The 71,881-nt window shown below is 44.1% G+C and overlaps 1 protein-coding gene across 1 annotated transcript; it reads right to left on the bottom strand.

Annotated features, from left to right (window-relative positions):
* Nucleotides 1–23,295: 23,295 nt before the first annotated feature.
* APOB (apolipoprotein B) lies at nucleotides 23,296–65,844 on the bottom strand. The gene is made up of 29 exons (XM_034952688.3): nucleotides 65,638–65,844; nucleotides 65,287–65,325; nucleotides 64,135–64,250; nucleotides 62,712–62,857; nucleotides 59,727–59,880; nucleotides 58,870–59,025; nucleotides 57,355–57,479; nucleotides 56,591–56,676; nucleotides 55,074–55,293; nucleotides 54,122–54,349; nucleotides 51,692–51,809; nucleotides 51,433–51,579; nucleotides 50,129–50,340; nucleotides 49,630–49,867; nucleotides 48,585–48,761; nucleotides 46,731–46,922; nucleotides 45,323–45,490; nucleotides 44,629–44,840; nucleotides 41,524–41,706; nucleotides 40,793–40,914; nucleotides 38,305–38,515; nucleotides 37,236–37,411; nucleotides 36,939–37,126; nucleotides 36,314–36,459; nucleotides 35,021–35,394; nucleotides 26,941–34,512; nucleotides 26,422–26,536; nucleotides 26,130–26,313; nucleotides 23,296–25,195 (listed from the first exon to the last, which is right to left on the bottom strand). The coding sequence occupies exons 1-29, from the start codon at nucleotides 65,714–65,716 to the stop codon at nucleotides 23,591–23,593; spliced, it is 13,689 nt and encodes a 4,562-aa protein (XP_034808579.2). The 5' UTR covers nucleotides 65,717–65,844; the 3' UTR covers nucleotides 23,296–23,590.
* Nucleotides 65,845–71,881: the final 6,037 nt, after the last annotated feature.

The following is a 71,881-nucleotide window of genomic DNA, read 5'->3' as shown; positions in this document are numbered from 1 at the left end:
CCAGGATGTTAGGATATTGAGGAGAAGGCCAAGTACAGTGAGTTCTGCTCCCAAGAAGACCATGGTGGTTGCAGGCCTATGTGTGACTTCTCAGCTTTTGGATCTGGGTAAGTTACTGGTGGCAGACCCTCTACAGACTATTCAGAGGAGGCACCAGGCTGACTTCCTATTTCCTGTTGGAAATAAAGCTGTTTAGCTCTTGGTGTTTTAGACATGAAGTCCTTGCCCATGCCTATGTCCTGAATGGTATTGCCTAGGTTTTCTTCTAGGGATTTTATGGTTTTAGGTCTAACATTTAAGTCTTTAATCCATCTTGAATTAATTTTTGTATAAGGTGTAAGGAAGGGGTCCAGTTTCAGCTTTCTACATATGGCTAGCCAGTTTTCCCAGCATGATTTACTAAACAGGAACTCCTTTCCCCATTTCTTGTTTTTTGTCAGGTTTGTCAAAGATCAGATAGTCATAGATGTGTGGCATTATTTCTGAGGGCTCTGTTCTGGTCCATTGGTCTATATCTCTGTTTTGGTACAAGTACCATGCTGTTTTGGTTACTGTAGCCTTGTAGTATAGTTTGAAGTCAGGTAGCATGATGCCTCCAGCTTTGTTCTTTTGGCTTAGGATTGACTTGGCCATGCGGGCTCTTTTTTGGTTCCATATGAACTTTAAAGTAGTTTTTTCCAATTCTGTGAAGAAAGTCATTGGTAGCTTGATGGGGATGGCATTGAATCTATAAATTACCTTGAGCAGTATGGCCATTTTCATGATACTAATTCTTCCTATCCATGAGCATGGAATGTTCTTCCATTTGTTTGTATCCTCTTTTATTTCATTGAGCAGTGGTTTGTAGTTCTCCTTGAAGAGGTCCTTCACATCCCTTGTAAGTTGGATTCCTAGGTATTTTATTCTCTTTGAAGCAATTGTGAATGGGAGTTCACTCATGATTTAGCTCTCTGTTTGTCTGTTATTGGTGTATAAGAATACTTGTGATTTTTGCACATTGATTTTGTATCCTGAGACTTTACTGAAGTTGCTTATCAGCTTAAGGAGATTTTGGGCTGAGATGATGGGGTTTTCTAGATACACAATCATGTCATCTGCAAACAGGGAAAAGTTGACTTCCTCTTTTCCTAATTGGATGGCCTTTATTTCCTTCTCCTGCCTGATTGCCCTGGCCAGAACTTCCACCACTATGTTGAATAGGAGTGGTGAGAGAGGGCATCCCTGTCTTGTGCCAGTTTTCAAAGGGAATGCTTCCAGTTTTTGCCCATTCAGTATGATATTTGTCCAACAATGACAGACTGGATTAAGAAAATGTGGCACATATACACCATGGAATACTATGCAGCCATAAAAAATGATGAGTTCATGTCCTTTGTAGGGACATGGATGAAGCTGGAAACCATAATTCTCAGCAAACTATCACAAGGACAAAAATCCAAACACTGCATGTTCTCACTCATAGGTGGGAATTGAACAATGAGAACACTTGGACACAGGAAGGGGAACATCACACCCCGGGGCCTGTTGTGGGTTGGGGCAGGGGGAGGGATAGCATTAGGAGATATACCTAATATAAATGACGAGTTAATGGGTGCAGCACACCAACATGGCACATGTATACATATGTAACAAACCTGCACATTGTGCACATGTACCCTAAAACTTAAAGTATATATATAAAAAAAAAAGCTGTTCAGCTCATAGAGACGGAGTCCTGCCCAGGGAGATGGCGAGATTGTGTCCCTCTGAAGCAGTACTTCTCAATCAAGGGATTTTGTTCCCCAGGAAACATTTGGCAATGCCTAGAGACATTTTTAGTTTTCACTATTGGCAAAGAGATGCTGCCAGCCTCAGAGGCTGGGGATGCTGCTAAACATTCTAGAATGGACAGGACAATAGGAAACTATCCAGCCCCAAAAAGTAAAACCAGGGGAGGGAGACTTAGGCAGTATAGCCAAGGCCTTGGAACAACGTAATTAGACAGCCAGCTTTGAAAATGGGAAGGAATTTACATAGAAAGAAGGCAGGCAAATAATGAAGTTATGACAGAACCCTGTTTTTATAAGTGCCTGAAGGGCAGCTGGAAGGGACCTGGGTCTGGCCTCTGTGGGACATTAAGAGGGCATGAGTGTAATCAGCTTCCAGTGAGGTCTCTATCAAATGAGGGCCTGGACTCTGACTGATGCCTGGAAAGTTAGCCTCAAGGAGAGCTTTCCTCTCATCAAAAAGTCAAGTGGCTGGAAGAGATGGCTTCTGGCACTACACACCCAGGAGCTGGCTATTTTCGAGAGTAGGAGGTATGTGGGAGAAGACTTGGGGATTTGGGTCTGCATGCATGAATAAATACCAGGTCTGTACCCTGTACCCCCAGATCTCAGAGCCTGGCAGAGCACATACCCCATGGCAGATATTCTCAACTTGGCCAAGACAATGCAGCCCCTGCTGTGCCCTTCTTCTGAGCCACACAGACCCAGTGAAGGACAGGGTGTTGCAAAGGGCAGTTTCCCATTTCCTGGGCTTGGCCTTATACCTGGACAAGGAAAGGAGTCACCTTGTCATATGGTGTCAGTAGATGTAGAGTGCCCTGCTCCCACATCTGCCCTTCTCTTTGCTGCCTGAAAACCCTCTCCTACTCTAGGGAGAGTCAATGTCAGAATGAAGACCCCTGGGAAAGACCCCAGTAGCTTATCCCTCCTCTGTTTCTGGCTACATCTCTTGGGTAAGATTTGAGAACACTGGCCCCTGAGGAATGTTATGTGGGCTCAGATTGTGAACTCTTTGAGTACAAGGTAGGGACTCGGTGTTATTTCACTTTGTATCTCCAAGCCCAGTGAGTCCAGGAATGGTGCTCTATGTAAGATTGGATAGATGGATGGATGATGCATGGGTGGATCAGCGGAAGTGTGGATGGATGGATGGATAGATGGATGGATGGATGGATGGATGGATCTGTAATGAAAGAATGAACAACTCTGCAAGCCACTTGTTAGCCACCTGCAGGGTATGTGATATTTATCTCCTTTTCCTAGTAACTCCCATCCCAGGGGTTTCCCTGGGTGACAGGAAGGATTGAAGTAGAGGAGAAAGAGTGTCAGGAAGAGAGCCAAGGACAAGGCTGGGCCATGGCCAATATTCCAGGATTGTTGGGACAGTGAACAGATTTGAAGAAGTAAAAATCTTCTCGGAGAATGATGCTGCTGCTGGCAAATGCCTCTGTGGGTTCCTGGACCTGGGCCTGGTTGGAGGAGGCTGAGATGAGTGGGGCATGGGAGGTACATCCTAGTTGCGGAGTCAGGTCATGAGCATGTAAAAAGTTAAATAGCCACACTAAGCTTTTGGCTCCATTGAGGATTATTTGATGATAGGAAATAAAAATCAGAGGAATAAAGAGTAAGAACAAAGGGCTGCTAAAGTGCTGCCCGGCCTCCTGGAATGTGGCAAACTATCAGGTGGTGCTTGTCCATCTTTGTCCCTCTGTCTCCCTCTGGGATGGCATTGCTACCCTTCTCTTCTTCTTTCAGCTTAGGATCCTTCTCTGGGGCTTCCTCTGCAAGGAACTTCATTTCTGTGCTCTTAGAACTTCAGAATTTCAGCTCTTCCAGGATTTGGGTTTGCTCTGGCACCTAGTGTGACCCTAACTCTACGTGACCTTTCTGTGCCAGTGCCTTAAACTTTTTGTACTGTAGCTTCTGTATCTTTTAGTTCAAATTCTGGAGTGAGTAGGAAAAAGGAAAGAGATCAATTAGACTGACTTACCTTGATCATATGCTATCCCTCTCCTCCCACTACCAATCCCAGTCATGCAGGCCCACAGCTGGGGCTGTGTTGGAACTCACATGAAAGGGACATGGGCAGTGGGGATATTTCATCAAAGACAGATGCAAGAGACACTGCAAATGCATGTTGAATGAGGGAGGGGAATTCCCAGGAGTTTGGGCTGACTGTGACATGGGGGGAGGACTCTGAGGTATGAAACCCATGAGATAGGGAGTATGGAGAATAGGAAGTTCACTAGGTTCAGGGATTAGTGTTTGGGGGATGATGGGAAAGTAGGTTTGGGACTCACTGAGTTTGTCAAAGTCTTGAAATAGGTGCTTCATTTAATTGAGTGAAGTTTATAGGGATGCAGAAGCTGCACGCACGTTCCCTTCTGGGGGATGCTGGGATATAAGGGCAGGGTTCCCAGGACAGACACCTGGGACAGGTGCCCTGGGATACAGAGATGTAGATTTGAAAAGGTTAAACCACAATCACTCGCTGTGAGTGGGGAAAGAATCAGGCCACATGGTTTCCTCTAGTCTGGCCCCAGGAAACATGTTCCGAGTTCCTTAAGAGACCGTTGAAATGGAAAGAGTCTGTTTGTTTTGGGAGCCCCCAAAAGACCTCCACTCATTGAGGTCATCTGAAGTGTGGCTGGAAGCCCAGCTAACAGTTCAGAAAAGACTAGTTTCAAAGCCAATTCAGAGGTAAGAGGGTAACGACAAGGAAGAAGTCCAAGAAGCAGAGAGAGATATTCGAGGAAACACGAGCGGGGCAAGTTCTACAACTATGAAGAAGAGAATCTGAGCTGCAGGGCCCCGGAGGAGCGGGGAGAGTCCTAGGGGCTTGGAATCCAGTGACTTTCCAGGATGGGAGCCCAGGGTCACAGGTCACTGGGATTGTTCTCTAGGGTCTGGAGTGGTGTCGAAGACCAAGGTAACTCAGAGGGAAGATTGAACCTATGACCTTCCAAACACTGTCCAGGAGGAACTCTGTCCTATACCAGAGGAGGCCAGTTTAACTCAGAAAATATTTTAGGGAATGAACTGGTATCAGGAAGAAAACCAATGGCATATTGAGCAGTTGTTTGTCTCCTGGAAAAATCCATCCAGTTCAGGTGACAATAATGAGGAGGGCAGAATGGGTGCAGGCTTTCCCCCAGTCTGGAAGTTCTTGGGCATCCAGCCCAGAAGCACCTGCACAGACACCAGCCCCGACTCTTTCCTGGCTCAAGTGACTCCCCAGGGCCCTGGACATGTAGGGGAAGCTGTAAGGAAACTCTAGCTAGCAATGCCTGTTGGTGGTAATTGATCTGGCTAGAGGGTCAATGTGAATCATTAACTGAGAACTTATGACAAATTTCTGCATGTTATTATCTTATATTTGCATTTGAAAGTCATCATCCTGGGTTGTGACAAAGGGGTATGCTCAATATAGAATTCCTGCTCTGGTTGAGAAAGTAGCTTTTGGCTGTGAAAACGACAGACTGTCAATTGTCTGTGTTTCAGCCTTCACATTGAATTTCCTGCCCTGCTGTGAGGCAGTAACTAGCCACGCACCCCCTCTCAGTCTGCTCCATGCTGATCAGAAACATTCCTGTCCCTCTGTCGGAGCCATGACAATTCTGTTGAGGCAGAGGCCTGGATTGGAGCCCCTGTGCTTCCCTGGCCAGGCAGAAGCTCCACCTGTGGAACTCAGCCCCAAAACTTTTTGGGAGAAGAACAAAAAGCAATTCTGATTGGCTGAGCATCTTAGGAGTGTTGTGGCCCAAATAAATGCTTATTGTCATGGTGACAAGTTCAAGCCAGGAGTGACTGGGCATGAGGTGGATGGCAGGGGATGGATGGGGAGTCCATAGACATAGCCTGGAACAATTAAGACCACAGGTTCTGGAGTTATAGTTGCGTAAATCCTTGCTTCACCATTTACTAGCTGTGTGTCTTTGGGCAATTTGCTGAACCTCATTAGCCTTGGTTTTCTCATTTGTCAAATGGGAATAATAACACCAACATCAGACGGTTGCGCTAAAGATTAAAGGGAAAAAATGCAGACAAAATACTGCTCCTAGAATGTACTCAAAAAGCATTAGCTTTCTTAGTGTCAACATTGCTGGTGCTACATTTGCACTCTGCTTGATTCTCAACGTCTGGTATAGGCAGCGCATGGAGGCAGGGAGAGCTAGCTGCATGCTTTAAATAACAGATCCATGAAGAATCTGTCACCTTTTGGAGACGCCAGCCAAAAAACATCTTATTTTCAGCCAAGCACTTTGTTTATCCAGCTACAGAGTGTGACCTGTTTATCAGAGACAAGGACACCCCAGCCCCATTTTTGTTACTTCTCAAGAACTACGGCTGGGTGTGGTGGCTCACACCTGTAATCCACCACTTTGGGAGGCCGAGGCAGGCGGATCAGGAGGTCAGGAAATCGAGACCATCCTGGCTAACACAGAGAAACCCCGTCTCTACTAAAAATACAAAAAATTAGCCGGACATGGTGGCGGGCACCTATAGTTCCAGCTACTTGGGAGGCTGAGGCAGGAGAATGGCATGAACCCGGGAGGCAGACTTTCAGTCAGCTGAGATTGGGCCACTGCGCTCCAGCCTGGGCGACAGAGGGAGACTCTGTCTAAAAAAAAAAAAAAAAAAAAAAAAGTACAGCCAGAGGAGAAAATTAAGTTGTGGCTTGGTTGCATCCCAAGATACAGATGTTTTCCTTTTTGATAGGCACCTTCGCCCTTCCAGGGGCCCAGTAAAACACCCAAGAACTGAGAATCACTTATGGTTGTTGGAGGAACCGATACCCTTTGAAAGAGGGTTGAGAACAGTGCGAATGTCATGTGATCTCTGCTATGCACAGAGTAGAAGGAACAAACCAATTAACTAATGGAATGTGGAGCATCTAGGGGAACTGCAGGGGCTTGGAAAAGCCAAGAAAAGCAGCAAAACGATCCCCACGTGGACAGGAGACTGCTGCTGAAGTGTGGCCAGAACTAAAACTCTAGTGGCTTTGACAAAATCTGGATCATTCTGCCAAGTTCTCTTTATTTTTGTTCTAGGATGGGCACATCCCTCTTTGAACAGCTAAGTTCCTATATCAGAGCCCAAATGCCAACCTTAATTCCTCTCTTTCTGGAATCCCAAGACTCTGCCCAGGAAGGCTTTGCTTTCATGCTGTCTTCTGTAGCAGGTGCACCTGGAAGTAGCTCCTCCACTGAATTGTCAGCCCAGGCTAAGGACACCAAGTCTCACCCAGACTTGAATCCTTGAGACAGGAGCAGATTTTTAGTGGGTGCCTAGCACATCCAATGAAGGATCTCTGGGAAAGTTGTGCAGTCCTCAATTAGCAATGTCTTCCATGGATTGGGGCACAATGAATAATGAATAATGAGTAGAATAATGATCAATGAGTAGATGAATAATGAGTAGAATATGAGTAGAAATGAATAATGAGTAGAAACAGACAGGTGAGGCTTTCTTAGTGCCAACATTGCTGCAGGTCACTTGAGCAGTTGCCGAAGGTATAGACTAGACAGCCGTCTTTGGATTGGCAGCTAAGAATTCTTTCCCTTTGTATGATTTGCTCTAACTCTCAGCTCAAAGCATGGGGGTCATGAGAAATCACCAGCAAAAGGAGGGTAGAAGAAAGAGGGAGGATCTGGTAAAGGCCAATGTTCTTTCTCAGCTCCTGTTTGATCTGGTCAAAAGCAGATGCATTTGGACTCAGCCTGGGGAAGAAACCTCTGCATAAAAGAGACAAGCTAGGCCAGGGAGATTCCTGGCTTCTCCACCACTCAAAAAAAAAAAAAAAAAAAAAAAAAACTGGATGCAAGAATTTCCACTGCAAATTGCTGGCCACATGTATTCTCCATCTAGAAATCATTTGTTAATCAATGAGTGCAGTTTTTTTCTTGGTATGTTGAATCACATCTGGAAATGATCTATCCCCATAAATTGATGCTCAGGAGATGATTAAAAAATTCTGATTGTGCCCAAATGAGTATGGAAATGTTTAATAAGGAGCTGGGATCCTGGGATGCCTGTGAGGCACATTCTTGAATCCTCATAGTCTGGACCTCACTTTGGGCAAAAGAGACCAAGTGGAGGATTAGGGAGGTGCTGGTTCAGTTTCTGTTTCCCACTCTAGTGTGGAGCAAGAGTCCCCTGCTCCCCTGCTCGCCCTTCTCTGTCCATCTGGAGCCCTCCTTTCTATTGCTTTTTTCCCAGGGAGGACGAAAGGCAGGGAGGAGAACATGGGGATGACAAAGCATTGGCATCTCACAGAAACACCACGAGGATCTTGGCACATGGGGACTATGATTCTGTTTCACCCTTGGAGAGGTTAGGCCATGCTGTAAATCTTTTTGTGCCTATAGTTCCATAGCTCTGACTTGCGCAAGGTCATGTAACAAGCTAGAGTCTTGTTGCTAGACTTCTAGTGCAGTGCTTTTTGTGTGCTGAGCTCTTTGGAACCCTCTGTCTCCTGAGCAGGTCCGTGGGGTGGCTCTTCCTGTCTTAGGACCAAACTGTTGAAATTTGGAGGACACTGGGGGTATGCATGTGTTCATGTATGTGTGCATGTGGACATGGGGGGGTGCATCTGTTCATGTATGTGTGCATGCATGCATACATTTATGCAGATATGTGTATCTGCACGTGCATGTGTTTGTGTGTGTGTGCACAAGCCTGTGTCTGTATGTGGGTGTTTCTGCATTTCTGTGTCCTCCGTGTGCATGTGTTGGGCCAGGAGTCAATGTAATGTGTACACCTATATGCCTGTGTCTATATGCTTCGGTTACCATTACCAAGGGCCCTACTCAGGATGTTTAGTACCCAGCCTACAACAGTCACTGACCAATCAGAATGAACACTGTCAGTAACTCAGCATTGGCTGGAGTCCTGGGAGGCCAGAGGGTCCTGTGGGAGAAGCCGGAATGACTGGGGTATGTGTGAAAGTTTGGGGAGCTTGGGGGGCAGCCCCTATATACGAATTGGTCCAAAAGTACTTCAATACTTTAACAGCTGGCATGGCCTTCCTTGTGCTAATTGGAAGAATATCAGTTCTTCTGTCCTCAGAAATAAACCTGGGAAAGTGATTAGGAAGATGTGTTCCGGTTAATGTTTGATTTTCAACAAAAGGAATGACACAATTGAATTTGACAAGTTAGAGTACTCTGTTGGCTCTAGACAAGTTATTTAATCCCCCTGAAAAATTGGGATGATCATACCTACCTTTGTATAAGGTTGGTGTAAGGGTGAAATAAGCTTACACCCATATGGTGTGCCTGGCACGTGGAAGTTGTTACTATTATTGGTGTCATCAGTTTTATTATAAAATGGCACAGTGAATGTTTCCAGGTATGGTTTTGGAGATCACACAGATCTGGAGTTTATGCCTACTCGGCTGTTCATAAGTTTTAAAAGTGAAGCTACTTAACCTTTTTGAGTCTCAGTTTCCCTGTCTGTAAAATAAAGACACAGGATGTTACTATGCATTTGTTGCAGCACTATTAACATGGCCTTGCAAGAAGTGATCTAGAGCTGAGCTCTGTTAAATTGCTCCTGATGATGACGGTGATTGTAATGATGATACTATAGGGGCTCCCCTCTGAAGTCTGCCAGAATCTGAAGGCCTTTAGAGATCACTCGGTCCTATTGTTTATTTGCACAGATGAGACTGAAGGTCTGTGGAGGTGTGATGGGGGCCTGACCTCAGGCCTCCCTGGGGCTGCGACCTTCGGGCCCACTGAGGCATGAGCAACCTCCAGCTGGGAATGGCCTCCCCACGTTGCTGAGCCCTGGGCTGCACAGCCGACTTTGGGACTTGGAGAGACATCAGTGCCGGATGATGTGCATTTCATTACTTTCAATAGATGTGTAGGTTGTTGTTGAAGACTGATAACTTGCTCCTGTTCATCACACGTGTGCTGTGGCAGACACCCTCCAGGGATTTGGGCTTTGAGTGACTTCAGGGTGGGAGAGGAGAAAAGAGGGCATCACTGGACCTCTTCCCTGGTGGATGGAACAGCGGCATGGCTTGTCCAGGTTGGCAGGCTATGCCAGCCTGGTCCCCTGAGAAACCTCCTCCCCACATTTTGAGGCCTGCATACATGCTGCCCTTAAGTATGTATGGCAGAGGCAGAAACTCAACAGAGACATAGGCTTCCTAGCATCAGGTACCAAACATGACAGAAACCTATTGTGACTTTAGGAGATGGTGAGAGAGGTAGAGGTGTTTGACAGGTACTCAGGGATGATCAGATAAAAGCACTTGGGCAGCATTTACATTGCATCAGACACTAGTCTGAGAAGTTTACACAATGAACTTCTAAATCTTCACCAGAACCCTCTGAGGTAGTGCAATGATTATTCCCGTTTTATATATGCAGAAGTGGAGGCACAGAACAGCTCCCTAACCTGTCCAAGGTTACCCCTAAGTGCACAAGACAGCTGGAATTAGAACTCAGGCAGTTGGGCCTGGAGTCTGTTCTTTTCGTGTTCTCAGTTGGAGGCTGGGACAGAAGGACACAGCCTCTTTCCCTTGGTGAGATTTGGGCTGAATGCTGGGAAACTGTGAGCAAGGACATTTTCTCCAGGCAAAGAGAACAGCCCTGGAGCTTCGAGGAGGGCCTGGGCCACTCACTCTGCATTCCTCAGCCAGCAGCCACACTCAGTTGCCTGGTGAGCCTCTGGAGAACGCCAGGGCATCATCAATCACAGCATGGCCCCTCCTGGGGACTGGCCCCGCCTCACCCTGCCTTTCCTCACTCACTTGCTGAGTTCTCACGGAGAAAGGGATGGGAAGGGAGCACAGCCTTCCCTTGAAGCACAGGCTCCTGGCATCCATGAAGATGTGTGGTTGGGACCAATTCTGCCCTGAAGTTGATCAACAGGGTTATGTTGAGCCCCTGCCAGGAGCTTGGGACCCCAGTCATGGGCTATGGAAGGGATGAGACCCGTGAAACCCAGGCCCAGCCAAGGGAGAGCACGGGACAAACTAACAGGAGGAAAGAGGGCAGTTGGCTCAGAGGAGAGGGAGGTCTGCAGGTTGGGAGATTGGGGGTCCCAGAGGAGGGGGCCTCTGGGAGCCTTTTTGGGGCAAGGAAGTGAGTGAAGGGGTGGCATGTCACTGAGAAAAGAAAGGGAAGGGGTCTGGCTTCTGCCAAAGCCCTGGAGGCACATCTGCTGAGCCCTTTTCCCCAGATGTCAGAAGGGCTGTCTGCTGCTCAGGGGGCAGGGATCCTGCCAGCTGGGGCTGGCCACAGAGCCCCTTCCTGTGTGCGGCACTGAACAGAGAGCGGTGTTGAGCTCATTTGCTTATCCTCATGTATTCACCTCCCTCAGCTCCTCTGTGTGCCCCCAAGGTTCATGATAGGGACTGGAGGTGATGTATTGAGGGAACAAGAAAAACTAAGGAAAAGTAACCAGGGGTCTCCCTACTCTGACCTTACTGTCCCAGCAGAGCTTGCCTGGGGCAGAGGGCTGGCCATGCCTGGAGGAGTTACGTATGGCCTTTACCAGTCCCCATAGATCTCTAGATCTGTGTCTGGGGGACACAGGACTATTCTGGTGGTGCTGCGGGAATGTGTCAGGAGGAAGCCTGAGCCCTGACCAGCACCCTTCACTCTTCAGCTTTTGGGGAAGGGCTCTCCTGGTCCAGCCTTGGTTTACACTGACCTCAGCGTCTGATCCTCAAAGCAGCACAGTGGAGTTTCCTGGGAGGCAGGCCATGGCAGGAAGAAGGCCTCCACCTTCTCCCCGAGGGAAGACACAGATAATCAGGGCCACCCTCTTTCCGCTTCCTCTTCAGAGTCTGTAAGTGACCGGAAAGGAGAGCTCATCAGGCTTTTCACACGCTGAAGGACTGGAAGTTTGCTTTTCTCTGTGTGAACAGCTGGAAAAGCCAGTGGAGAGTTTCCATCTCAGTGGGCAATGGGCTCCTTCCTCCTGTCCCTGAGCAGGCCTGGTCTCGCCCTAGCCTGAGCAGTGACAGAGGAGAGGCCCAAGGGGCTGGATTCTCAGGAGTTTCCAGACCTGGAACTGAACCTTTCCTGGGGCTGTCTGACAGTCTCACCTCCCGCTCTCTGTTTCATTCTGAACCACTCACATTATACTTTAGCACTTAATTCAACAGTCATTGAAAATATGCTGGTTTTAGTTTTTTCATCGTTTTGACCTAAGATCATGTTGGTGCCAATTTCCTTTAAAATAATTCTCTACCTGTGGGCCACTGGCGTGAAATCCCAGCGGCAGCCCCCGCCAACCCTCCCTCCGTAATTCCATGGCCTCCCCTCGCTCACGCTCCCCTCAGGGTTCCTTGGCCTCTGTGTTTATACACTAATGTTTTTTCTCACACATTCATTGTGCAGCTTTCCTTAATTTGGTGTCCCGCCGGGCGCCAGCAGGAAGCCACTCAAACATTATGTCAGTGATCTCAAAATTGAACCCCAGGGCTTTCTTCTGCCAGCAGATGTGTGGCACACTTTATTAACTCAAGTACCCACGAGTTGAAAATTTCATTAGTTTGAGGGGAGGGCTAAGTCCCATCAAGAGACCTGGTCTGGACAGATTCTTTGTGTCAACCTGACCCCTAGCAAAACGGATTATTGTTCTAAGTGAGACAAGTGACCTAATGTTCTGCCTATTATGCACACATGGTCTGTAACCTTTTAAAATACAAGTGTGGGAAAACAGCACATTCTGCCACATCCCTGACCAAAAATTCCTGACAGGTGGCAGCCGGCCTCTTAGCAACGCCACCAGGAGCCTGGAGTTATCCAGGGGCCACGGTGGTTCCCTTAGGCCAGGTACAGGGCGGAATTGGGAGACCTCCTGCTGGGAGGAAGGAGCCCATGAAGGCAGCGCTCAGCCTCCAGTGCCGCCCTGTGACAGGTCAGGGGACAGCCTTGGATGGGCCATGAGAGCCCACCTCCTGTGCCCCCTTAAGGTGGTCCCCGGGCTTTCCACCAGACTGGGAGACTCACAGGGAGGCAGTTTGTTTGCCGTGCTAAGAAAATTTCCCAAGACTCTGTGCTGGGCACTGAGTGCAGCCACATCCCTGCACAAGACTCCCTTCTCACCTGCTCACCCAGGCCCTCTCACACTACCTTGTTCCAAGTGGCCTGATATTCTGCCTGCTAGGCACACATAGTCTGTACCCTTTTAAGGTACAAGTGGGGAAGAAGGACACTTTCTGTCACGTCCATTACCACAAATTCCTGACAGGTGGCAGCTGGGCTCTGTGGGAAAAGGACCAACATGCTCAGTTGAGCTTAGCACCTCCTGAGGCCTCCTTAGCAAGGCTGGAGCCTGGCCTGTGGAGGAGACAGGTGTCCCAGCTGTGGCCCAGAAGTGTGCAAAGGTTGAGGGTGAGAAGGTGGAAAGACTATGGGGTTGGGCAAGGAGGTATAATCTACGCTTGGAGCATGGCTGGAGGAGAGCAGGTAATGGAGGGGTGGGGAGGGCTCCCAAGAAGGAGGGCCTGAGCAGGGCATGAACAGGCCAGAGAAACAGGGTGAGGAAGGGTTCTGGGAAGGAACGGGGCCAAGGTGTGGGTCTTGGGTGGAGTTTCGGGGGATGCGAAGCGGAGGCTGTAATCATGCACAGCATGCTTGCTCTGGACTGTGTTTTGGGCTTAGACACAGAGCAGTCCCTAGGCTGAGAGACCCCAGTGGAGTGGGGACAGGCAACATTCTTCGTGGTACCTCTGTCTCCAGTGGGCCTGTTGTGGGGATGCATCTTCTGACAAACCCGTCTCTTTTGGGGTAGATGAGAATTCCTGGAGATCCAGGAATGCAGCCTTTAGGCCTGGGTTTGTTCTCCCTGGAGTCTCTGTGACCTGGCCTCCCAGAGAGCTGAGGGTAGGGCTGCACTGGCCCCTACCTTCTGACAGACACAAAGCAGAGCTGGTTGTAAAAACTTAATTAAATGAAATATTTTAACAAGAAATTCCTAGAACAGAATGCCCTGCTCGTAAGCAAGCCATCACTGAAATAAAAGCTGACAGAACACGTGTGTTCTGTCCAGGAAGAGAAAGTTTCTGCAAGAAACAAGATAGTGCAGAGAGCTGGCCTGTGCTGGACCAGTGGCTGAGCAAGCTGGTTCCTGGAGTCAGAGCCAGGCAGACTCGGGACACAGCCCTGGGGCTGTGACTACTTGGCTCAGGAATGCGTGAACTCCAGACCGTAATTCATGCATTCCACAAACTTTTCCTGAGCACCTACTGTGTGCTGGGCAGTGTGCCGGGCTCTGGGTATACAATGCCTTCGGCGTTCACCAGGTGCTCCTGTGAGAGGGCTATTTTGCAAGATGAAGAAATGGGGGCTTAGGGAAGTGATGCAACAGGGTACCACTGAGGGAGAGCTGGGACTGGAACTCAGGTCTGCGAGTCTTCAAGTCCAAGCTCTTTACCACCTCACCTACTCTTTACACAACAGCTCAGTTAGCAAAGGTGCTGAAGAGGAAACTCGACTGCATTTGCAGGCTGCTAAATTGTGGCTGGCCCCATGCAAGGCCACCTCTGGGGCTGGAGTGTGCCACTGTACCTTCCTGGGGGAGTGCAACCAAATCCTGTCCTCACACTGGACTGAGAGTGGACAGAGACACTCATTCCCATACTGAGGAAAGGGCCTGCAGATCAGAGTGTGTAGCTTGCATAGTGGACTTCCTGGAGGAGGTGGCACTTGAGAGGACCTTGAATGTTTCTGTAGAGAGTCAGGGGAGGATGTGCCCCTACATAGGAGGGGAAAGGGAGTAAGCCACACCTGAGAGTGGGCAGCAGAGCATGGAGTGATGCTAAGTGGCAGGAGGAGCCTGCATTGGAGGCGAGAGTGGAGCCTGGCTCAGGGACTGACTCTCCAGGGAAATGTTGCCCTCTGCATGTGTCAGTAAGGATGAGGTGACAGAAACATCTCTTGCTCCCTTGCCCATCTCGGGTGAGTGTGAGAAAAATACATCGCATGCACAAGCCAAGGAACTGGCTTGATTTCTCCTGATTGATTATTTCCCAGGCTAGAAGGATTTTGGGAACAGCAGAGTCAAATCCTTCCTGCCACCCGGTGCCTTTGTTCCACACCATCTTCCAGTGGCCTCAGTAGGACTTGGCTCAGGATCAACCTGATTTAAGAAAATTCCATCAAAAACCCTGACATGCAAAGAAGACTCATTTTAGGTAAAATGGTTCACAGGGTAAGAGGAAACTTTGTTTTACAGGAATATTCTCCATCAGGTTATCTTATATTGTAAATTTCAAATATTCTTTGATTTATTCAAGGAAACGCCCAAACTTTACAGGATATGGTGAGCGCGTAAAGTGAGACAGGGCTGTGTTTTGTTCAGAAATTAGCTTACAAGTGCCTCTTTTTTGCAGCAGAGAAATTATCTTTAAACTCTATCCCCTACACTCCCCCAAGGACTCAGCCCCCTACTGCCCCAGGGAGTCTGGAGAAGGAAAGGGGAGTCTAGGGGCGGGCTAGTCCTATGTTTGGATGACTCTCTGCCTCTGGTATTATTGGGGAGTTGAGGTTGTATGTGCACTCCGTCCCAGCATCATGGCTTTGCCCCATTCACAGAGCTGAGGGGGAGACCCTGCATCCACGGCTTATCTCTGTACCTGTCATAGGAAAGAGTCAGCCCTGCATGGGCAGCCAGACCTGTGAGTGGGGAGGCAGGGTGCCCGGGACGGGGAGGCAGAGGTGGAGGCTAAACCCACTCAATAGAGCATGACAGCAAGCCCTCAGTCAGCCTCGTGAAACTGCAGCCCCTTCCATCTCCCATCCAAACCTTTTTCTGAGAGAACAAGCCTAGAAATGCCACTTTAGTGTGTGTGCTTAGCCAGTCAGAGGACGGCAGCACACACCAGTGCTGAGTGAGTTGTCTCAGAGGCATCCATGCAAGGGAATGATTGTTTTCAGCAAACTCAGGGAATCCCCAAAAGGAGGCCCTTCAACTACCCAGCCACAGGGTGAGACATGGAGGAAAACTGACGAGACCTCAGAGGAAGCCCCTTGGAAGGGCCTGGTTGATTTCAGTTTGGCCTGGGGAGTGACACAGGCGAGGACAACTAGATCAAGGCAAGCACGTGGCCTGGGTGTGCTTCAGCAGGGATCGGGGGGTCTTCAAGGACTAAGTGACATTCTTTGCTGGGCCTTGGAGGAATTTTGTATAGAGAATAAAGAGAAACGGTCACAGAGGCGAAAAGCTTAGATGGTATAGAAGGACCCGGGCTCATTTAGTTCATCTGGAGCATGTTATTGTTCTCTGAGTTCCCCTTTTACAGATGAAGTAACTGATGAACAGAGAGGTGAAGTGACTGTCCCAGGACCCCATGGCTGGTGAGTGGCACACTTGGAACTCACACCCACGTCTGTCTCCCAAGTGTGCTCTGTGACCTCCTGCCTCTTCTGTCTCCGTGATCCCAGAATCCCTATAAGTCCTCCTCATTTGGGCCCCTCCCAGATTGAATACCATGTCCAGCCTCCTACATCAGTGCCTTGTTTATTTTTTCTGCCCTGAATGCTTAGGAGAATGCCTGGCCTAGAGAAGGGGCTTAACAAATAGCTGCTGAAGCAATAATTTTGCCTTAAGAAGGAGGATTTGATCTGCCCAAAAATCTCAGGTGAAGAGGAGAAGGAAGCACGAAATCATTTAAGTGCTTCATAAAAGCCATGCACTTAAAGGCTTTACCTTTTTCTCCTTTGTTTTAATTCATTAAATACATAATATAACTAAGTCAATTAGTAGTGCCATAAGCACCTACAAACTCACCCTCCAGCATGAGAATGAGGGCATGAGGGTCACCCACCTTGACCCATGAGTCCTCACCCTCCCTTCCCTGCCTCTCCCCACCAGATCGTAACCTATCCGGAATGTTGAGTTTAGCATTCCCTGGCTTCAAAACTATAATCCTAGAAAACAAAGCATTTTGTTCTGGATTTGAACTATATTAAAAGAGTCTGGCGGCCAGGCTCAGTGGCTCACGCCTGTAATCCCAGCACTTTGGGAGGCTGAGGTGGATGGATCATGAGGTCAGGAGATCGAGACCATCCTAGCCAACGTGGTGAAACCCCATCTCTACTAAAATACAAAAAATTAGCCGGGTGTGGTGGCACATGCCAGTAATCCCAGCTACTGTGGAGGCTGAGGTAGGGGAATCGCTTGAACCCGGGGAGGCGGAGGTTGCAGTGAGCCAAGATGGTGCCACTGCACTCCAACCTGGTAACAGAGCAAGACTCCATCTCAAACAAATAAACAAACAAACAAAAACAAAAATAAAAACAAACACAAACCAAAAAACCCAAAAGAGTCTGGCACAGCATTTCATCTTCCAGGACTTGCATTCTTATTCCCTATTATATTGTGGTCAGATTCCTCTAAGTAGTTGAGTATAATTGTAATTGTACGTCATTTATTTTGACTTCTGTCAATAGAAAACCATCAATGCATTCATTCGCTGTGTGCCAGGCTCCATGTATGTTAACCTCATTTAATCTTTGTAACAACTCTGTACCATAAGATGGGGCCACTTACTCCTCCTGCTCAGAGTCGCTTAACCTATTTTTCTCATTGATCTCCATTTTAATGATGAAACTGAAGGTTAGGAAACTCAAGTGACTTTTCTGAAGTTAAATAACTCATGAATGATGAAGCTTGAATTTGAGAGCGGGGACTTCTTTTGAGAGGAGGGAAGTATTGACTGCCTTGGTTCCCAGACTCAGCTCAACAGAGCTATGGGGCAGCAGTCGGCCCTCTCTGTTGTTCTTTCCAGGATCATCCAACATCCCATGTGATTATAGAAATGTTCTAATGACTCTAGCTCCGATCCCACTTCAAAGGCTTTAGGTCTCCTGGAGCTATACTGAGCTCCATTACTCTAGAAAGACCTTGGCACCAGCCTGGATGAGCCCCACCTGATGGAAAAGCAGAGGAATGGAGAGAGAATTGGTGGAGCTGGGCTATTGGTCCAGCTGTGCTTTCCTTAGGCACTGTTTCTGCGTTAGAATCTAAACTCTGGATGCCTCTGCTCACTGTGGTTTGGTGTTCATGCTGCACAGCTGACAGCCCAAGCCACAGTTTAAAAACAAGGGTGGGGACACAGGTCTTCAGTTCATGAACCAGTCCATCTTCAAGGCCTGAGTCATCCCTCTCACCCCAAGAATGGGCTTTGATGGTGTCAGTCCAGGGAGTAAAATGGACACAAGTGTCAGTGTTAGCGCCTAGTGCCCTGGCATTGTTGACGTGAAGCACTGCTCAGATCTGGGGAAGGCATGAGCCAGTCTATGTAGCAGAATAAAGGCAGAGCCCTCTCCTTGTGGAAACATGTGCACCTACTCCACCAACTTTTATGAGGCCCTGGAATGTTATTTGTTGGTGACCACCCAACCATCCCACCAACAAATGGAGCACTCTGAAGGGAGTTATAGCTGACCTCTTAATGTGAAACAGCATACAAGGAGATGAGCTAAGAGGTAGGGTCTGTTTCTGCACATTTATCTCTGGTTATTAGACACTTTTAGAGGGAACATCTGTTTGTCCACTCTGGCTCCCATATTGCAGGCTCCATTTGAGGGCCAGCTTGGCCCCTTCTCTGACTGAATTGGGACTAAGTCATAAATTAGATTCAGAAGGGGACCTAGAATAGGGAGTTAGAGGGGGCTTTGCTCAACTCACCAAAAAAGGGGAATTGAGCTGTTCAACTGACCGGGCTTCAAGTAAAAAGCAGAAGAAAATGGAGGTAGCTCTGAAGACATCTGGTGGTGCTGAGTCCCATTGGACCCATTTCTTATCAGGTTTATCCTGAGGACAGCACCACTACTCTAGGCAGGACCTGGGAGTCAAACCAAAGCACACAGCTTGATCATGCTTCTGAAGCCCCAGGGACTTGGGCTGGGCTCCATTATTTGATTTCTCCTTTGGTTGAAAACTTTAGATATTTGTTTAATGGGAGGAATATCTGTATTTATAGCAGGACTTTCCACGTCACCTCACAGTATGTTCTTAGCAGATGTACCTGTTGACTTACTCCCAGGACAATAGGGCAATTAACTGTACAAAAGGAAAAACTCTTTGTTTTCTTGTTAAGTTTCTAAAGATACTTATACAAACATAAAATTAATGTAATTATTGGTTAAAATCCTCCTTTTTCCCTACTCCTTTGGATATTGTTTCTCTAGCCCACATTTCCAACTGGCCTGCTAGATATCTCTGCTTAGACACATCATTGCAAATGGAAACTCACTATGTGATCCAGTAGTCCCATTCCAGCTGTGATAGTCAATGAGTCCATGTCTTATACTAATAATCTCCCACTCAACACATTCCTCCCATTTCTACTGAGGCTCCATAGTCCTTCAAGTTATACAGGTTCGGAATTTCCTAACTCTGAAGTCTGCTTTACCTATTCTTTCTTGTTCCTATGTTCCTCTCTCTCTCTCCTGCAACCCCTCCAGTTCCCGGCTTCAGTGACTTACCAAGGCAACTCCATTTCTAAGAGCTTTTGCACCCATCCTTTGTGTTTTACTCAATCAGCCACCTGATTCTGTCAATTCTGCCTTCCCAATCTTCTTTTATCCTACCCTCCTCACCATTCCCAACCCTAGGACTTGACTGAGGTGCTCCTCATCTGTTACTTGGACCCTGGCACAACCTCATAGATGTGGTTTGGGTCTGTGTCCCCACCCGAATCTCACGTCAAATTGTAATCCACAATGATGGAGGTGGGGCCTGGTGGGAGGTGACTGGATCATGGGGGCGGATTTTTCCTTTGGTGCTGTTCTCATGATAGTGAGTGAGTTATCATGAGGTCTGGTTGTTTAAAAGTGTGTAGCACCTCCCCACACTTCCTCCTGTTCCAGCCATGTAGGATGTGCCTACTTCCCCTTTGCCTTCTGCCATGATTATAAGTTTCCTGAGGCCTCCCCAGTCATGCTTTCTGTACTGCCTGAGGAACCATAAGCTGATTAAACCTCTTTTCTTTTTAAATTACCCAGTCTCAGTATTTCTTTATAGCAATGCCAGAACGGACTAATACACTTATATCCAGATTCACCCCATTACAATTCATTATCTATATGTTGTCATGTTGGTTTTCCTAAATCACAATGCATGTCACCCTTCTGCTCAAAAACTTTCACTGGATGTCCTTCAGCAAAGAGAGTGTCATCTTTTTACTCTGACATTCGAGCCCTCTGCAGTACTATAGATCTGCCTTTCCAGTCCTCTCTCCTTACCTTTCCTGTGCTTTGGCTAAACTAGATAATCCAGTGTCCTTACAACACACCCAACTATCATTCTTTACTCATCTTCTTCCTAGACCGCCCTCTCTCTCATCTGTTTATTAAAATCAATGTATATTCGAGATCCATTTCAATCTTTTCTATAAAAATCCCCTGATTCACAACTTTCCTCTTTTAAATCCCTCATAGTACTTTGGTTATATCCATCATGAGACAACACATTTCACCTTTGACAGATAAATGGGCAGACAGACCTCCAGGAACTGCATCTTATTGATCTCTGTCTCCTCTATAGAGCCACTGCACAGTGCCTTACACATAGAGGTGTTTTATCAATGCACACTGAACCAGGCACGTAGTCCTGCCTCCATTCTTTCTTCTTGCCATAACGTCATTTTAATAATCATCTAATGATAATGGCAGTTTGTCTCTACAGGACATTAAAGGTTGCAAAACTCTCATATATGTTATTTCAACTGATTTTCATGGAAAGTCCTGCAAGGCAGGCAGGATAGATATTATCTCCATTTCATAGGTAAGAGAACTGAGGCCTGCAGGGGTGAAATAAGTTGCCCTAAGTACAAGCAAATAAAAAATGTAGCTATTAATTGAACCAGAGAAGTATCCAGATATGCAGTAGAAGACCTAAGAAGGGAGCAGGCAAAGTCCAAGTCCTCACAAGGATCCCTTGTTCTTCAAACTTCATTCAGTTCAACAAAGACATTCTGAGCTCATCAGGGGCCCTTTGTATGAGGGACACTGGTCAAGGAACTGGGCAGTGGGTACCATGTGACTGCACAATCATTTTGGATTTGTGGCTATTTTTTTTTCCTTTCAGCACTAGATAGATATCAACAAATAAGCACTGGGAATCTTGGACTCCCTCTTTCCCTCCAAATTAAGCCACAATTCCAGGCCTCCTTTCAGTTTGAACACTCACTAGATTTTTGCTGCTTATAGCTCATCAGGGAAACTCTTGCAGAACTATTCCTGGAACTATTCCATGTGGTGCCTTGGGATTTGAGTCTAATTTCCATGTTTCTCTCACTCTCAAAACTGACCCCTCATTTATCCACTCATTTATTCGCTCACCCACCCATCCATCCATCCATCCATCCATTATCCAACAGACTTTCCTTGAGTACCAGATTCATACACTACCGTATTATAGCTCCATAGACTCTTTCTCACTCTTCAGTTCAGTACAGAAGAATATTGTTAAGGCTATGTGTTTCCTTTTCCAGGTAACGCCTGTGCATTTTAACAGTGGGCTTCACCAAGAGAATGTGAAGCTTTATGAAAGAATGGTGGAAGTTGAAGGATTTTTGAATTAAAAAAGGAGGTCTTTTCCAAATAGACCTCATGTAGGATTTGGGAGGTGGTGACCTCCAATTTCTTATTGCTCCCAAGTTACACTCTTCTTTGCTCTTCAGTGTCATGGAAAAGAATGCGCTGTTTTATATCTACCCTTGTCAGTAATATGAGTGCAAGTTTTGTTGCACAGGTTTTTTGCAGCTTTCTCTTTCTAGAGCTCAGCTTGGAGGCTCTGACTGGACATTGCCAGTGTTTAAAATCAGAGTTTGAAGTGAGTGGATGTGGCAGGAGAAACCCTTGGGTTTTTATTACACTTGGGATTGTTGGATATTATGTTTGGAAAAATAAGGATGCTTAAGAGCCTAAAGAGCATACATGTATGCTGGGTCACAGAATTGTTAGGAATCTACATCTCCACCCCTCCTCTCCCAATCATACTTTCTTGGCCTTGAATGGATCCTGGCAGAGCTCCAGGGAGACATCTGGGGTCCGTATTGCCATGAAGCCCCTGGGGCTAGGACTCCCTAGCCATTCCTTCTCCACTCCTGGCAGGCTGAGTGAAATAAAGGACCTGTTGTTTCATCTCGAGGCCTACCGGAGAGCCTTGCCTTGCAAAGGCAGACTGTCAGTGAGGAAGACTATGTGGCACATGAACACACCAGAGGTGTTCCTCAGGATCAAAGTATGTACAAGCCTTTGTGAATATTTTTTCCTTCTCACTTGGCAAATACAATTCCTGAGATCAATAACCTCGTCTTTTTAATTTTTTCCTCGTCTTTTTAACTATTTATAAAATATTGAATTATAAAATATGTAATTATAAATACTTTAATTATAAAATATGTAATTATAAATACTTTAATTATAAAATATGTAATTATAAATATTTTAATTATAAAATATGTAATTATAAATGTTTTAATTATAAAATATTTATAAATGTTTTAATTATAAAATATTTTAAAAGATGAGGTAATTGTGTTTTTTATAATTAAATATTTTATAATTAAAATATTTATAATTAAATATTTATAATTAAAATATTTATAATTAAATATTTATAATTAAAATATTTATAATTAAATATTTATAATTAAAATATTTATAATTAAATATTTTATAATTAAAATATTTTTAAATATTTTATAATTAAAATTTTATTTTATATATATTATTATATATATAAAAAATTTTAATTTATTTTATATTTTATAAATATATTTTAATAAATTATATATTATAATTATTATAATTATAATATATAATAAATTATAATAAATTATAAATATATTTTATAATTTATATTTTATAAAAATATTAAAAAATTTTATTTTATATATATTATTATATATATAAAAAAATTTTAATTATAAAATATTTATAAATATTTTAATTATAAAATATTTATAAATATTTTAATTATAAATATTTAATTATAAATATTTTAATTATAAATATTTAATTATAAATATTTTAATTATAAATATTTAATTATAAATATTTAATTATAAATATTTTAATTATAAATATTTAATTATAAATATTTTAATTATAAATATTTAATTATAAATATTTAATTATAAATATTTTAATTATAAATATTTAATTATAAATATTTAATTATAAATATTTTAATTATAAATATTTAATTATAAATATTTAATTATAAATATTTTAATTATAAATATTTTATTATAAATATTTAATTATAAATATTTAATTATAAATATTTTAATTATGAATATTTTAATTATAAAATATTTAATTATAAATGTTTTAATTATAAAATATTTAATTATAAAAAACACAATTACCTCATCTTTTAAAATATTTTTGCAAAATATTTCCCTCCACAATTTCTCCATTTCCATTTTTATTCTGTTACTTAAATCACACTATGTGTTCTAGAGGTTTTGCTGTGCCAGAACATTTTATCAATGCCCTCGTTTCACTGTCTTTCAATACAAATGAGCCACATTCAGTGGTATGATACACAATAAAGACTCCATTTATTTGTTCCTCCTCCCCCAAGTTTAGCAAAATAACTCAGATCCTGATTTTCTTTAACTTGCAAAAAATGCCATCCTTCTGAGTTCAGAGACCTTCAGAGCCCTGGTGCCAGCTTTGGTGCAGGTCCAGTTCATATGTGCTTCTGCTTATAGTCTACTGCCTACTGCAGGGCTGGCTCACTGTATGGTTTTATCAATATAGGCAGTTTGAATTTTTTCTGTGCTATGTGAAAGTTCAATTGGAAAAGAAGAATAAATGAAGATTGCTTTTAAAAAATTAGAGGATGATAGTAAGTTCTCCTGGAGCAAGCTTCATATAGGGGTTCATGACTGTGGTTGACTGCAGCTTTTTCAGTAACTCCGTGATGTATATCAGAAATGTGTGGTAGTTTTGAATGGACAGGTCAATCAATCTTTTGGATTCAGCAATAAATTTTTCATAGTAATCAGAGAGTTGGTCTGAAAAATCTTGCAGTTTATATCTAAACTGCTGGTGGTAATCAGAAATTATTTTCTTTGTCGCAGTGGCCTGGCTTTTAATTATTTCCTGAGCAGTGGCAGAAAGCTCTGCAATCTTCTCTTTCCCTTTTCCATCTGGATCAGTAAGGATGCTAAGATATTCCTGAATATTTCTGTGCAGAAATTGCTCAACTTGACTTGAGAGTTGGGAAGTAAAGTCAGAGGCACTGACAATATATTCAGAATGGAAGTCCTTAAGAGCAACTAACAGGTTCTTGATCAGACTGACTATCTTTTCTTCAAGTTCATAATATTTCACTGTCCAGCCAACTATACTTGGATCAAAATATTCTTCACGAAGGGCCATAATGTATTGATGGATCTGCTGTAACTCTTGAGAAGATTCCTGAAGCTCGTTTTGAATAAATTCATTGAACTTATGAAGATTAAGGCATAGGTTTTCTTTCAACAATTTAAAAACATATGGGATATAATCATTGAAGATTGTGTTGATCTCATCTTGGATATAATTAATAAGATAAGTAAATTTCATCTCTTTCAGCTGTTTAATGTTATCTTCTATTAGTTGGAAAATGAATTGTAAAAGGTCCTGAAGATTACGTAGCACCTCTGTGGTCTTGAGAGACTGAATGTCTTTAAATACCTCTTGGGCTTCTTTTGATAAATCTTTCAACAGTTCCCTATACATTGAGATTACATCTATTAGTTTATGTTTCCTTAACTCGAAAGGAAGTGTAATCACTAGGTCTTGGAAATAGGAAAACAGTATTTCTGAACCATTATGGACTTTCAAATATACCTGGGACAGTACCGTCCCTACCTCCCTTATGAACATAGTGCAAAGTTCCTCCCTAGTGTATATCCCAGGTTTCCCCGGAAACTGGAATCTGGGGAAGTTCAGAAAATCAATGAGTGAGTCAATCAGATGCTTGACTTTCATATGGAATTCTTGAGTAACTCGTACCAAGCCGTCAAACACCTTATCCTTGAGTCCCTGGAAACTGGCTTGGCCTTCCTGAGTCAACAGTTCCTGGTACAGATTCTGGGCCTTGTCCTTCCACTCTTGGTAGGTCCCAGTGGTGCCACTGGCTGCTTTCTGGAACCTCACCTCGATATCATCAATTTGCCTAATGGCCCCTTGATAAACCCATTCAGCATTGTTCTGCAGATTTCTTCTCAGCTTTGAAGACGCTTCTCTCAGGGTGAGCCCTGTGTGTTCCCAGTGGTACTTGTTGACATAATCATAAAGGGCCCCTGTGGCCTTGGGCACGTTGTCTTTCAGAGAGGTTAGCAAGCCAGAAGCTGCCTCTTCTTCCCAATTAACTTTGATCTGAGTTTCCTCATCAGATTCCTGGACCCTCAACTCAGTTTTGAATATGGTGAGTTTTTTATCTGGAGAGGACTAAACAGAGAAAAAAAAAAGAACATGTTTTCAATTACTCCAATTACATAATATAGTACACTAAAACTTCATTAGCAGTTAAAAATAAAGATCAGAGAATCTTTCATATACTGAAAGGGATTTATCTTTCATATGTCAGTTCATGTGTTTGTTTTATGGTTAAATAAGTCTACTGTTGTTAATTTCTCTTTATCACATGCCCCAGAAAGGATTTTAAAAAAAGCTTGCTGTTTGGCATTTACATTGTGACACTTAACAGTTCAGCCTTCCTAGGACTGAAAACTGGAAGAGGAGTGGGGGGAAGAGAAAGAAGAGGAGAGAGAAGAAGAGTCAGGAAATGACAGATAGGGAAAGAAGAAATAGCAAAAAAGGCAAGTTGGAGCCCACCCTGCAGAGACCCAGAATCCCAACATCAGTACGCATTCTCCAAGCCCATGACAAACTTTTAGTAACAGTAATAGAACCATGTTTGGTCTTCTCCTCTGGTAACGTCACCCTTGATTTGGCCCTGGCAGAGCTTGTAAATGACATGAGAGGAATTTGATGTATCTCATCTAGCAATTCTATTGTGGGGAAGGATTTTAAAGTTTTAAATACTACAGAAACCAGCACTCTCTGAAAAATATACCCTGCCTATGGCTGAGCTTGCCTATGATTTAGATGATGAGGTATAACCCTCATCTTCCTGGATTTGCCCAGAATTAATAAATAATAGTGCTGATGGGATGTCATGTGTGCATCTAAACATTAAAATCAATCAAGGACTCATTGTAATACTTTCTAGAGAATATTTCCTCAGAGAAGAAGTTGCTTACCGCCTGTCTTTCACCTAGTTTGGGGAATCTCTGAATGAATATTTGGTCCTGAATTAAATGTATCTGCCCCAATTCTCCACTCGCTCTTGGGGGCGTGTCACTCATTAGGTGGTATTTACCTGAGGGCTGTAGTAGAAGTTCCATGTAGAAAAGTCGTCATCTTCATCCGTATCCATGCCCACGGTGCCTATGGCTGGGGAGGCTGCTGAGGTGGAGATGCCTTTCTTGTCTTTCTGGTAGTGCAGTTGGAGATCGGTGAACGCTGGGCTTTTGATATTGAGGTGCGCTTTTCCTTCCCATTCCCTGAAAGCAGAAAAACAGATGAGCCATCACGAAAGGGGTATGGAGATGAAGAAAATCACAATGAGTTTTCAAAAGGTATAAGGTTTCAATTCAATAAAAGTTCCATACTGAAGTCCTTCATATTTGCCATCTTCTTCATATTCTGCACTGAAGTCACGGTGTGCAAATGTTCCTTTAGTCTTAGAGGCTAACATACCATCTTCGATTTTGTGTGTTCCCGCAACTGTATAGGAGAGATTTTGTATTTTATTAGATTCATAACCGTAGGACGTTGATGTTTTCATTGTGAAAACTGGGAGAATTCTATCCTAACCAGATATTTCACTTATGTTTAAAATATGCAATGTACAGCTCACAGTTATTTTAAAATAAATAGTTAAAAGACATTGTTAGTCCTAAAATAATTACGGAAAAATCCATTTTCTTTAAAGCTGTTTGTCTTGAATGACACTAGATTTTCTACAGTTTGGTTTTTACGTGTAGGGTATACATGTATCTCTTTTCTTACTTAAAATTTTGTGACATTGAGTAATTGTACATCTACTCACAACTAAATACATAATTATTTACTCATAACTCTCATTGAAAATATACGATATCTAGGAGAGGAGACAGGATATTTCTTACCATTTAGTTCATATTCTAGGAACTGTACGGTTGAGCTGCATGTGGAATCCAGGACTGTTTCAACATAATCTGCTTTGTTTTTCAAACTGGCACTCCAAGTGGCATTATACATGGGAGAGTCTACCTCAAAGCGTGCAGTCAGTGCTTGAAAGGAAGGAATGACAATTCCAGCAGGTACAGAGAACTTAATGGAGGGAATCTCAATGGTCTGCTCAGGCACGATGATGGTGGGCAACTCAAAGTCTGCGATCTTGTTGGCTACTGCATTTAGATCCAAAGCAGCAATGCCATCTGAAACACTTTTTGGAAGCGTGAACTGGGACACAGTTAACTGAGATTCAGGCATGGTTATCTCAAAAAAGGGAATCAAGGAGTCTTCTGGTTGAGAATATTTTGTTACCACATCAACTTCAGGGAATTTTACCTCGGGGAGTGTTGGTAGGTTGAGGGCAAATGATGAAGTTCTCAGCTTCTTATAGATTTGTATTTCTCTGAAGTCAAGTTTGTACGATGGAACCTGAAGATCTGTAAATGGGACATGGAACGTAGGCATGACAAGAACTGAATTTAGATCATTTAGTTTCAGCCCAGGAATAATGAATTTATCAGCCAAAACTTTTACAGGGATGGAGAATGAATAGCCATTGGGGTTTTTGGTGTACACAAAGGCAGTTGAAACACGAAGATGCTGTCTCCTACCAATGCTGGTGGTTACATCCAGCTTTAGGAAATCCCATAAGCTCTTCTCATAGACTGGTAGGATGATATTTTTGAGGAACCTTAGGTGTCCTTCTAAGGATCCTGCAATGTCAAGGTGTGCCTTTTCTTGGTCATTGGAAAGCTCGACCTGGCTCTGGAAAGACCCAGAATGAATCCGGACTTCATTTTTCCATCTGATCTTCTGGTTCTTAGTGTTAGCATTCAGGGCCACTTCCTGGCCAAGGTGGGGGAAATCATGGAAGGAACTGGGCTGACTTGCATGGACCTGAACAAGAGCTGACATTTCCCATGGAGAGAGTTCCAGGGTGGCTTTGCTTGTATGTTCTCCGTTGGTGAAAAAGAGGCCCTCTAGCTGTAAGTGGTTTTTCGTACTGTGCTCCCAGAGGGAATATATGCGTTGGAGTGTGGCTTCTCCAGCAAAATTTTCTTTTACTTCAAGGTTCCAGATATCATCAATTTTGGAAGTGCCCTGCAGCTTCACTGAAGACCGTGTGCTCTTGGAATTCAAGTAAGTGTTGGCCTCACTAGCAATAGTTCCTGAATATTCCCGAGAAAGAACCGAACCCTTGACATCTCCTTTGGTAGATGACTCAATGGAAAAGTAAGAGGTGAGGCTTTCCAAGCTAAGCTTGTGGTCAACTGCTCCTTTAGCGGTAGAGTACAGCATTGAAGAATTGAAATCATACTTAAATTCCATGGAGGAAGAGACAGTAGGTTTTGACTTGGTATTTCCATTAAGTTCTTGCTTGAAATTCATTCTCAAAATTGGAATTTGGGCTTTTGCGCTTGTTGCCACTGACACTTCCATATTTTTCGTGGTTAAGCTCACAGTACTGTTATGACTACCCTCCACAAATTTGTTGCTCAGAGACAGAGCTGTGGCTAACTTCAATCCCCTTTTTCTTGCCAATCTTGTGGTGCCCTCTAATTTGTACTGCAGTGCATCAATGACAGATGAAGATGAAGAAAGGAGATGAGCAACAATATCTGACTGGTTAAAAAGTTCAGCATTGGTATTCAGTGTGATGACACTTGATTTAAAGGAGAAATCATAGGTAATATTGCCCATGGCAGGAATAAAAATATGGCTTATGGTACACAATTCCTTGAAATCTGGAAGAGAAAGCTTGAGATTTCTAGGGACATGAAGGACTGGCAGCTCTAAGGATGGCAGGATTAATGTATATGAAGGCACACGGATGTCAGAACCTAGGATGGTGAAACTAGGCATGCTGACTGCTTTTGGGAACACATAGCCGAATGCCGACATCTCTATGGTGAATGGAGACACTTCAACATTGACAACTGGAACGGTGTATCCAGGAATTTGAAAGGTCCTGGGGAGCTCGTCGTGAGATTTTTCAGCTTTGTACTTATCAAACTTAATTTTTGTTTCATTATAGGATTTGGTGACAAAATCTAATGCATTGTTTCTGTTTTTTTCAAAATGCCTGTCAAAGGGTTTGATGCTCTGACTGATAAACTCACAAAGCACAGCCAAAGGATTTGTGATGGAATGCCTGTGTTTGTTTTTCTTATACTGAGCTTTTACACTTAAATCAAATGATTGCTTTGTTGTTTTCAAGAATTCCTTCAAGCCTGTTTTTTCCCATAGAGAGAAATCTTTCAGTGGAGGAGTTGTGATTATTGTGTAAGGTAGACGCATTTCAGGAATTGTTAAAGGAATGTTTAAGAAATCCAGATTTGCTTCTCCATTTATTCCTACATGGGCCTCCATAATGTTCTCGTTGTTTCCAGCAGAGAAATTTTGGTTGTACTTATACTGATTGAACCTAGCACTTACTTGCCAACTTGCTTGCTGGGCACTGGGACTCAGAAACAGTGCATAGTTATTCAGGAAGTCTATCTTCCCTGTTAACCTTAATGGAAAACGAACTTTCAAGTTCCCTTCATTGTTTGTGGATGCCGTGATCTCAAATGGCTGGGCTGAAAAGAAAAGAGAATTTTTCAAAGTTCCAATAACCTTTCCATTTAAATGAGCATCATGCCTCCCAGTAAACTCTGCCTTCCCTTCTCCAAACAGTGCCGTGCCTTTAGCAGTTAGAACACTGTGGCCCACATGCTGGGAATCAACTCGTGATTGAATTTCAAGTTTAGAAAAGTTGAGGGAGCCAGATTCATAAACCAAGTTTTGGTTTACTCTTAGGTGTTTGCTATTGATCTTATTGGACAGTCCGAAGGAAGTGAGGGGTCCTTCTATGGTGAAACTAATTTGTGATTCATGTGTTCCCTCATCTGAGAATCTGGGGCAGGCCCATTTCCATGACCCTTTTCCAGAAGAAGTCCATGCTATGTGGCCAGCTTTCAACAGTGTCTTGATCTCGTTGCGCAGGTCAGCCTGACTAGAGAAGTCCAGTTTGGGGATGTTCAATTTGTGGAAGTATTTAGTGTTGCTATCCAGGGTAAGCTGATTGTTTATCTTGACAATCACTCCATTACTAAGCTCCAGTGTATTTTTTTCTGTGTGTAAACTTGCCACTGTGTTTGATTTTCCCTCAATAGCATTTCCAAAAAACAGCATTTCACTCCCATGCTCTGTTCTCAGGTACTTGCTGGAGAACTTCACGGACTCCTTCACAGCCAGCGGATTAATCTTAGGGTTTGAGAGTTGTGCATTTGCTTGAAAATCAAAATTGAGAACTTCTAATTTGGACTCTCCTTTGGCAGTGATGGAAGCTGCGATACCTGCTTCGTTTGCTGAGGTGGTTCCATTCCCTATGTCAGCATTTGCATCTAATGTGAAAAGAGGAGATTGGATTTTCAAAATACTGTATAGCTTGCCAAAAGTAGGTACTTCAATTGTGTGTGAGATGTGGGGAAGCTGGAATTCTGGTATGTGAAGGTCAGGAACTTGAAAATCATTAAGGTTGAGAGTTGGGATTATGAATTCTGGAATTGCGATTTCTGGTAAATGGAAGTCTGGCAGGGTGATTCTCGCTAGAGGAATGTCCTCCACCTTCAGATCCCTGAGATATACATCTGGAACGGGCCACTGCAGCTCACTGTTCAGCATCTGGTCAATGGTTCTGATGATCTTTACTTTCATTTCTACAAAGTCAATTGTAAAGGAAGGAATGTGGAAGGTGTTAAGGATGGTAAATTCTGGTGTGGAAAACCTGGATGGGATTTTTATATTTTTTAACTCTTTGAAGTTTATCTGAACTGACGGAATCCTCAAATCTGTTAGGGGGACTATAAAATCAGGTGTCTGGAAGGTAGCTTTCTGAAGAGCCTGAAGACTGACTTCAAAGGCAGGCATGGTCCCAAGGATGGTCTTGATTTCAGGAACAGTGAACCCTTGCTCTACCAATGCTTTCACACGTTTAGCCCAATCTTGGATAGAATACTGCTCTGCAAAGTCAGTAAGGTTCTTAGCAGCAAGAGTCCACCAATCAGAAATGTAGGTGACAAGTGTGCTATAAACCTGGCCTACCAGAGACAGGTATCGTTGAAGTTCCTGCTGAATGTCCATTTGATACATTCGGTCTCGCGTATCTTCTAGGGTCTCTCGGAATTTGGCCTTCATGTGAGCCAAAGATGCTGAACTTAAAGCCTCCTGTAACCAATTGATGATTAAGGTTATTTTGGTGTCCTGTAGGCTTTCCAGATACACTGCAACTGTGGCCTTGGTTTCCTCTAAAAACAGTTTTAATGCTTCAGCTTTTTGTGGTAGTTCCAGAGCCTGAATTTCACCATTGAGTCTCTGAGTCACCTCACGGATTTTGTCATTGGTTTCATCTACAAACTGGTGGTAATCAAATGACTTTAATTTCTTTATCAACATGTCAAGGAATTTGTTAACATCTTCAATGAATGTTTTAAAAGATAATTCATTAAGCTTCTTGACAGCATCATCAATAAATCCAACCAATTTCTCAAAGTAATCTTTTATCTTAACTTGTTGTAGGACATTGCTTAGCTTCTGAATAGTCTCCTTCAACTTGTATTGGTGGGCCAACTCTACTAATTTATCCATTAAAACCTGGATTTGTTGGTCTACTTCATACCTCTCGATTAACTCATGGACTTTGGCTCTGAAGGCATTGATTTTCTCAGCTACTTCAAAATCCCCAATAAGATTTATAACAAAGTGTTTGACATGCTCAAGAACGTCATTTATTCTTTCAAATGAAATTGTAGTTCCCAATTGATCTAAAAGCACTCTAACATCAATAGCCTCAACGTGTTGTTTTAACTTTCCAGCTAGGTGCTGGATGTCTATATTCTGTATGTGTCTCTTAAGCTGCTGCAGTTTTTCTTGTATCTGGATTCTGATTTGGTACTTAGTATCCACATTTTGAATCCAGGATGCAGTACTACTTCCACTTTTGTTAAAATGAATATTTTCAATAAACAAATGTAGATCATGGATTGTTTTTACTAAATTTACACGGATATGATAGTGCTCATCAAGACTTTTTAATTTTTCAATGATTTCATCAATAATATTAGCAATAGCTATTTTCAAATCATGTAAATCATAATTATCGTTAATATACTGATCAAATTGTATCATATATGTCTGCAGTTGAGATAGTTTTTCATTAAAGTTGATTTTGGCATCATCTAATGCAATTTGTATATCATTTTCTGTAATTCTATACTTTTTTGTGAGAGCAGTCAGTTTCTCCTTGGCACGTGAAACTTGTCTCTCCCAATTGAATGAATTCAGATAATCATTAGCTTGCTGTGGGAGTTTTCCCAGGGCTGCTCTGTATTTTCTTACAAATTGATCAATATTGATGTGCTTCAGGTCTCTCTGTACGTTTTCCAGTACAACTATAATGGTTTGTCGATTCCTCTCAAAATATTCTTGCAAGGTCTCAAAAAATGGGAGGTTAATGGAGTGAACATCTTGGTTTTTATCATACTTTACAAAAGCAACAATTGTAAATTCTTGGGGCTTCTCAACGGCATCTCTCATCTCTAAAGCATCAATGATATTGATGGGCTCACTGAGTAAAAGTGGCACTTTAATTGGGGAGTCTAGTAGAGTTAGGTCAGCCAGAGTTCGTCCAGTAAGCTCCACGCCAATTTTGTCTTTAGTGTTGTAAGCATCCAAGTCCTGGCTGTATTCATTGTTGTTAAATTGGGTCTTGAGTTTCCAGGTGCCTGTCTGCTCAGCTGGAGTAAGCAGGGCACTGACTTTGTGTTCAAGAGCTGCACTGATGCTTTTCCTAGACACGAGATGATGACTTGTGGAGCCTTTGTAATCATGAGAGAAAGTAAATGCCAGAGGTTCTGCTTTCAACAGGAATTTGCTATACAGCTGCCCAGTATGTTCTCCCCAGAGAGTGAGTTTCCCATTGCCATTTGTATGTGCATCGATGGTCATGGTAAACGGGGCCATTACAGAACGGAAGACATTGCTGAAATGCAGTGAGTCTGAATTATAGTTTGTGCTCATGTCAACGGCTGAAGCCAGCCCAGCGATGTCTGTGTTGAGCCGATGGCTAAACTCCACACCCTGAACCTTAGCAACAGTGTCTGCTTTATAGCTTGCTGATAAGGCAGCAGAAGAGATGGCATAGATGTGTTTTATTTCATTATTTTGGTAGGCTCCTTTTAGGTTACCAGCCACATGCAGCTTCAGGGGTTCTAGCCGTAGTTTCCCATTGTTGGTGAGATCCAGAGCATTGTATTTCAGGTCACTGTTTAAAGTAGTTACCAGAGAATAGGGCTGTAGCTGTAAATTAACAGTTTGCTTATAAAACTTGTCAGAGCTGTAAATGTTGTCAAGTTTTGAAGAGAAGTCCAGTGATAAGCCTGCAATGTTCAGACTGTTTGTGTGGTCAAATTTCATTTCAGCATATGAGCCCATCATGTCGTTTGAGAGCTTAAGTCCTTCTTGACTGATCTTGAAGTTGAAAATGTTTTTGCTGTCAACACCCAGAATCATGGCCTGATAAGCACTTCCCAGTGATAGCTCTGTGAGGGCGGCTTTCCCATCCAGACTGAATTTTGCATTGTGTTCCCTGAAGCGGCCATTTGTTGTTAATTTCATAGATGCCCCAGAGAGGCCAAGCTCTGCATTCAGCTCATTCTCCAGCACCAGGAGACTATACTTCAAGTTGGTCGTTGAACTGGTAGATATTCCATCTTGGCCAATCCTTAGTGTCGCCTTGTGAGCACCACTGTTAATTTTGTCAGTGCCTAAGATGTCAGCATTTAACTCAAGACCATGGGAATTTAGTGATCCAGAAAGCAGGCTGAAGAACCTCAATGACTCGTAATCAGCCTGATATTCAGAACGCAGCAGTGCATTTTGCTTAGAGAAGGTCATATCCATCTTGTTAGAAGTGGCAAAGTTCTTATACTTCCCACTGGTGTCAGATTTTAAAGTCAGCTCGTAGTTCTCATACTTTAGGGAAGCAGTATTTTTAATGATGCCACTTTGCAGATCAGAGGTGGAGGTGAGGGAGAGGGTTCCATCTTCATATCTTCCTGTTATCTGGTTGGTGCCTTGGAGGTAGGAGGAGTTAAACCTCAGGTTGGACTCTCCATTGAGCCGGCCAGTGTTAGGATCCCTCTGACAAGACAGGCCATATGTGCCTTTAGCATAGAACGAAGAGACTCTGAACTGCCCATCAATCTTGACTTCTTTGACAAACAAATGCTGTTTCTTTTTGGAGTCCAGATGAACTGAAGCAGACATCTGTGGTCCCCAGGAACTAGATGCATCGAATATTAGTAAACCTTTTGAGACTGGGTTGTTTCCAAGTTTTTCTACATGACTGAATTTGATATTCGAATCTAGAAATTTGTGGCGTAGAGACCCATCACATGATAGTGTGAACGTATTCTTGTGGTCATATGTTGTTTCTCCAGATCCTAACATAAAAATGAAAAGACATTGGTTAAATTAAGCAGTACATTTCCAGAGCAATCTCTATGTTGAAAGTCTTTCAATAATAAAGCCCCATTTTTCTGGGCCAATTGTGCAATAGACTCCTCCATCTGTAATGCAAAGATAAAATCTGATAGCAAAAGGCATTCCTCCAGGAAGCCTTGCCTGACCACCACAGGCGTTGTTTAGGTTCCCTTGTTGAGTGCTTCCACTCTACCTTATACTTATATACTACACTTTATCATAGCACCTCTCACACTGAATTATAATTGCTGGCTTATCTGTCTACTTTCTGTTACTGCCTGCTAGAATATTTAATACATGTGATATGTTTAATAAATATTTCTATTTGTTGAATAAAATAAAAGACTTCCAAGTAGCAAGGAAGATTATCTGCTAGAAAGCCAAAGTCCTTTCCTCCCTGGAGGAGGCTCTCCTCTTAGAGCCTGCCATGAACTAGCCCGGTGCACCCTTTACCTGAGCATAGCTCACCTTGCACATTGTAGGAAAGCAGGTGAACCACAGAGTCAGCCTTCATGTGGTAACGAGCCCGAAGGCTGAAATGGTCTGTGCTGGTGTTGCCACCACTGTAGGAGGCGGACCAGTTGTACAAGTTGCTGTAGACATTCGTGGAGAGGTCTAGAACACCCAGGAGAGGCACTTGCAGTTGATACAACTTGGGAATGGTAAAAGTAGGGACTTGGAACTCTCGAGATGGCAGATGGAATCCCACAGACTTGAAGTGGAGGGCTGGTGTCCTAACAGTCTCTAACATCTTTAGATCTCTGGAGGATTTGCCACCAAAAGGCAAAGGAATCTCAATTTTCAAACTGTTCTTGTTCAAGGTATATTTGACCCGGCCATCGCTGAAATGAACAACAAAGACAACATCCCCACAGTCAGACATCAGTCATTCAAAGTTCTCTGCCTCTGACCTTCACAGCAATATTGTACTTGCCCCATTCCCAAAGCCACTCTGCACTTTTCTTTGTGCTACTCCTATGCCTGGACCCCTTTGCTTTTACCTCCACCTGTCAAACACTCAAATCCTGACAAAGCTCTTCTAAGGGCCACTCCTTATCATTACCATCCCACCTAAGTCATAGCCAATTTGTCTCATTCTTACAGTTACATAGTCCCTTGCACCTTTCTCAAAGAGCATGTCATAATTTTGCTTATATAATTAATTATTTCTCATTTGTTGATATCTCCATGGTATCTTCTTGAAAGAAAAGGCTATACCTTACCCAGTTTCTATCTTCTCACTGTACCTAGTCTAGCATTTTGCACATAGAGGATACTTGATACAAATTTGCTAAACTGAATTGAGGCAACTTGATTTGTGGAAAGAACATAGGTATGGAAGTCAGTAAGCCTGGGTTAAAGTATTTTCTCAGAATGCTGCCTCCATTTAGTGCTCAATGGCTGTTCTGACTCTCTCTAGCTTAACAGCAAGTCTGTAGTCAATAACGCCTCTAGCCATTCTGAATTCTTCACAGTCAGAGGGAGAATTTGCTTATAACAGGTTGTACTGAATAAAATATCTTAGGGTGAAAGTACCAGAATCCTCTAATGACTTTCTTAGATTCTTCCCGACAGGGTTGGTGTTCTCATGTTTACTAATGCAAAGATGCCACAGTGTTTGTGCTATAGTTATTAATCTCCTTAAAATGCTTAAATTATTTCCTTTAAAAATTTAAATTAAAAAAATGTCTAAATCATGCTATGTAAAATCTTTCATTTACTTTGCATGGTTCAAGAAGCCTTGCTGGTTTCTTCTTTTACCTTTTTAAGAAGAGGTTTTCTGGGATGTGGAAGTCTGGCAATCCCATGTTCTGGAGGTTGAACTCCTTCAGGCTGTTGAGGTGGTCTTGCAAAGTCTGGGTATAAGGAAGACTCCCAGATGCCTTCTGAAGCCATGAGCTCATTGCCTACAAAATGACAGGAGACTTTTAAGGTAATGGGCTTGGATGAGCCTCAAAGAGCAATGAACATTAGGCAGAAATACCGATTTGACAAGTAAATTATTAAGCTGGACAATGCACTGAAAGTTAAAAATAAATAACAGAAAATTATGAATCTTCGTTGCCAGTCACTGATCACTGTCCATATTTATAAAAGGAATGTCTAACATAGTCAGCCTCCTAGCTTGTGTCCTGAAGCTTCCTTTGATACCACTAGGCAAAGAACTGTTCTACTTAGTAGCATCTCTTTGATATGTATCACATTCAGCTTTGTTTAACTGGGTAACTACACACTTGTGAAAGTTTTTTTTTCTCCCCAAGAATTCCCTGGGGGGAAGGAAGCATGCCTTATACATCTTTGGAAACCTTCCTGCACCTAGCTCAGAGTTGAGGATGTAATTAGCACTTATACCCATGTATTTATTGACTGGCAGACTCATACTTACAACTATTAATTTGGAACCCACGTGCCGGAAAGTCATGTCTGTTTGAGGGACTCTGTGATCCAGGAGTCTATTTGCATACATATGCAAGCTCTTAGGATAATCAGAGAGATCCACAGGGAAATTGGAAGTCATTTTTTTGGTATCTACATTGGTGCCTGTGTTCCATTCAAATTCAATCTTCTCTTCATCTGAAAATACGTAGGAAATAGTTGTGAATGGTACTAGTTCAGCCTGTAACCACAGGTCTCAACACCTGCATTACTTTGGAAGTGCTCACACAGGGGAAGAGACACATACCGTAATGCCATGCCACCCTCTTGGAAACTGTGGAGCCATAAGCTGTAGCAGATGAGTCCATTTGGAGAAGCAGTTTGGCAGGCGACCAGTGGGCGAGGATCTCACTTCTGGCTTCTGCTTGCAAACGGGGTATGGAAATAACACCCTTGATTTTTCTTTCTTCCTTTGTGTCACAACTATGGTAAAGAAAATCAGTTGGCACCAATGATTTTGTCCTTTCAATGGAGATATGCAGGATTAAACAGAAGTTCCATTTGTGGTGATCAAAACCAGATACAAGGATGGTTCAGAGAAACAGCCACAGATCAAACTCATCAACTTCTAAAGCCAACATTCAGCACAAATTAAGGACTTTGCAAACAGGTTTAGGAGAAAGAGAAGTTTTTTGAAAACTGTTTGAATCCTGCTCTGCTATTTACTAGCTCTGTGACTTTGACCAAATGATTTAACCCCTCTGAGCTACCATTTCCTTATCCATGAAACAGGAAAACTCACAGTGACCTCGCAGTTTATTGTGAGGACAGAGATAATTTCTTTAAAGCACCCAGCACTGTGCTTGATACATGAATAGTAAGTGCCTGATAAATGGTAGGAAAATCCCACTGGACATGCGCAGAGGGTTAAAATGTTGAGAGCTTGGCCGGGTGCAGTGGCTCACACCTGTAATCCCAGCACTTTGGGAGGCCAAGGCAGGTGGATCACGAGGTCAGGAGATCGAGACCATCCTGGTCAATATGGTGAAACCCTGTCTCTACTAAAAATATAAAAATTAGCTGGGTGTGGTGGCATGCACCTATAGTTCCAGCTCCTTGGGAGGCTTAAGCAGGAGAATCACTTGAACTCGGGAGGCAGAGGTTGCAGTGAGCCGAGATTGTGCCACTGCACTCCAGCCTGGTGACAGAGTGAGACTCCATCTCAAAAAAAAAAAAAATTGTTGAGGGCTCTATCTGCCACTCTGATTGTAGACTAGGGGAGAACATGGCTTGGTCAGGTATGAAGTGGAAGAGGAATAATGAAAAGAACCACCCAGGCCTGCAGTGCAGGTCAGATGACCCTCGGCCTTCTTTACCTTAGGTGGCCCATGAGGGCGACCTCAGTAATTTTCTTGTTCTGAATGTCCAGGGTGAGTCTGTAAGACGTTTTGCCCTCAGTAGATTCATCATTAACTCTGAGGATTGTTCCGAGGTCAACATCAAAATCCGGAATTTGGACTTCACTGGACAAGGTCATACTCTGCCGATTATATTTGAATGTCATGGTAGCCTCAGTCTGCTTCGCACCTGGACGAGTGTATAAGAGAATCAAGAGATGTGTGGTAAGAAGCTATGTTTTGGGCCGGGTGCGGTGGCTCACACCTGTAATCCCAGCACTTTGGGAGGCCAAGGCGGGCAGATCATGAGGTCAGGAGATCAAGACCATTCTGGCTAGCATGGTGAAACCCCGTCTCTACTAAAAATACAAAAAATTAGCCGGGCGTGATTGGTGGGTGCCTGTAGTCCCAGCTACTCAGGAGGCTGAGGCAGGAGAATGGCGTGAACCCGGGAGGCGGGGCTTGCAGTGAGCCGAGATGGCACCACTGCACTGCAGCCTGGGTGAAAGAGCAAGACTCCGTCTCAAAAAAAAAAATAAATAATAAATAAATAAATAAATAAATAAATAAGCTATGTTTTGGAAGGAAAGAGAGGAAAAGGTAGAGAAACTCCAAGGAATCAATGTGCTTAAACAAAAACACAGTTCAGGATTTTACTGAATTTTTTTTTTCTCATTAAACTTTTTTAATGGGTCTCATTTACTGATAATTTTAAACTCAGTTGTGTTCATGTATGCAAGTCTTTATGGATTGCCTGTTATGAGCCTATCGTGTGCTGGGCACTGCTCTTGGTACTGGGGAATCCTTGCTTGCATGGGGCTTACCTTCTAATGGGGGAGGTGTACAGGCAATAAACAAGTAACTTGCTCATGTCAGATGGTAATGAATGTTATGAAGAGGAGTAAAACTGGATACAAGGATAAAAGAAAGGGATAGAAGAAGTGTTATTTCATACTTGGTGGTCAGAGAAGTTCTCTCTGATAAGGGCACATGTGGGCAGAGACCAGAATGAAGAGAGGTTGGAGCCACGCTGAGTTCTGGGAGGAGCACATTCCAGGCAGAAGGTCAGGAATGCAAAGGCCCTGAAAGGGGGAGCACTTAGCTTGTTTGTGGAACAGCAAAGGCTCGCAGCCCTTCTGGGCCAGGAAGACACGACATCTCTATATTACTTTCTACCCAAGATGCCTGTCCTTGTTCCTTACTGCCCTTGCCCTGGGCTCCATCTCCCCAACTCCCCCTTTCTTTGTAACAAGATTCCCGGGCATCCTTCAATCTATAGGCTGGTCCATTTTATATCTTTCGTAAAACAATGTTTACCAAACACTATTTCCCCAGCATGCCCTGCTCCTCCAGTGCTTTCTATCATGGGATTTTCTTCCTAGTTTAATTCTGTGATATGCTATCCCTATATAAAAATTTTTCCAAAGCGAACACCTAAATTTGCCCCATTCCCTAAAACCTGCTCCTCGCTATCCCTATATAATTTTTTTTCCAAAGTGAACACCTAAATTTCTCCCATTCCCTAAAACCTGCTCCTCCAGTAGCCCTTTCCATCTCAATAAATGGAAGTTCCATTTGTCAGTTGCCCAGGCCAAAAACCTTAGGTTTGTCTTCATTCCCCCTTTCCTCTTACACTCAACATCCACTGTATCAGCAAATCTTGTCAGCCTAATCTTCAAAATATGGCCAGAATCCATCCCCTTCTCATATCTCCTCTGCCATTGCCCTGATCCAAAACAACACTGATTCCTGCCTGGATTATTGTGATAACCTACATATTAGTTTCTCTGCCCTTGTCTCCCCATAGTCTTTTCTCAACATAAACATAAATCAAATCATGAGGACTCCTCAATGGCTTTCGTTTAATTCATAGAAAAAGCCAAAGTTCTTACCATGGCCTATGAGATTATCCTTCCTTCACCTCTCCATATCTCTCTGTCCTCATCTTCTACCTCTTTTCTCCCTGGTCTTTCTGCTCCAGCCATACTGTCTTCATGCCTTTCCTTGAAACATGGTAGTAGTGTGTCAGCCTCAGGGCCTTTGCACTTGCTGGTCCCTCTGCCTGTAACAGTCTTACCACACGGTTTCTCCTCTTATTTCTGTTAGGTCTCCTTATGCTCACTTTACCAGGGAGACTTTCCCTTATTATTCCAAATGCACTGCTTTCCCTGCCCTTCTTCCTCCCTCCTACTCCTAGCCCTCCCTAGACCAGTCTATGCTCTGTTTTCCTCCTCAGTACTGATCTGATATTCCAAATATTAACTTGTTTGGTTGTTCACTGTAACTTCCATGAAGGCAGAGACTCCATTGTTCACTGTTCTAGCCCCAGGTCTTAGAATAGGCCTGCCACTTAGTGGGTACTCAGTTAACCTATTTGTTAAATAGGTTAAATTACATGTGTTCTCCTCATGAATTCTGAACCTGAGACTGCGAGCAGAGATGAGGCAGCTGTGTTTTGAATACTCACCTTCTGCTTGAGTTACAAACTTCAGGGTATCCACCAAGGCTCTGTCTTCTCTCTGGAGCTCATAGGTTGCGCTGACAGAATACTGCTCAATCTCTCCTGTAGGCCTCAGTTCCAGCTCTAATCTAAAGATGTTACAATGAAGACAGTGCATAATGTTAGAGCTTTCAAGGATGGTGATTTTGTTCCCAAAACAATTCAGCCTCAAATGCAACAAAAATATAGTCCTTATTTTAACATTGTCTCTTGCCCTTAACTAAGATGATCTTTTTGATCCCTCAGTCCTACAAGAACCCAAGGCAAGGGCAGACACCAGGATTCCCAAGACTTTGGACAAGCAGAGCAGGAGTTGGCTGGTTGTTTCAGCAAAGCTGAGAACAAGCACTGGAACTTGGGGGCTGAAGACAGGGAGCCACCTAAGTACGGTGAAGGCTTCAAGCACATTGGTGGGCTCCAGGGAGCTCATAGAGATGGGTCTGGAGGCTCAGAAACATGGACACTGAATTAGGAGCAAATTGGGATCTGTGCTGTGATCTCATCCCATGCACAAGGAAGCAAAAGGTGACACCCAATGTGTTGGCCAGAGGACCCTGCTTTAAATACCCAAAGATGGTGCAAACCCAGAAGGCTAGTGACAGGGGCTTACAACACAGAGTATTTTTTCCTGTGCCATGCTAGGTGGCCATGATGTGGAAGGTGAGAAAATGCTGGGTCAGTCACTGAGCATCTCTAACCTGGTGTCCCCGGTCAGCGGATAGTAGGAGGCGGAGTCTGTGGAGCTGGCGTTGGAGTAAGCGCCTGAGGTGCAGTAATTCAGGCCAGGAAAGACTTGCTTGCAAACTGACCAGGACTGCCTGTTCTCAATGAGAGGTGGGATCACCTCCGTTTTGGTGGTAGAGACCAAATGTAATGTGTTGCTGGTGAAGAACAAAAATACCTGAGTTATTGCCAAGTCATGAATCAAAATGGACATCACAAATTCTCAGGGTGCAAACACCCCCTTATCCTCCTGTCTTCCCTCAGTCCACACCTATCTCTAACTATTTAATTTACTGAGAAACAAATAATATTAGAAAGAACATCAACATGACAAGCCATGAGAGTGACTCTGAAGCTTCTGGCTGAGTTCTTTCCATCTGTTACCTGTAATCCCCACAACAGTAGGCTTATGGTTCTCATTTTACAGAAGCAGAGGCTCAGAGATGTTAAATAGCTGATCACTGGGGCTGAACTTCAGTGTGCCCCTTCCTTCCTACAATGCAGGGCAAGAGAAACTGTCTCTTACATATGAAATCTCCTACTCTCTACCTGCTTCCTTCCACCCACATTAAGCACGCTCAAGTCTCTTCCCCTGTGCCCCTCCCCTATGCTCATTTCTTTCTTTTCTTGCTTTCTCATCTTCCTCACCATCAAGAGTTGTCTGCCTTTGCAGTCTCTACTTCCTCCCAATGTGCTCTGACTGCTCACTCCATCTTCTGAAAATGCTTTCATCAATGTCTCTAATGCCCTCCTTGCTCCTACATCCAATGGGCATATTTAGGTTTCATCTTCCTTGACCTCCCAGAAGCCTTCCATAGAGTTGCACACTCATGACCAGACTAAGACGCTGGAGCCTCTCACATCTGAAGAGACGATGGCACCTTCCTTCCAAGTGTGTACTTAAAAACTTAGTACATGTAAGAAAGTTCAACATTGGCCTGGTTTTTTCTAAGGATGCTTTCTTTGAAATAGCACATTTTCCTCCAAGTATTGTTTCTCCAAGTTGGGGGTGCCACAAGACCAAGCTTTGCTGATGTGCTGGAGTCCTAATGCCAGCTTTCGCCTACCCATGGGGTGATCTCCCCTGTGGCTGCTCTTTGGCTTCTGTGAACTTTTATGGCTTTGGTTCTCCTTCTGCTTCTCTGGTCACTTCTTCTAACTCATTGCTGGTTATTCCCCTTCTTCCTTTATATGTTTGTCTTCTCCATATTTCTGTCCTCATCTCTCATGTCTCACTCTATACCAGTTGCTGTTTAACCACAACAACCTCTGTATACTAATGATTCCCAAATCCATATGTGGAGCCCAAGCCTCTTTACTGGGCTCAGATCCATAGGTCTATTTGCCAGCTAGATTTCTAAACTGGTTGTTTCATAGGAGGACATCAAATACAGCACATCCAAAACTGAATTTGTCACTTTCCTTGAAACCAGAAGCTCTCCCACTGTAGTTCTTATTCAAATGAAGGGCGCCTCCTTCCTCTTTTCTTCTTTCTTTTGCCTTGTCCCCATACCCAGTTAATCACCCAGTACTTATGATTCTGCCTCTTAGAAAGTTGTAGAATCTGCTCACTCCTTTCTATACCTGGCTTTCCTCCACTGCAGGCCATTATCAGCTCTTAGCCACATAGGATCGTAAGAGATGCCCAATGGTCTCTTCGTGTCCAGCTGTGCCTCCTTCTCACCCATCTTCCACACTAGAGTCAGAGTATTTCTTCTAAAACATCACCCCGATCTTATTTCTGCTCCCCTTTTCAACTCCTGTGCCTTCAAAAGAGTCCAAACTCCTTAGGATGGCTTTCACAGCTGGGCATGCTCTCTCCCCTGCCTACCTCTCCCCATCATCTCTGAGCCCCTTACCATTCTGCACTTCTTCCAGTTCCTTGAACCATATTCCTTTACCTTCAGGCCATTACATGCTTTTCCTTTTGCCTGGAACACTCACTCCTTTCTCCTTTGCCTAAATGACTCTGACACAGTCCTCAGTTATCAGGTCAAGTACACTTGCTTCAGAATGCATTCCCTGACTAGCACAGGCTACATGATATAAAATTTCATGGTACTCTAATACTTTCTATAACTTAGCCCTTACTCTATGATTACTGCTTGCTTAATTGTGTGTCTCCCTTATAAAATGTAAGCGATCAAAGGTCAGGGACCTTGTGTGTCTCACTCAACATACGTGGTATATATTAGGCTATTAAATATACTATTTTTTGTTTTTTGTGAGACAGGATCTTGCTCTGTCGCCCAGGCTGGAGTGCAGTGGTGCAAGCATGGTTCACTGAAGGCTTGAACCCTTGGGCTCAGTTGATCCTCCCATCTCAGCCTTCTGAGTAGCTGGAGCTACAGGCATGTGCCACCACGCCTGGCTAATTTTGTTATTTATTTTATTTTTTTTGTAGAGATGGGGTTTTGCCATGTTGCCCAGGCTGGTATCCAAACACCAGAGCTCAAGCGATCCATCCACCTGGGGCTCCCAAAGTGCTGGGATTACAGGCATGAACCACCGTGGCTGGCCAATTAAATATTATTTTTGAATGAACACATGAATGTGTCTAAAATATGAAAACTAAGGTAAATCAATGGTTGAGGGTGCCACTTAAAATGGAACTCTCCATAAGAGGCTGTATTCCATTATCACGAGGTTAGGAGTTTCATGCTTTACCTACCTAGCTACCTCAAATCAATATGTTCTTAGGTATTTTTTTGGGGGGGAAATATTAATTTTCCAAAGATGATCTCTCCGGAGCTATTGTTTCTTCATTCTCAAAACAAATAGACAACAAAAAATCACAACTTAATAAAAACTAATTAAGCAGTAGGTCTTAAGTCTCAAAGCAGAAAGATAAAGGACAATTTAGTAAAATGTGAAAAGTAGAAGAAAGGTAATTATGTAGTTATGTAGTAAGTCTAGGCTAGAATTAAAATAGGTAACCCGGAATCTTTCCTCTCTACTCCTCTCCTGCTTCCTCAGGACCTGAATGATCTCAATCAACTGTTTAGCCTGGCAAAATTCTGCAGGTACATTCTCTGTTCTCTCTTTCAAACTGGCTAGGCAGACTTGGCTGAAAGAATTACCCTGCACTGAGCAGCTTGACTGGTCTCTTTGGGGAAGGAATGATAAACTTCAGCTGCCCAGCTTTTAGGGCAACATGAGCCTCCAGACCCGACTCGTGGAAGAAGTTGGTGTTCATCTGGACCCCACTCCTAGCGAAGTCCGGAATGATGATGCCCATATTTGTCACAAACTCCACAGACACGGAGGGTTTTGCCACAAGTTCAGCCTGCATCTATAAGTCAGAAAACAACCTATTCAGATTCATTAAATACTTCAGTCCCCTGTCAGTCAGATCAACCACCCTTTCTCACCTCCGGGCAAAGATTTCCTGGATAACTCAGACCATTGGAAACATTACTGGGATTTGTTTGGAAGAAGGAAAGCAAGTTCTCAGTTCTCTAGAGTTGGAGTATACTACCCAGAACTAGAAAGTACCTGAGTTAACGTTAGGCAAAACCAGATTAAAAAGATGATAGGAATACTCATTTATTGAGAGAACTGAGTTCTTGTCTTATGGCCATACCACTACTGCAGCTAGTGAGGTAGTGCATTCTGGTGGAAGCTTGAAGTTTTTCATAAAAAAATAATGAGGTGATTACAATGATGAAGCATTTTGTCTTGAACTGGAAACACATTTTTAAATGTGTTTTAACAAGAAATGCACCCTGGAAGAAAGTAATAACCTAAGAAATCAAAAGGCAAACAGAATCTTACGTTGGCTACTTCCAGTTTTACTCCAGCCTTGGCTCCGGGAGCAATGACTCCAGATGAAGATACTTGCAACTGTAATCCAGCTCCAGTGGGGAGTTCAAAGGCATTCTCCATGAAGATGTAGTGAAGAAAAAAGTCATTCTTTGAGCCCTTCCTGATGACCTCTCCAATCTGTAGACCCAACAGGGGAGAGCAAATAAAAGTAAGTCTTTTTAAAGTCGGTTTTGTTAATTACAGCCTCCCATACATTGGAGAGTAATTCCACTTTATCTGGAAAGGAAGGACTAGCATATTTTGATGAGCTGAATAGTTTGATAAATAAAGATCAAACTGATGTTTTTACCGTTTTCAGTGAATCAGGATATAAGAAATTTCACTAGATAGATATCATGTCATTTTCAACTGGATTCAGAAGGCTCTTAAGAATATTGCTGGGCCTCAGAGCTTTATGGACTTTAAGTATCATATATGCCATGGCTTAATTCTGGTGTTCTGGAGTCTGACTGAAAGTGAAGGTGTACTTGAAATGTATTATATTATGATAAAATCAATTTTTTGAAACCAAAGGCCTATTGAGATGATGTACATATCAATTTGCATTGGGTTTTATTTTTTAAATAATATTTCCATAAAATAGCTTGAGACCTGTTTTCTTAAAGTCAACATTTTTTTAATCAAGCCATAGGAGTACATTTATATATTTCCTTTTATGAATTAATAATAAAAATTATAGCATATTTAGATAGTGAATTATAGTTTGCCAAATACTTTCTTTTATAATCATTGTATCATTTCAATCTTAAAAGGACCTTCAGGTCAGGTGCAGTGGCTTACACCTGTTATTCCAGCACTGTGGGAGGCCCAGGCTGGAGGATCACTTGAGGTCAGGAGTTGGAAACCAGCCTGACATAGTTGTCAACAGGCTTGTCTCTACTAAAGATACACAAATTAGCCGGGCATGTTGGTGCACGTCCACAGTCCCAGCTACTTGGGAGGCTGAGGCAGGAGAATTGCTTGAACCCGGAAGGCAGAGTTGCAGTGAGCCGAGATTGTATCACTGCACTCCAGCCTGGGAGCAAGACTCCATCTCAAAAAATTAAAAAAATAAAAATAAAAATAAAAGGACCTTCAGCAAAGGTAGAGGAAGGTATACCGAACATTGTTTTCCAGATGAATAAATTAATGCTCTTAAAAATACAGCTAACATTATGAATAGCTTAATTTCTAAATGTTAACATTTCCATGTGATCCAAGAGTCATCTTCAGTGAAATTCAAGGCAAACCTCCATCTCTGAAGAAAGTACAAGCATCTTTTCTGGCTTGTGCAGCTGGGATCGTAAGGGAGTCTGGGCGATCTAAAAAAAAACCAACGTCTGGTCTCATGGGCCCCCAGTGGGGCCTGCTGACTTACCATCTGGGGGATCCCCTGCAGAGTGCGGGCACCCATCAGAAGCAGCTTTCCCAGGAGCTGGAGGTCATGGAGCCTGGCAAAACCAAGCTCCTCTCCCAAGATGCGGAGGTAGGCTCTGGCTTCCGGGACTTCTTTGGATTTCAAATCTTTAATCAGCTTCTCAATACGGAGCATCATTCCATTTACCATATCCTGAGAGTTTAGTAATAAAATGGCCAGTGAGATGTCAGCAATGTCAAACACCTTTCAGTTCCCAATGTGGGACCTGTCTGGTGCAGCCAGGATGGGCCTAAAAAATGCTCCAGGTGAGGAACAGGGAGACACTGAAGTCCAGGCTAATTCCTCTAAGCAGAGATTAAAGAACTAAGGTCTTGTCAGGGATAGTGGCACTCCTAAAGCTATTCTTAATTAAAAAATCTGTAGACATAGTAAGATGTGGTGGGATGAGAGGAGGGGTCCCTATTCTCCAGTATGCCAGGATCCTCAAGATTAGAAGATCCTCTATCCCCCACCCGTTCCCTGCTTAGCCTTCTCTTCTTTGACCAGTGAAGACTACAAGGTGTTTCTTAAGAAAATGTAGCTGTTATATAAATTCACCAGAAGTTTGAAAAACACTTGATCCTAGACAAGTTCTTCTCAGAGAGAAGAAGAATCTCAGAGATGGATGCCCAGGCATTGGGAAAAAAAAAAAATGTGAAACTGACAGACTCAAAGCAGATCAAAGATCCTCGGCCTCAAGTGGGGGTCAGGAAATTAGAAGATGGAGCTCGTGCTCAACAGTGAGCCTGGAGGGGTAAATTACTGCCTTGCTCTGCAAAGTTGAATGTGCATACAAGTCACATGAGGTCTTGCTAAAATGCGCTTCTGATTCAGTAGATTGTGGGTGAAGCATGAGAAGCTGTATTTCTGACCAGACCACACTTTGGGTAGCAAAAAATTCAAGAATAAGCTCCAGATCATACAACCTATTTCCCTCCTTAAATGGGGGCTCATTGCTAGCTTCAAAGTGGAAGTTTGGTCTCATTTGCTAGTGCACTGATGGGAGTGAGAGCCAAAGACAGCAGTTAATAATAATGAAAATATTAATTTAGAACTCGTAATAGTGTCTGCTTATTGAACAACCAATGCCGGCATCAGGCACTGTGCTTGGCATTTTAGATGCCTTATTTCATTGTCTTTAAATAACCTTGTGAGGTTTGGACTGTTATTAGTAGTCTGGGATACAGACAGAAACAGATACACATAATATCAACCAACTTCCCCAAGTGTACACAGCTTCAAGACAGGGAAGTTAGAATTAAATCTATGCCCAGAGTTCATACTTTTTTTTTTAAGATAGAGTCTCACACTGTCACCCGGGCTGGAGTGTAACGGCGTGATCTTGGCTCACTGCAACCTCCACCTCCCGGGTTCAAGCAATTCTCCTGTCTCAGCCTCCCGAGTAGCTAGGATTACAGGCACCCACTACCATGCCCAGCTAGTTTTTTTGTATTTTTAGTAGAGACGGGGTTTCAGTATGTTGGCCAGGCTGGTCTCAAATTCCTGACCTTGTGATCTGCCCACCTTGGCCTCCCAAAGTGCTGGGATTACAGGCATGAACCACCACACCCGGCCCAGAGTTCATACTCTTGTTATCCTAGAGTACTTATTGTGAGTCTGGTTTCTGGGCACACTGAATTCAGGAGATCTTTAACTGCAGAGGATACTGGCCCTTACCCCAGCAGGTCTGGTTGATAAAAACCATAGTTATCCCCTCAGTTAGATAGTATTTTGAGGACTTCCATGCTTAGAAAAGAATTGTTTTTGCATTGAGACCCAAAGCTTTCCTTAAGAAGATACTTCACAAATACACACCTGCTCACGTTTATCATCTTTGGTATAGCCAAAGTGGTCCACTAAGACCTTAGAGACACCATCAGGAACTTGACCATTAACCCAGTACAAAGCTTTGTTGACACTGTCTGGGAAAAATCCTTGCTTCCCAAAAAGAGCTTCCAATGTTGGCTCAAAGCCTTTTCCTTCCAAGCCAATCTGAGAAAGAAAATCAGACAAGAAAATGGCATCAGGTTTCTTTGTTGTATGCCAGCCTAGTAGTCCCCCCTCTTGATGTCCATTTATCTAAACAAGTATTTGAATACCACAGGCCAGGAGCTGACCTTAGCATTTCACAGGAGCTGCTTTATTAAAATCTCACTAGAATCTTGACCTTATTACTTGCTTTTTTCTAGAAGAGGCAGCTAAGGTTCAGATAGGACAAATAATTCAACAAAGGATTCAGAGTTGGGAGTGATTTGAGATTTGAAGCAGATCTGACTAGGCAGCACATATGCTTCCTTGGCTTTGGAACTTAAAGACGAGACATGTGCATTTCAATTTTTTTTTTTTTTTTTTTTTTTTTTTTGAGACGGAGTCTTGCTCTGTCGCCCAGGCTGGAGCGCAGTGGCGCAATCTCTCGGCTCACTGCAAGCTCAGCCTCCTGGGTTCACGCCATTCTCCTGCCTCATCCTCCCAAGTAGCTGGGACTACAGGTGCCTGCCACCACGCCTGGCTAATTTTTTGTATTTTTAGTAGAGATGGGCTTTCACCGTGTTAGCCAGGATGGTGTCGATATCCTGACCTCATGATCCACCTGCCTCGGCCTCCCAAAGTGCTGGGATTACAGGAGTGAGCCACCTCGCCAGGCCTGCATTTCTATTAATGTTAAGAAGTCATGCTTCAGGTGACCCCTAGCGGGGAGAGAGGAAGGCGGGGAAGGAGGGAAAGAAGAAAGCCTCAGAATCATGGTAGGAAGTGCCTGGTGGTTCTTAGTTTTCCTCTGGGTAGCTCCTGGCTCCCAGGGACTCTCTGTTTATGATGTTTTACAAAATGGGCTAGAGAACCTCAAACTCTTCACACTTACCTCGATGAGGTCAGCTGAAGCAAATCCAAAGGCAGTGAGGGTAGTTTTCAGCATGCTTTCTTTAGGAAGGTAGTTATTTGGATCAAATATAAGATTCCCTTCTATTTTGGCTGAGGCTGGGTCAAGTGATGGAAGAGAAACAGATTTGTAGAGTTGATAGTTCCGAGAGAATTTTCTGAAGTCCATGACAGTTGGAAGTTGAGATTCTTTCAGAGCTTCTTTCACTAACTTTTTCAGACTAGATAAGAAGAAGTATATTTTGAGCTGACACACCATGTTATTATCCTTTGACTCTTGCACCTCAAGTAAATATGGATTTCCAATCACTACCAGAATGTCTGGATTTCATTGACCCTAAGGCTTTGGGTCTAGATCTGCTACACATTTGCACAAGTGTTTGTTTCAGAAGCAAGGGCAGACAGTGGCTATGCCAAAACCTAGGGTTGGAATTCCAGCTCAGGGCCCTCAGTGGTATATGGGGTGAATAGCTCTTACTTACTCTTGGATATCCAATTCTTCTGAGTTCAAGATATTGGCAATATGGGAAGCCACAAAGTTCTTCACTTGCTCATTCTGTTCCCATGGTAGAAGTTGGACAATTTTGTTAATATCTGCCTGTGAAGGACTCCTCATCAGCATAAGATAGGCAGCCAGTCGCTTATCTCCCGGAGAAGCATCATCAAGGAAAGTCTGAAGAAGAACCTCCTGGTCCTGCAGTCAAAAGAGGAGATGGTTATCACTGTCCTGTGGTCAGAACACAGAACATGCCTGGCAAACACTGGCATTGTCTGCTAGCTCTTTCTTAAGCACAGGTCTAATTTCTCTGTAATCGTTCTTCAAATGCTGGTATTGAATCTTCTTGCCAGTGTTTCCTAGAGCACTATCAAGTAAGGGTTCCCAGAAGAAGCCTGTGGAATGCCTGTTGAATTCAATTCCATTAAAACACATAAATTATGGCCAAGTTGTGATTTGTTTGGAGATCCACCACTAAGTGAAAATCAAGTTGTTTTAACGTAAGTTATTTTAATGTGAGGATAAAGATGAGAAGGGGTAGTAAGAGTTTGGGGCTAATAAATAGGGTGGTTTCCAAAGTTCTGGAGTCTTTGCACCTAAGAGGGGGCCAAGTTGGCTATCCTAGCCTAAGCTTATTGGGGGAAAATTAAGCATGTTTTTCCATGATGAGAGGGATGGTCAATCTGGTAGGTGGACGGTAGGAAGCAAAAACATCTCACGTTCTGCATGTTGACATAGCAGCAAAGTCAAGTATTTCTCTCATGTCACATACTGCTAGGCAGTCAAGTCAATAGGCTTGTTGAAATTTGCAATTAGAAAACAGTAGAGGCCAGGTGCAGTGGCTCATGCCTGTAATCCCAGCACTTTGCAAGGCTGAGGCAGGCGGATCACCTGAGGTCAGGAGCTCAAGACCAGCCTGGCCAACATGGCAAAACTCCAACTCTACTAAAAAATACAAAAATTAGCTGGGTGTAATGGCACATGCCTGTAATCCCAGTTACTCGGGAGGCTGAGGCAGAGAGAATTGCTTGAACCCAGGAGGCAGAAGTTGCAGTGAGCCGAGATCATGCCACTGCACTCCAGCCTGGGCAATAGAGTGAGATTCCATCTCGAAAGAAGGAAGGAAGGAAGGAAAGAAGAAGAGGAGGGAGGGAGGAAGGAAGGAAGGAAGGAAAGGAAAGAAACAGCAGAATAAAGTCAGTAGATGAAATCTAGAGTCTCATTCCCCTAGTACCTTCCAAATCCTTGTTAATAAACTTTCACTTTCAGACCTCTTCTTGTGGACTTTACCTTGTCTTTAGGCTCCATTTTCCGCAGAGCCTGGATGGCAGCTTTCTGGATCATCAGTGATGGCTTTGTACTTTGGATACATTTCAGGATTGAAGACTTGAGTTCTGGAGTTAACTGCTCCACGGTTTGGCCCATATTTCCAATGACCTGCATTGAAGAAAAGAAACAAGAACCCATCAGGGTGCAGGAGAGGGAAGTAAAAGGTGTCCAGGAAAAGTGCTTCTGAAATGATGTATGTCATATAAAAGACTGAGATTACCCGCAGAATCAAATAGGTGTAATCTTCATCCCCAGTGCAGTCATCTTGAATCTGTTCCATCAGGTAATTAGCAATGTCCAGCAGCTCCTGGGTCCCTGTAGGGTTTGTCTTATGATAGCTACAGAATAAGAGAAGAGAGTCAGGACTCAGTAACCCCAGTTAGGTTTGTCTTAAAACCCAAACTTTTGAATTAGAAAAATAATTATAAAATTCATATGGAATCCAAAAAAAGCCTGAATAGCTGAAGCAATTTTAAGCAAAAAGAACATAGCTGGAGGCATCACATTACCTGACTTCAGATTATACAACAAGGCTATAGTAATCTAAACAGCATGGTACTGGCATAAAAATAGACACATAGATCAATGGAACAGAATAGTGAACCCAGAAATAAAGTCACATACTTACAGTCAACGGATCTTTGACAAAATTGACAAAAACATACACTAGGGAAAGGACACCCTTTTCAATAAGTGGTGCTGGGAAAGATGGATTGCCATATGCAGAAGAATAAAACTGGACTCCTATCTGTCACCATATAAAAAAATCAACTCAAGATGGATCAAAGACTTAAATATAAGACCTGAGACTATAAAAATGCAAGAAGAAAACCTAGGGAAAACTTCTCTGGACATTGGCCTAGACAAAGAATTCATGAATAAGACCTCAAAGGCAAAGACAACAAAAACAAAAAATAGACAAATAGAACTTAATTAAAGTAAAAAGTTTCCACACAGTAAAACAAATAATCAACAGGGTGGACAACCTGCAGAATGGGAGAAAATATTTGCAAACTATTCATCCAGTGGGGTACTAATATCCAGAATGTACAAGCAATTCAAACAACTCAACAAAAAAATCCCCCAAATAATCCCATTAAAAAGTAGGCAAAGGACATGAATAGACATTTTTTCAAAAGAAGACATACAAATGGCAATAGGCATATGAAAAAATGCATAACATTACTAATCATTAGAGAAATGTAAATTAAAACCACAATGAGATAACATCTTACAAGGGTCAGGAGGGCCGTTATTCAAAAGACAAAAAATAACCGTTGCTGGTGAGGGTACAGAGAAAAGGAAACAGTTAATCACCGTTGATGGGATTGTAAATAAGTACAACCACTAAGGAAAACAATACAGAGATTTCTCAAAGAACTAAAAATAGAACTACCAATGAATCCAACAATCCCATTACTGGGTATATACCTAAAGGAAAAGAAATCATTATATGCAAAGGAAACCTGCACCCATATGTTTATCACAGCACTATTCACAATAGCAAAGACATGGAATCAACCTAAGTGTCTATCAGTGGACGATTGGATTAAAAATGTGAAATGTATAGGCAATAAAATACTATTCGGCCATAAAAAGAATAAAATCATGTCATTTGCAGCAACATGGATGGAACTGAAGGTCATTGTCTTAAGTGAAACAGGACAGTCACAGAAAGACAAATATTGCGTGTTGTCATTTATAAGTGGGAGCGAAATAATGTGCACACAAGGACATAGTGTGTGGAATGATAGATAATTGAGACTCAGAAGGTGTGGAAGTGGAGGGAGATGGATGGTGAGAAATTACTTAGTGGGTACACTATATGTTGTCTGGGTGATGGATACCCTGAAAGCCCTGACTTAACTACTGCACAATCTATTCATGTAACAAAATTACACTTGTTCCACATAAATTTATATAAAAATGTAAAAAAGAAAAAGCAAAAAAATTTCATCAAAAGAAAAACCTGCTAGCCTGAGCAACATGGTGAAACCCTGTATCTACCAAGAATACAAAAATTAGCCAGGGCATAGTAGCATGTACCTGTGGTCCCAGCTACTCAGGAGGCTGAGGTGGGAGGATCACTTCAGCCCAGGAATTTGAGGCTTCAGTGAGCCGCGACTGCATCACTGCACTCCAGCCTGGGTGACACAGTGAGACCATCTCAAAAAAAAAAAAAAAAAAAAAATTCAGAGGAAAAAACTGCTAACTAATATTGAACTGAAGTTAATAATATGCACACTGTAATACTTAGGGGAAAGTGTGTTGATGTTTGCAATTTACTTTGAAATGCTTCAGAAAATAAGATGAATTAATGGATGGATGTATATGTGATAAAGCAAATATAATAACACTTAAATAGTAGGAGATAGCTGGTTTTCTAGGGGTTTTCCCTGTGAAATTCTGTCAACTTTGCTATGTTAAAAAACTTTTATAATATAATGTAGAGAAAATATTTTTAAAAATTCAATTTGTGTTTGCTGATTTCTTATTTCAAGTCATTACCCCAAAAATGATCAAGAAAAAACACAAGAGTAAGGAGCAGAGTTTGAAAGTGGAAGGAGGGGTTCAGTTTTAATACAGAGATGCACAGAGGTGCAAGATGTTCCTCTGCTCCTAGGAGGAGAAATACAGTGTGGAAACTCACTTGTTGACCGCGTGGCTCAGCGCATACAAGGTGGCTCGGCTGCGCTGATCCCTCGCCATGTTGAAGATCTCTCGCAGCTGCTGTGCTGAGGGCTCGGGGATCAGGGCCACCAGGTAGGTGACCACATCTATCAGAAGGGGGTTGGCATGCACACGTTTCAGCCACTGGAGGATGTGAGTGGAGCACTGGGGCTGTCCACACTGAACCAAGGCTTGTAAAGTGATGGGGCTGAGAAGAAAGACATGGATAAAGTTATACAGACCACCTTCAGGGCACATAAAATATTGCTCATGGTGTGTCCTCTGCCAGGAGAGCCCTTAATCACCTCATTCACTATTCAAATCTAACCATCTTTCAAAACCCAACTTGGAGCTCAGAACCATGATGCTTTCCTTAGGAATATTACCCACAGAAGAAGCCCAATCAAGAAAAGTCCCAAGAGGGGACTGTGGATCTGTAGCAACAAGAAGACTGTTATCACAGTCCTTTGGCCAGCACACAGAATATGCCTGGCCAACATTAGCTGGGTCTCATTCCTGGCCTCAGTCCCTTCTCTCACCTTCATAGCACTTAAAGCCAGTGCCTTGAAGGGTAGAGAAATCATATTATATTTTTTGTCTGAGTTCTCTCTCCACCAGCCTATAAGCTTCTGGAGAGCACCTGCAATAGACCTAGGAATTAAAAGTTGCCCATCAAAATGTGGGAACTATTCTCCTTCTATTTTAACACACAAATACATAGCTGCCTTGAACACAGTATGTGTGTGTGTGTTTCATGGAACTCTTAGCACAGCAGCTGATAGTTCTCTATCCAGCAATCATGAACTGATTGACTAATTGATTAACTGGATTGATATCCAAATGGTCCCTGAGATTCTCCATTTGGCCACGGTTTGAAAGTTCAGTCAGTTACCATCAGTTTTATAAAAAGTTGAGCTGTAACCATTAGATACCTGGACACCTCAATCAGCTGTGGCAAGAGAGATGTGACTGCCTCATCACTGAGGCCTCTCAGCTCAGTAACCAGCTTATTGAAGAGATTAGCTCTCTGGATATTTTGCTCAGAGATGGTTAGTTTTTTCAGTTCCTGGAGAGTCTTCAAAACAGCTTCGGCCTCCTTTGGAGGTGATGTGGATTTGGTGCTCTCAAATGCGAGACCCATCTTCTTAGTACCTGGAAGATGGAAAGTGTCAAAGGAACTCTAGCTTTCTTCATCTCAACCATATCTTTGTCTACTGGAAGCTGGAAATTGTGGAGTATCAGCCCAGGGGAAAAGGGAAGGAAACTATCCTGTATTCAATGCCTGCTAGATCTGGCTCTGCCATAGGTGATTGACTTGTTTTCACTGACTCATCATCCTATCCCTGTGGGGTGGCATTATTGTTCAATTTAACGATAAATTCAGCCCTGCTTCTGAGACCCACAGAGTTTTTGGGCCATGTAAATTGCTCATCCCTGGATCTCAGCTCTGAGTCCCAGAGATGAGACAAAGAGATGAGACCCAGAGATGAGGAAGTGCGACCCAGAGATGAGCAACTTAGGTTTCCCAAGAGCTCTCAGGGTCTAAGAGGTAGAGCTGAAGTGGAATCCAGACTTGTCTGAGTCTATCATCAGGTTACCCTTAGCTTGAAATAATTGGTGAGGAGGTGCTACTGTTGACATGGTGACAACTGGGACCAGGCACATGGGTGCTTATCACCATTTCTTCTAATTGGGTCTACCAGCAGCTCGTGGGGAGGGGAGACACTTTTGTATCCTCTCCACCACCTACTGTGACCTATGCCAGGAAGAGAGGTAAAAGTCATCATGGAAATGTGGTGTAATGAGAATAGTCCTGGCTTAGATTACAACCTGGCACTTATTTGCCCCCCTCTAATATTCTGTGGCCTTGACTACATCAAACTCTAAGCCTCTCTGTGTCACTGTCTCCTCTGTAGAATAGGTATAAAATCACATCTCTACCACCTGACATCACAGGTTGCTAGGAGCAAAAAGGACAATGAGGTAATGTACAAGAAGGAATTTGGACAGATATAAATACAATACAATACTGGGTAAGGGTTGGACTTGAGATTGCTAGAGTTCCTTCTACCTCTAAAGACTGACTCCTGAGGTTACTATCTGGCCGGACTCTGAAGGTTCTCTCCCACTTGGTCCACCTCGTCTGGGACAGCTCTGGATCTTATCACAGGATGGGTGATGTCAGTTCTATCAAATATGTCATGTTAAACTTAGGATTCCAGTTTTCTATTTACAAACGCCTAGATAGCTTTGGGAACTTCTTTTCCTTTATGCCATTGCAACTTGACATCCTGAAATGAGTTTGCTTTCTCACTGGAGGTAGCCAGAACACCAGTGTCCATATCACTTGTTAGTCAGCAGACATTTAACAGGGCTCAGCAAGTGGCTAAGCCATGATAGGCACATCTTGAGTAGATTTTCCAGCAACTATGTGGACAGAAACTCTTACCTTCACCAAAGAAGCGGCTGTTGATCTTTGGTGTGTCTTCAAGTTTCAAAGTCTGTGTCACTTGTGCCACCATCCCATACTTATTCCTGGTAACCAAGGAAGCACACCATGTCACGGATGGCCAGAACATACTATTCTTTCCATGTTGAAGGTTTTCCCTGACTCTGCATCTACCCAAGTCCTGCCCATCTTTCAAAGCATAGGTAAATCCAGCCATTGTTGGCCCTGAATGAATAACATCCACCTCTTCCTGGTCACACTAGTTATCCTCCCATCAAAAAGACATGCGTGCCTTATACTCTCCACTAGTCTGGAGTGGCCAGAGGTAGGAACTAGTGCAATGTCTCAAAATTCTTTCGTATCTTCCACAACATAGAGCCAAGAATATGGCAGTTAATATATATTCATTGATTATCAGTTTTCAAAGTGGATTTGGATACACAAGTTTCCAGTCAATATCCCAAATCTTCCATGAAACCTTTTCTAACCAGGGTACCCTGCAGTGATCCTCAGGTTTTCTGGATCTACAGCCCTTAAAGAATGGGTCTTAGATATCTTTTGTTGGTCTTGGATTGTTTTGCATGCCTAGGACTTTTCTGCCAAATGCCCTGTTAGCTTAAAAAGGGGGACAGGGAGGGGCGGCATTTTATCCCTCTCCATTCCTCCCTCCCAGGCACAGGTTTGCCTGGAACAGAGCACTTGAGAAGTGTTCTGTTCACACTGACACATTAAATGACAAATCAGGGGTGCATCACATGACCTACTTGTAGGAGAAAGGCAGGAAGAGGTGTTGCTCCTTGCAGATGGCTTCTGCCACATGCTTCCTCTTAGCGTCCAGTGTGTACTGACAGGACTGGCTGCTGCTGATCAGAGTTGACAAGGGGCGGGTCTATGAAAGAGATTGGAGACAAGCATTTTGATCAGTCCCTGTATCTTCTGTTAAAAGCATTTACCTTCAAGGTAGAAGGGAGCAGGAGTCCTGTACCACTAGATAAACTCAGAGAAAGAAGATAACTGGGTACTTGACATTTAGACCAGGGGGTGCAACAAGTCAGCATCCCCAAAGCTGAGTCAAGCTGTAGACTCCTCTTTTTCCACCCTCAGTGGACAAAGTCTAAACTTTGTATCCTCCACATGCCCATCCCACCACATAGCCCCTCACACACCTGCTCAGTAACTTTTCTTTGCCCAAAAGCCCATTCTTACATGTCTCTTTCATTTACATATTCTTTGCATTTTTTGGGTTCCTGCTCCACATCTTCCATGAAATGTTGCCCACTGAGCTACACGAATAATTCTTTCTCCTTCCTGGTCAGGCCCAGGACTTCTTGTCTGCACTGTTCAGCTTATCACCTTATTGAGTATACCATGTATACTTTATTGACCTGGCTCCTGCATTAGACTGGAAGCATCCTGAGGGGAAGGTCCATGGTTCATCTGCCACTGTCCCTTCCTTGGTGCTGCCCAGAGTGGGGCTGAGCAAACAGCAGATGCTCAGAAAAGACCCCTAAGCCGGTGCATTATCCTCTTCTGACTGTGGCACTCATGGTCATCAGACTCCCTGTTTTCAACCCTAAGGACAATGACCAGGAACAGTGCCCAGCATGACAGTGATTGCCCAAGTTATTCATGTTCACTGAGACAGGCTGGGGCTCATATCAGGGAAGTTGTTGCAGGGGTCAGGCAGGCTCAGGTAATATGGTGCTCCATGGCCCCAGTTAACAGAGAGGAGAGGGTGCTCCAGGCCCGTGGCAGTGGGGCCATGTTTGGTCAGGGCGGTACTGGGGGTGGAAGGACAAGAAGCTGGAGCACTCTAAGTCACTCCACTTCATGGGATGAGGGAGAGGGGGAGAACACAGGTCTTGGGACTTCTTCAAAGGCCAGAGGCTTGGAGCTGGCACAAGGAGTCCTTGTGCAGGAAAGAACAGAAGGTGGTTTTGCTGCCCTACATCCATCCCCGGAACCTTCTCAGGGGTGAGCAGTCATTACTCTCAAGTGATGAGATTAGCGGCAGTTTGGTGCCAGTGACAGAAGGACAGGAGGAAAGACAGAGCTCTGGGCTGGGAGGGAGGAGCCTGACTCAAGCCTTGGCTCAACTGATCCCAGGCCGTGAAGCCTGGGTAGACCTTCCCATGCCTGCTCAGGGTCCTATCTCTAGTCTGTATAAAAGCAGCCAGGGCAGGCTGTCCTCAAAGGTGCCCACTAGCTCAAAAATTCTGGAATTTTATTAATAAGAGGATGCTCCTTGCTGTGCACGACAGTGCTGACATGGGACTTACCATGCCTTTGATGAGAGCAAGTGGGCTGATGCCTGTGCGGATGGGCTTGAAGCGATCACACTGCCCCAGGTCTCTTTCAGTGGATATTTCTGTGGCCACATTGCCCTTCCTCGTCTTGACGGTAAAGTGAGTGGAGCAGTTTCCATACACGGTATCCTATGGAGGAAGAAGATGCAACCACATGTATTCAACACGGGCAACATCCTTGGGTACTTGGGAGGGATGGGGTGGGGATCGTGAAAGAAAAGGCAGAAGGAATCTAGCTTTGGGAGGGACTTTCTTTTTCTTCCTATGCAGAGTGTGGTCTTGCTAGTGCCTGGCCAGCCCAAGTTGGGAGAGAGAAAACCAGTTAAAGGTGGGTCTGCAGAAAGGCCTCCGCAGGTTGCATCGCTGTCTTCTCCCAGTATGGTGTCGTAGAGAAATTAGAACACACAAAAGTGCTCATGGGACTGAGGTGAAATGAATTCTGTCTCAGTGAAACCTGAAATTCGTAAAAGAGACCAGCAACAGATCCCATTATTTTTGGTGTTTAAAATACACACAGGATTTACTGTGTTACACCATAACCCAGCAAACACAGGTGAACAGCATCAAACAAAAGCAGGGGTGGGGTGGCCAGGACTCCTCAATAACTTTTAAAATTAGACCCAACCTGATAAGCCTGCTTGGGATGATCTGTCAGTGAGCCTAAGGGGCAGGAGGAACCTCGGGCACGAGTATGTCACGCCAATCCAGGGCTTCCTATGTAACTAGTCATGGAGCTGACTCCGTGATCTGCTTTGTATATGGTAGGACTGGTCTCTAACACATGAAGATGAGTTTCAAGGGCCACTGCTATCAGCTTTCTAAATCCTCACCAGAAACAACACTTGCTTGGCTTCTTCTGTCTCTGGGGGAACCAGGAGGGCAGAAATGATGCCCCTCTTGATGTTCAGGATGTAAGTAGGTTCATCTTTCTCCGGGTAAAGGAAAACTTGCTTCCCTTCTGGAATGGCCAGCTTGAGCTCATACCTGTCCCAGAGAGAGGATGGTCATGGAAATGTCCTTCTCCATTACAACTTGCTGGAAGTAAGCTGGGTGGCACTGAAGTTTCTTTTCTCATATTTTTTTAACCAATTGTTCTTCTGACATCATTTATTTGTAAATATAGAATATAGCTACACATAGACATACATTTTCAAAAAAGTATGCACATATACATAAGTTTTGGTGATTCTTTTTTTTTTTTTTTCTTTTTTTCTTTTCTCTTTTTCTTTTTTTGAAATGGAGTCTCACTCGGTCGCCCGGGCTGGAGTGCAATGGCGCAATCTCAGCTCACTGCAACCTCCACCTCCTGGGATCAAGTGATTCTCCTGCCTCAGCCTCCGGAGTAACTAGGACTACAGGCATGTGCCATCACACCCAGATAATTTTTGTATTTTTAGTAGAGACAGTTTTCACCATGTTGGCCAGGCTGGTCTCAAACTCCTGACCTCAGGTGATCCTCCCTCCTCGGCCTCCCAAAGTGCTGGGACTACAGGCATGAGCCACCAGGTCCAGCCGTGTTTTAACTTTTTTTGCTTGGCTCATCCATCCCTGCTCTGTTCTCCACCCATATCAGTCTCTTTGCCCATCCTCCCCATACGGACACCCGAGTGGTTGTTCCATTTGTTTCTGCACACTCATACAATCCTCTGTAAACATGGGTAAGTGCAAACAGAGTCATACAAAGATTTTGTCATTGTTTGTTTTATACAAGTGGCATTGTATTATGCATACTTTTATCTTGTTTTTCTCACTTAATTATACTTCACAAAAATCCTTCTGAGTCACTTGGTATAGCTCTAACAGATTTTTTAAAAGCTGCATGCAGAACATTCCATTCCATGGCTAAATATAATTTATTCACACATTGCCCCATTTGATGGCATTTGCCCTCTCTCTTTCTGGATTTTTTTAAAACCACACAAACAATACCAAAACAAACATCCTTATGAGCCTATCTTCACACATTACTGCTTTTATTTTCATGGGTTAGAGTCCCAGAGACTAAAATATCTGTGTCAAAGGGTATTAAGTATTTTAAATTACAGTAGATATTGCCTGATGGCTCTCATTTCCACCAGCAGCTCAGGACAGCACACTTTTCCTCACTGGCCTCCCAGCAACAGGTGCTATCACTGTTTTCCAGTTTTGCAGTATGATGGGTATAAGCAGATAAATATCTTGTTGTTACATTAATTTGCATTTCTTGACTACCAGTGAATTGGAGCTTATTTTCATACACTTGTTGGACAGTCATTCTTTTGTATGGTGTCAGGCCATGGCTGAAGCCCATGCTGACTTTGGTCTTAGGGATTTCCCATTGGGTACTCTCTGAGTTTCTGAGGACCTGGCTGCAGCCACTCTGGTTACATCAGGAGGAAAAGGTGACGGACTTATCTCCCACAGCCTACACCCTCTCAGAAAGTTCCCAACACGAAGAAATGATAAATGTTTGAGATGATGGGTTTGCTAATTACTCTGATCTGATCACCACACATTACATGTATCAAAACATCACTATGTTCTCAATAAATATGTATAATTATTGTATGTCAATTTTTAAAAAAGACAGTTAAAGTCATGAAGATGCAAACATGGAAAGCCCTCCTTTTCAAGAACAGGAGTCTCTTCTGTATTTGGAGAAGATCAAGGACCAAAAAATAAACCACTCTTTCCTCCTGCCACCATACCCCTCTCCCTCATACACAGTTAAGTCTTGGAGAAAATAAAGCATAGGAAGGAAAGAAGCCTCACAGCCTATTTTGGCAAGAAAGGACTGGCATCTGAATCTAATGTTTAGCAAAACTGAAAAATGGGCAAGGATGGTGATATGGTTTGGCTCTGGGTCCCCACCCAAATCTCATCTCGTAGCTCTCATAATTCCCACGTGTTGTGGGAGGGACCCGGGGGGAGGTGATTGAATCATGGGGGCAGGTCTTTCCCGTGCTGTTCTCGTGATTGCAGATGGGTCTCGGGAGATCTGATGGTTCTAAAAACAGGAGTTTCTCTGTACAAGCTCTCTTTGCCAGCCGCCATCTACATAAGATGTGACTTGCTGTCCCTCACCTTCCGCCATGATTGTGAGACCTTCCCAGCCACGTGGAACTGTGAGTCCAATAAACCTTTCTTTTGTAAATTGCCCAGTCTCAGGTATGTCTTTATCAGCAGCATGAAAACAGACTAATACAGACAGAGTTTTCTGATGCTACCAAGTTAACAACTCTATCCTGCCTGTATTCATACACACCTAGGACCCTACAAACTGTGATTGAGGATGAGGCAGGGGTGATGTTGAAAATATTTACAATGGGTGCGACACGGGCCCTGACCACTCAGCAGAGATGCAGCTGCAGTGGCCGATCAGTGTGCAGTGGCTGAATGCCAGCCTAGGAGGGGGAGCCGCCGAAGCCTTGGTGCTCCTCTGCCCTGCGCTGAACAGACCCTGCCCTGCCATGTGCGGGCCACAGCAGCCAGTGCCTCTGGGACCCCACACCAAAGACCACCAGGCACTGGTCTTGACTAGTTCTTTAAATAAGAATTCACTTGTTTAAACAAAGCATCTCAGTTTTATAATCTCAAGAAGTTTAAAGCATGAGATTTTTAGAAACACATGAAAATGATAATTAAAGGAACCTAACTAGGGAAGGGTAACTAATGCTTCTCTCTTTTTGATGATTGTGAAAACTCAGTAATTCCCTGATCCACGATGGATACGGAATACAAATACTTACAGTCACATCCGTGCCTGGTGCAAACACACAAGTTCATACCTCAGCGGACACACACACATGCGTGCGCTCATGTAGAACATGCCTTACCTGGACATGGCTGCAGCAAACTCCTCAGAGTTCTTGGTTTTCTTCAGCAAGGCTTTGCCCTCAGGGTTGAAGCCATACACCTCTTTCAGGGTGCACTGGCTGGTCTTCAGGATGAAGCTGCAGAGCTGGGGAACCTCCAGCTCAACCTGAGAATTTAGGGTAGCAGAGCATTGAGGTTGTCTATCAAGAATGAGAGGCGGCCCCTGAAGCCCAGGGCTTAATCTCTAATCAGAGCACCAAAGGGAATGGTGCTGGGAACACCACTGCCTGCGCCTCAACACCACACGCCTTATCAACATGCCTCCTGGGTTCTCTGTGCACCAACCTAGACTTAGTCCTATTGCTGGCCTTTTCCCCCTCCCGGGTAACACGTTTCTTAAGTTTGCCCCTAGGCATGGGAAGGAGGATGTCCTTTTATTGGTTCCAAAGTTACTCACTTTAATTATAAAGAGCTGTGGTTAAATAGAAGCGCTGCAGACTAGGAGGGAAAGTGAAGAAGAAAAACAGAAAGCAGGAAGAGGGCCATCCTTAGTTTCCACAGCAAATGTCTCCTTAATGTCACCCAAAAAACTGGTTATATCTATTAGGGCCTATTTAGAGCTTTGCATATAGCTGGAGTTTCAACGGATTCCTACTTATTATCCAGCACTATTCAAATAACTTTAGAGAAATGTTGTACATGTGTGCTGTTCAATATGGGAGCCAGTAGCCAGGGTGGCCATTGAGCAGTTGAAATGCAGCTAATGTGACAACGAATATGAATTTTTAATTTCATTCCATTTAAATAGCCCAATGTGGCTCATGTCTACCATATTGGACAGCACATACAAGAGCTACAGTACTCTCTAAAAAAAGGTGACTGCTCAGCTTGGCTTCTCTTCCCCACCCAAACCCCAATAGCAGCCTATAGATCTGCTCCACATGTACGTAACATGAGTACAACCAGTCTCAATAATAAGCAAAGTTTTATTTTAGAACAAACTGTATGTTTATATTTTTTTCTTCTTTCCATTCATTTTTCAGCAACAGATTCTGTTTGACTTAAATTATAAAAACTGCATTTCACAGTGCGATTCCGAGTTGCCTGCCTCCCATAGCTCACCTACTGGGCCTCTCTCACGCTGAAATCTACAGACCCACACTGCTGCTAATCTAGATCATGGATTCCTATGGCATCTGGGAAGTTAACGGGAAAATACTTCTGACTTGCGAAATTTGGTGGGGGCAGACCACATCTCAGCAATGTGGCTGACTTACAAACAGAGGCAAAGTCCCAGTGCTTTAATCAGATTACAACAGTTCTGGGATGTTCTGCGTTTGCTCAGTACACAACCTCCGGGAAGGTCGCGTGTTGGGCACCCGCTGGAACAGGGCTGGGGGAAAGCTGTGGGCTCTAGGTCCCTCCTGCCTGCATCCTCCATACCTTGCAGTTGATCCTGGTGGCACTTCTTGAATCAGCAGTCCCAGGGACTCCACTGGAACTCTCAGCCTCATAGTTGTATGTGTACTTTCGGAGGTGCTTGAATCGGGTCGCATCTTCTAACGTGGGGAGAAATACGTCAGCCACATAGCAGAAATAGCTCTCCCAAGGACAGCCAATTCTGGGCAGAGAGGGGCAGTGGCATAGAGAATTAAAAATGGTAATTAAACTCAAATTATTTTTTAATTGACTTTATACTTAATTTTCCTTTATAGATTTGACTTCTCCATTATGTTTTTGCTAAGGCTAATGTTTAAATTGGCTGGCATGTCTTGAATATCTCATCTGAGGCACAGGGAAGGGAGTGACAAGTGTCAAGTAATGGGGCTCAGAAAATCTGCATGAGAGACCCTCTGGTAAATTAAGAGATGACAACATTACGCAAATAGTACTATCTCTAATGCTTTTTTAGCTTGAAAACGCCGTAATTCCGTGACCCTAAGACTACCAAATACTTAAGGCAAAGTTCATTAAGCATTAAGCGTAACTAACTTAACAAACTCCTAGAAAAGAATTTCTGGAGGTTTCCACTGTAGTTGAGAGGAATTTTCTGAACAATTGAAGAAAAAGAACATCTGGGTCCTGAGCCCAGCTGCAGTGATGCCAGATGGCCACTAGATGGCGGTGCTGCCCCATCAGAAGTCCGCCCCGCGGCTCCAGCACACAGGGTCCCGCTTGGAGGCCAGTTCCTTTAACCCCCAGGGGTCAGGTAAATAGGAAGGGGGTGGAGGTTCGATTTCTTCACAAAGGTCAAAGTCAGTATTTCCTCACCCTCACATGCTTCGAATCAATGACTAGTCACTGATAAACAGGACAGTGATGTTTCTTCAAAGTGTGCACAGGCCAGCGGAGAGACAATCCCTTCCCTCCCCCGCCCCCAGGCTGAACTTTTGGGACAGAACAGAAGGCCAGGTAGAAGAGAGTTGGCATCCCTTGGGTGTGGGCAGAGGCTCAGGGAACTTGCTTCCTGGGGTCAGAGCAAGGCACACCACGATGCCATCTCAGCCCTGTAGAGTGGGAGGCCCTCAGGGACCGGGGTGTAGGAGAGTGCACGGGACTGGGCGCCCTTCCACGCCCCATGCGCAGATGCCTTACTTGGACAGACCGGGCTGACATTTTCCAGCATTTCCTCTTCTGTAAGACAGGAGAAAGAAATCTGTGAGCTTCCCACGTCTTCCCAGCGGGTGCTAGGGCCCGACAGGGGGACCACCGGCACAGGTTTCACCTTTCAGGAGGGAGGCAGGCTCCGGAGACCCCCTCCTCAGCCCCTCCATCCCGCGCCCCCCATCCTGAGCCTGCAGGGGCCGCCAGCTGGTCCAATCCCCCCACTCGCCCTGGACCCTGTGGCTGCCCTCCCTCTGGCCTAGGCCCAGGCTGCCCCGGCCAACCTCGTGCCGCCGGCTCCCTCCCGCTCCCTCTGCGCCCCCAGCGCGGCCGCGCACTCACCGGCCCTGGCGCCCGCCAGCAGCAGCAGCAGCGCAGGCAGCGCCAGCAGCGCCAGCAGCGCGGGCCTCGGCGGGCCCATGGCCAGCTGCGGTGGGGCGGCTCCTGGGCTGCGGCCTGGCCTCGGCCTCGCGGCCCTGGCTGGCTGGGCGGGCTCCTCAGCGGCAGCAACCGAGAAGGGCACTCAGCCCCGCAGGTCCCGGTGGGAATGCGCGGCCGGCGCCCGCACCCCATTTATAGGAAGCCCAGGCTGCAAGAGCGCCAGGATTGCAAAAGGTCCAAAGGGCGCGTCCCGGGCCTGACCTGTTTGCTTTTCTACACTGGCTTCTCTTTGAGCCTTGAAGAGCCTCGGGGAGGGGGCCCACCTGGGATGCAGCTGCAGCCACCAGGGGCTGGGTCCCAGGTGGGTTCCCTTCCCCGAGCGTCTTCAGTGCTCTGGCGTGGCCCTTCCCGTGTCTCAGTGGGGCCATGGCCGGCGCCTGCCCTGACCAGGGGTGCCTTCTTCAGATGACCCACCATGGGGACAAAATCTCTGCTTCTCCTGGACTGAATTGGGAGCCACGTGGAGAACCAGTCCTGAGCGCTGCCTTGGTGGAGACATGTTCCCATCGGTTACTTCTTTTCCATTTTGGTGGACCTTGGATTTGCACCCACACCCTAATCCTGATCAGAATCTGTGGCTGTGGGGTTCAGCCCGTGCTGGGGGAGGAGAGAGAAGGGGGATGCAGGGAGGTCTGGTGAGTGACCAGTCACTGCCCCTGAGGATGGGTGGCCTGCCTGGTCCCAGCAGGAGTCCAGGTGTCTGTCTTCAAGAAACCCCAGTGAGGAGAGGCCTCTGGGGAAGAGCAACCTCCCAGGGTGCACCCCTCTTGTGCAAAGTGTTCTTGGGTTGTTGAGAGGACGATTTCCTGCACCAGCTTCTGGGTTTCCTCCAGTGGTGCGGAGGCGGACGAGGAAAAGCAGAGTAGTGGACAGGACACGTCATGTTCCTCATAGACATCTGGAACCTTCTCATGCATCGTTTCCTTCTCTTCTGGGCACTGCCCATTTCCCACCGGAAACTTCAGCCAGCGCTCGCTGCCTCTGCCCAGCTGTAGGGAATCAGCGGTAGTGGAATTTCAGGGACACTCGGTTTACTAACCCAGGATTACTCAGAAGGGGTTATTGATGGGATGGCACTATGATGAGCTGAATGAATGTCTGAGCCTGGCTGTGTCCCCAAGGCACCTCCAATCTGGTTAGGGAGACAAGCTGTGTACGCAGGAAACCGCTAGTGAGCAATTGTGGTAGGATAGAGGGGGCGACAACCAGGTAGGTATAACTGCTGGGGGACCACCCAGGAAGGCGAGTGGGAGGCGGCCAGGAGCAAGCCGGTAGAGTACGGATGGGAAGTGGACAGCGCCTGTTGCAGAAGTCAGTGTGTGCTCATTGTTACAACTTGTCAGCTTTGTTTGAATTATGAGGTACCTCCAGATGTAACAAGCTACTGGTGAAGACTGATGATTCCAGAAGGATCAATTCTGAAACAGTAACTATGTATAAAGACCCAGTTCCCTCAGAGGAGACTCACAGAAAGACCTTCGCTTGCTTCCTGCACCTGGGCTCCACACCTGTCATTATTCAGATATTGTCATTGGCCATGAACTCCTATGGGCAGCTAAACTCCCTCCAGTGATCAGTTGCTTATCCACAGCATATTAATGTTATTAAAGATGGATATTACAGAGGTCTCAACTCAAGGCTGGTCATACCTACACCACTGATTTGTGAAAGGTCTGGAAAAAGTAATTGCTCTGAAACCCCATTTCTCTGAACACTTTATTTGAATTATTCTATGTGGACTGACTTTCCACAGGGTTCGCTGCTGCTAGTGTTTGAGGAAATGGTCCTGCTTCCATGCATATTCACATTAAGGAGAATGAGTAAGAATATTCAGGTATAGAGAAGCCAAAAGGAGGTGTCGAGCTTTAATTTACAAGCACAAGTCCAAGCTTACTCTGTTACGTGCAGATGAAACCAGGTTCCAATGGTCAGCATCAATAGAGAACATATACATATATATATATATATATATTTTTTAATTTATTTATTTGAGATGGAGTCTCCCTCTGTCACCCAGGCTGGAGTGTAGTGGTACAATCTCGGCTCACTGCAACCTCTGCCTCCTGGGTTTAAGTGATTCTCCTGCCTTAGCCTCCCAAGTAACTGAGATAACAGGTGTGTGCCACTATGCCCAGCTAATTTTTGTATTTTTAGTACAGACGGTGTTTCACCATGTTGATCAGGCTGGTCTTGAACTCCTGACCTCATGATCTGCCCGCCTTGGCCTCCCAAAGTGCTGGGAGAATGTAATTTTTATGAAGTAGGAATCAAAAATGAATTTGATGACTTGGAGGCAGGGAAACATTGTGAGATGCTTGGAGGTGCTGAGAGGACTGTCACCATCTCTAAAGGAAGAAACCTAAGACTCAGCTTCCCTCTTTTCCTGATGGTCTTTGGCAAGTCTTCCCTGGACTGGGCCCCAGCCAGGAGTAGTTATCCCCTGACAGGGTCTAGCACAACCCCATAGAGCAAATGTTGAATTGTTGAGCTGACTTGCGTACACTCACGGAAATGCTGTAAAGATTAGTGCATAGATTTTTCTTCAATTACAAAATCCACTTAGATCCTTTGTCAAAGACTACATGGAAATATATTACTTGTGACCAAAGATATCACCCTTCATCCCTTTTCCTTTAGGTAGAGACACATTCTGGTGTCACACAGATTAATCTCAGCTAGTGACTGTGACTTATCAGCTCATAAATGCAAAGTCCTGTTGGGTGCACCATCAATCTGGGTAGTCATAGGGCTCTGGGTACCCATTAGAAAGCCACCTGACTAGAGGAATTTCAAGGTGATAGATAATGCTGAATGTCCCAGTTACATTATCTAGAAGCAAAACTATCCATTGTGCCTATCTGCAGCTGACCAGAAGGGTCTTGGCCAAGTTCAGGGAATCATGGAAGCTAATAAAGGACCCCAGCAGACCAATATTCTGAGTTTAGTGCTGTTCACATACTGAAGTAGGTGCTTAGAACATAATTTGCTGAATTTGAATGAATGAATCAGCACCATTCAGCTATACCCCATTTTCCAGGATATTTATGCATAGCGACCGTGATGCTAAGTAAATATTTCCAGTGACATAAAGCAAGGAAATACAATCTATACCAATTATTCCCAGCCATGCTGCTCCAAAATCTCATCTGGCAAATAGGGATCAGTACTGACAATGATTAATTAGCCTATCTCGTTTCTGCCTATGACAGCATTATAATTGCAAATGATGCCCAGAAGCTGGAAAGTAAACTTCAAACATTGTAGATGGAACTGTGCCCAGGGTGGCCTGTTCACCCAGTGACAGCATGCATGTGTGAGCATGTGCACACACACACACACACAAATGAGAAATATCAGGAAAGAAATGGCACATTTAGGTGAATGGTTCAGGAGGAAGATGATAGGGTGAGCCATTGTCAACCAAATGTAGGCATTCCAGATGGATGATTAACCCCTGCGAGAAGCAAAAAGAAACTTTCCTTCTCCATCATTCTGCTACCCAAGAGATAAGGTCAGAATGTTGAGTCGCAGTTCCTCCTGGGAGAGAAGCCAGAAGTCAGCAGGGTTCAATGTGCAGTGAAGAGCTGCATAAGTGAATTATCACCCTCTTGCCTATGTGGATGTCATCCTTCCACCTGCCCAGTCTGGCTGCAGCCCCACCTACTGCACTGAGTCTTTCTCTGGGACCAGCCCAGTTAGACTTCATAGCTTGTGACTCTGATTCCCTGTCATTCAGTTTCTAGGTAGGACAACAATGATGAAAGGCCTTCATACAAACCTGTTGTTGTCCTGAATACATTTTTCTCTTATAGCATTATTTGATTTTTCATGTGTTTCCCTGTTGCCTTGCCAATGGGAGAGAGAAGCTGGGAGAGCAAGAACCATGTGTAGTTCACAGATTGGTACCCCTTGTCCTCTCTTCCTCACTGACACCCTTGCTAGGCCAGGCAGATGGTAGCCAAACAGTAAACACTGTGATTATGATATAATATGGTCCATGTGAATAGGTTTCTTTCATATGCACACTTCATTTTTACTCTTGAGTGTTGCTGTTTATGTTTACATCTTAATTTAGAATGCACAGTGAACTTGGAGCTGTAGGAGAGAGGAAGGGTCTGGGAACTGGGGCCGTGGGACAGTTTCTACGGCTCTGGGTGGCAGTCCCTCATCTGTGTGATGAGAAGACAGGAATGGACGGTCTCTTAGCCCCATTCAGCTCTGACTACTTTGATTCTATGGAAATTTTGGGGCTGAAAAAACAAACACATTAATTATTTTGGGCTCAAACCTCATGGCTGTTAGGAGCTGTGGCTGAGGGTCCAGAACCATCAAGCGGAAGGATTTTCTGGGAGGCCATCGACCTCTCCAAAGACCTGTGCCCACACTGCCCAAGAAATAGAACCCTTCACTCATTTTACACAGATTTCTAAATCAGATGTGGGCATGCCCTCCTGGGGATGCTGGGGCACAGGGAATTGCAACTCTCCGGAAGTTCTTCCCCACGTCTAGCTTTAGGTTTCATATTTGCCTGACCTTGGGTAAACTTTCTTAGATATAACTTAGCATTTCTTTTGAAAGGCTTTTGGTCAGCTTTTGTCAGCCACTTTTTACTACTTTTAAAAAAAGTTTTCTTTATGTTCTCTCAAGACTAAGGCTCAGAACGTGTTACCTCAGAAAGCTGAGACCAGTGCTGGTGCCGGATAGCTGGGTGGATAAACACACCTCACCATTCCCCCACCAGCACTGCTTCTCTTCATGTATTATGGAGCACCTCCGAGAGCTTCCAGACCAGGAGAAGGGCATAATCAGACGTCACAGCCAATAATGAGCATAGGCAATGTGCCCAGTGTGGGGTCTACACCACAGTTAGACTATAGTGGTACGATGGGGGTCTCGGGGGTCCTGGATGGGTGAGATTGAACTGGCTCTGGAATGGTGGGCAGGATTTGGGTAACTGAAGAGGGAGGCACACTGAAAGTGCAGTGGCAGGAAGCTGGGAACATGTTGGATATGTCTGGCCCCTGTGATGACGCCAGGCTACTGGAGTCTCTGGGGAGAAGGGAGACAGGGGGATGGTCAGTGGGGGATACAGTTTGCCATGCCCAGGCCAGGGACAGAGCTTTCAGGCTAATGAAGCCTTTGACTTAATTTGACACTAAATGTAGTACATATGGCACTGAAATTCTGGATTGTGTAGAAGGCCATGAGAATTGGGCTGAATTCTCCTTGTTCAGAGCTATGAAGGGAAATGTAGCAACAGGTATCTGTAGTTTCAAACATAGACAGGATCTTAGAAACCAAATCGTGACTAATATTCTCATCTTATAGAGAAACTGGGGCCTAGACAGGCTAAGAAGTTTTGTTTTGTTTTGTTTTGTTTTGTTTTCATGACAAGAGCAGAGGTAAGGCGAGAACTTGGATCTTTAGTTTATAATCTAGGTTATTCATTCTACTCTAATTGCACTAAATCTACATTGGCTACATAAAATTGCTTGGAGATTGCTCTTTGGGCCAGGCATGGTGCCTCGTGCCTGTAATTCCAGTACTTTGGAAGGCCTAGGCGGGTGTGGATAACCTGAGGTCAGGAGCTCAAGACCAGCCTGGCCAACATGGTGAAAACCCATCTCTGCTAAAAATACAAAAATTAGCCAGGCATGGTGGCCTGCACCTGTAATCCCAGCTACTCGGGACATTGAAGCAGGAGAATCGCTTGAACCCAGGAGACGGAGGTTGCAGTGAGCCGAGATTGTGCCATTGCACTCCAGCCTAGGTGACAGAGCCAGACTCCACCTAAAAAAAAAGAAAAAAAAGATGAATCTTTGAAATCAGTGTAGTCTCTTGTGTATTAGTCTGTTTTCACACTGCCGTGAAGAAATACCTGAGACTGGGTAATCTATAAAGGAAAGAGGTTTAATTGATTTACAGTTCCACATGGCTGGGGGAGGCCTCAGGAAACTTGCAATCATGGCATAAGGTTAAGGAGAAGCAAAGACCTTCTTTACATGGCAGCAGGAGAGAGACGAGTGAGGAGCGAAGGGGAAAGAGCCCCTTATAAAACCATCAGATCTCGTGAGAACTCACTCACTGTCACAAGAATAGCATGGGGGAAACCACCCCCATGATCCAATCTCCTCCCACCAGGTCC

The sequence above is a fragment of the Pan paniscus genome, chromosome 12, assembly GCF_029289425.2.
Source record: "Pan paniscus chromosome 12, NHGRI_mPanPan1-v2.0_pri, whole genome shotgun sequence".
Lineage (NCBI taxonomy): Eukaryota > Metazoa > Chordata > Mammalia > Primates > Hominidae > Pan > Pan paniscus.
This window is presented reverse-complemented; position numbering and strand designations above follow the sequence as displayed.

What these genes read in the sequence shown, in the direction of transcription:
- APOB (XM_034952688.3), bottom strand. Translation starts at nt 65,716, where the DNA reads ATGGGCCCGCCGAGGCCCGCGCTGCTGGCGCTGCTGGCGCTGCCTGCG. An exon ending in CCACCAGGATCAACTGCAAG is followed by an intron (nt 62,858 to 64,134) that starts GTATGGAGGATG and finishes CTAAATTCTCAG; the next exon opens with GTTGAGCTGGAGGTTCCCCA. An exon ending in ACACCTATTTGATTCTGCGG is followed by an intron (nt 51,580 to 51,691) that starts GTAATCTCAGTC and finishes TCTTCAATGCAG; the next exon opens with GTCATTGGAAATATGGGCCA.